The sequence below is a fragment of the Pinus tabuliformis genome, chromosome 7, assembly GCF_031772625.1.
Source record: "Pinus tabuliformis cultivar Carrire ecotype Pingquan chromosome 7, CPIR1, whole genome shotgun sequence".
NCBI lineage: Eukaryota > Viridiplantae > Streptophyta > Pinopsida > Pinales > Pinaceae > Pinus > Pinus tabuliformis.
The window spans coordinates 1,137,931,737-1,138,003,825 of record NC_142293.1 but is presented as its reverse complement, the minus strand read 5'-3'; the positions used below and the strand labels follow the sequence as shown (position 1 = coordinate 1,138,003,825).

General features: G+C 37.1%; 1 protein-coding gene across 1 annotated transcript; it reads left to right on the top strand.

The window, feature by feature from the left end:
* Window positions 1-33,499: 33,499 nt before the first annotated feature.
* Window positions 33,500-34,849, top strand: LOC149251525 (uncharacterized). Its single transcript, XM_089453911.1, has 2 exons — window positions 33,500-33,919; window positions 34,061-34,849. The coding sequence occupies exons 1-2, from the start codon at window positions 33,500-33,502 to the stop codon at window positions 34,847-34,849; spliced, it is 1,209 nt and encodes a 402-aa protein (XP_089310037.1).
* Window positions 34,850-72,089: the final 37,240 nt, after the last annotated feature.

Sequence of the window (72,089 nt, the reverse complement as noted above, 5' to 3'; positions counted from 1 at the left end):
GAATTTGTATCCCTCTTATCTTAAAATTTATTAAAAATTTAATAATACATTATATATTTAATTATTATTTTTTATTTTAAAATTATTAAATATTTAATAATACATTATATATTTTATTATTATTATTTTTTTAATGTGATATGTAAAGTTTATAAAAGATTTAGAAAAAATATATTGTAAATATATAAAAATAATTTATTAATTCAATTTAAATAGTTTTGAAATACGTGATTACGAAAATGAATTTATTATTTCCATCCCCACACACATATAAAAAGTTTTTATTTGTTTATTAATTATATTGTATGAAATATGACTAATTATGAAACATTATTATTTAAATTTATTTTAACATTTAAATTTATCTTAACATGACAAATATGTTATGATTTTTTCGGGGGAAAAAATGTTTGCAATTTTATTATTAAAAACAAACAATATAACAAATTGAATCGAATCTTTTTTTTTGTAAGTTACTTTATATTACCTAAAAATAGAAAATTACAATCCTTTCCCATCACCGATAACCACAGTACATAATACTACATTTACTACATTCTTGGTATTAGATCCCAAGATTGATCATGACTTTTTCCTTTCCTCTTGCGGGCGTTAATTCATTCTGAAGAATTATCAAGAACAATTGTAGATGAGACAATGACATAATTTCTTTGAGACAGTTCCATTGTCGAAGGTTCTGCCATATTTTCCATTTCCTTGTCATTATCAAAGTCATATGATTTGTGGGTGCGTTTTTGCCCTCTCAATGTCGATCGAAGCCACAATCATGGTTGAGTCTCTTTCATTTTCATTTTAAGGATGGGCCAACCCTACTGAGGGATGAGATTGTTCCACATGAGGCTGAGTTGAATTTGAAGGAGTTGATTTAGCAGTAGATGTCTTGTATTCCTGTAAGTTGTCTTGATTTTGAGCCAAAGTGTTCTTGGACCCTTTTTGTTCCTTTTGGATCTTGCCATCCACGACTCTTTTTCTTCGAATCCTAGGGGAAAAATTCCCCTTGCGAAAAGGAGCTTGCATTTTGAAGATAACTGGGTTTTTGACAAGTCCAGCAACATAAAGTAGCGTTTTCATAGTCTAACAGTTGCAAATAATCCCTAGCCCTCCACTTGATAAGGACTTTATCCAACAACCCTTTACTAAGGTCCACTTCGACACATATGCGAACAAATGCGATAATTCTTTTGGAAAGTCTTTCAGTGTCTATTTTGGTGAAGTAGTTTATTAAATCTCCCACATATGCTAAGATATTAGGGTGTGTCAAATGGATGGGAAAAATAGGAATCCTTGCCCAAACTGGAGTTGGGTTCGTCGTGGAAAGAGGATTAAAATTAGGAAACCATGGTTGAAATGAGAGATCATAATGGCCCCAAAACCATGGCCCCTGGTAAATCACCTTCTATTAGTGCTCTAAAATTATGAAGAGCACCCAAAGAATCCTTTTGAACAAAAATGCAGTTATGTATTCTGGGACCAATTCTGGTGTACCAATTCTCGAAGAGAAGATGTCGAGGGTGAAATTCATTAAACTGGAAAATAATCACCTATTGTTCATAATTTGCAGTTATGAAGTTTGTTATAATGTTTTTCACTTTAAGAGATGAAGTGTATGTTGCCTGATCCACAACAAAAGTTGGCCCTGAGAGATCTTTGGGGTTCGAAGGTGAATGTCCTGGCTTTAGGGCCTCCTTAAAAGACTTGGGTTGGGAGGAGGAAGGCACCCCCCATCCTTTGGCTCCACCTCTCAATCTAGAGACTAAATAAATAGAGGCATCCTTGGGTATACCATAATCTCTGAGGGATTTTAGGTCCTGAAGTTGCCTTTTTCCAAATAAGAGTCGATAAACAATATTACCAACTTAATGAGAATTATAACTTCAAAACAAGAACTCTAGCCAAAACACCCCAAAAAGAACATGAAAAAATAGTCTGAAAATAAAAAGTGTTGATGTTGTTTTTTTATTAGGTAAATTTTCAACATATATTAAAAAGGGAAGTAAAACCAATTTTTTTCACAAAAAACATGAAAAAACACCATGAAATGAAAAGTGTTGATGCAACTTGATGTTGCATCAACACTCTTTTTTTGGTTAAAATTTCATTTGTTTTTAAACAATAGCATTAAAAACTAAAATCTTTGTGAAAAAACACAAAAAAATAAAAAATTGTTGATGTTGGCATCAACGTTTTTTTTTTTTTGCTAAAATTTCAATATTTTTTAGCAATGGCATTAAAAATAAAATATCATGACTCAAAAAATCATTAAAATTCCAATAATTTTCAACAATACGTAGAAAATAAAATATCACCACTCCAAAAAACCTAAAAATTCTAACATTTTTTTAATAGTAATGAGTACATTCCACTAGGCACAAGGGCCAACATGTCTACATAGACTTGAACCCATGCTACTTGGGACACAAATCATGAACCATACCACTTGAGCTAAGTTTCTCTAACAAAAACTCCAACATTTTTCAACCATAGTGTTAAAAATAAATATCATGACTTTGAAAAACGTTAAAGTTTTGGCATTTTCAACCATAGTGTTAAATATAAAATATCATAATTCTGAAAAACATTAAAATTTCAACATTTTTCAGCCATGGAATAAAAAACAAATATCATGACTATAACAAACCTTAGATATTTATCATATTTCAATATCAAATATCATAACTAAATTAAACCTTAAAAACAATACCCAAATCAAAAAGTCATTATACCAAATGCTAAGAATATAATTCTTTTAAGATCTTAGCGTAAGACAACTTAGCACATTGCAAAGAAAACTTAAAAATCAACCATTAAATTAGCACATAGTGGGGGCATGCTTGACCAATTGCAATGAAAACTTAAATATCAATCATCAAATTAAGATATAGTGGAGGTGAACTTGATTCATAGTAACGAAAAATGAAAAATCAACTATCAAATTGACACATATTGTGGTCTAGTTGCTAGTAAAAAATCAACACAACTCCTAGCAAAAAATAAAGAAATAGAATTAAAAACCAAAAAATAATCACAAACGAAAAAAAGTAATAACAAGTAAAAAATTAAATTAAAGTGTTGAAAATAAATAAATTTAAAATTAAAAATGACAAAAATAAATAAAAAATAAATTAAAAAAATATAAAAAAAAGAAAAGAAATTAAAAAAGATAAAAAAATAAATGAAAAAATATATATAACAAATAAAAAAATAATGGCAAGTCCCACTAGCAAGCGGTTGAGGATGAGCCTTGCTAGCAAGGTGATCAAGGATCAAACCTTGTGGGGGTGATTGTGCTCTGCGTAGGGGAGGAGACATGCTAAAACATCTAATCAACTTAGGGCTAGTGTGGCCTAGGCTAGGTGTGATCCCTAGGTGACTTTGACAGATTAAATGCCCTTGGGTCGCGACTTCTCAAGCCATAGGTTAAGCTTACAAGATAAATATATAAATTTAATATATATATATATATATATATATATATATATAGATATATATATATATATATATATATATATATATATATATATATATATATATATATATATATATATATATATATATATATATATATATATATATATATATATTAAAAAACATTAAAAATAAAAAATGCACGGGTCTCGCCCATGTGTTTGTGCTTTTTTTTAATTAATATACATTTTAATGTTGTCTACAGGGTCTTGGATAGTCGGTGATCGGGTGCTTTGATAAGGCATTCCTTGATGTGAAATCATTGGTTCAATTCTCTGCCCCAATCAGGGTGATATAATGGACATGATGAAGATGTAGTCTTGCCAAACTTACAACAACAACAAAAAATTATTTTTTTTTAATGTTATTTTTATTTTAAAATTTTAATACTTTTATTATTCTTATTCTTATTAATTTTACTTTGTATTTTGATTATTTTTTTTGAAAGATATTTTTATATTTTATAATTGTTATTTTTTAAAATTTTTAATTAAAGTATGTTGTTGTTTTTTTTGTTTGGTAATTTTTTAATAACTTTTTATTTTTTTCTTATTGCGCTGAGAGGCGCTAACCCAATAAGGAAGAGATATTGTAAGGTTATGTGATGTAAACATTTTGACTTGGTAAAATTACAATAGAATATAAATAAAATAAAATACAATTAAAAAATAAATAAAATATTAAAATTATAATTATAATTATAAATATTAACTAAATCATTTTGTTTAGGTCAAATTAAATAAAAATAAAATAAAATAAAAAACTCTTGGAAAAGCTAGAGTGAAGATGGATCAAGGTTGGTTTAATTTTTAAACAACATTTTTCTTTTAATAAATTTTGAAACAAAGTGTTTTCTTTTTTAAATTGTTTTTTTTAATTACTTTTTTATAATTTTATAATTTTCATTTTACTATTAATTTTAACTTAAATGTATTGTATCCGAATTAATTATGTTGATGGTTCGAAATGCGTGGATAAATTGTTTCTGATGTGAATTTTACCGAAAAACTCTCAACATTAATTATATTGTTTTATTTATTTATTTGTTGGTTATTTCATTGTTTTTTTTGCATTTTTTAAATGTTTTTAATTTTTCCTTTTAATTTTTGTTCTTTGTAAATTTTGTTTTAAATTTATTTTTATTTTCAACCATTTATTTTTGTTTTGTTATTTTCACTCTTTTTTTCTTTCTTTTTTTTTTAAATGTTATTATTTCTTTTTTTCAATTTTGATATTTTTACTTACATTTTTATATAAATAGATATTTTTGGAAAAAACATCAAATATTGTCATTTTTTGACATACAAATTTGTCATTTTTCAAAATTTTCCATAAAAATTCTTTATTTGACATATCATTTTTAACAACCAGTATTGAAGAGACATTGTAAGGTTATGTGGTGTAAATATTTTGACATGGTCAAATTACATAAGAAAACAAATAAACTAAAATACAATTAAAAAATAAATGAAATATAAAAATTATAATTATTAATTAAAACATTTTGATTGGGTCAAATAAAATAAAGTAAAAAACGCCTGATGGATCTAAGCTGGTTTAATTTCTAAACAATGTTTTTTTAATATAATTTTTTTTTGGTTTTTTTCAAAGGTGGCAAAACCTATCAAACTCAGGTGTCAAACCAATAGTGAGAACAACCATCTCTGGCTTTAACAATGCTTTTTTTAAATTGTTTTTTATTACTTTTTAATATATATTTTTTAATATTGATTTTAACTTAATTACATTGTTTTATTTATTGGTTATTTTATTGTTGTTTTTTTCCATTTTAAATGTTTTTTTCCATTTATTTTTTTAGTTTCATCTTCTTCATTTTTTTGGTTAAAATTGTTTTTAATTGTTTTTAAACTTTTTATTTATTTATTTTTACTTAAAATTTTATATGAACCAATATTTAAAAAGAACATCAAATATTATAATTTTTGGAAATAAAATGTCATTTTTTAATTTTTCCCGTTAGATTTTTTCCATAAAGATCCTTTATTTGACGTATAATTTTTTAGTGGCAATTATTTTATGTGTACAGAAGTATTAATTAACAATAAAAATATATATAAAAAATCTTAACTTCAAAATATTAATATTAATATATATTTTTTTAACTTTGGAAAAAAATTGAAATTCTGATTATAAAAAAACATTGCCAAGAGAAACAAATAACACAAACTTGAAAAATACTTAAAAAATATACATCTCAAGAAGAAAACAAAGAAGAAGAAGACAACTTGAAAAATGGTTAAATAACCAACAACTAAAAAAAAGTGCATACTTATGACAACAAAATTTAAGTGTAAAAAATATGCCCTCGAAAAAAAAGGTTGATGATGCATCAACACTTTTCAAAATCCGCATGAAAATCCCTAGTATTTAATTATTTTAAATCCATACTCAATATATCAAAAAATTTGAAGTGTCAAAAATAAGCCCAAAAAAAGGAGTTGATGTTGCATCAAATACTTTTCAAAATTGGCATGAAAATCACTATTATTTAAAAAAATGTGCATACTTAGTACATAAGAAAATTTAAAGTGTCAAAAATATGCTCCGAAAAAAGGTGTATTCTGAATTAACACATTTCAAAATCAGATGAATTTTTGCAATCTCTGAAAAAGTGAGAACTTGGTACAGATCCCGTTAAGTTGTTAACTTTGTTGGAAACTACCAGAGGAGATTCACAATTGATTCTCAATTTTGGCGGTGAGTGAAGAAATGGGATTTGAGGATTTGACCAACATACAGAAGGAACCCCCTGAGAATGGTATAAAAAAGATAGGAAAAGACACCAAATCTGGGGTAAGAACCTCATATGGGATGCATGATATATTATGTAGCAGATCAAGTTTTCTCTTATTAGCGATATCTTGAAGTTGGGCAGGTTTCTTTAGATTCTCCTTTGAAAGCAAGCTAACACCCTAGAAAATTATGAATCTATTAACAAAGTCATAAAGGACATTGAAATCAAACCATCCAAGAACATTTCCTTTTCCATAACCATGTAGATCTACAAGAACACCAACAACATAGGTAATTTTGAAGGTGCTAGCAGGAGATCGAGGATGGGTCGCGATGGTGGCAACAGGCACATCACCATAGACTCGATCGAAAGTAACAACAATGGGGCTAGGGTTATCCATGACGACCACCACGACATCAACATAAGAGGCCATATGGTTCAACTTTGTGACTGAACTATGCAATTGAAAGGAAACCATGAGGAGCTGATAGGCAAGGGTAGATCCGAACGACATCTTGAAAGACGAATCCACTCCATCTCGTGGTGTTCCATAGGGGACACAGATTTGAGAGTTGTGGCCCAAAAGTAGTGAAGCCTTACACTTATGGCATCGAAAGGGTCCAAATCCTGCATTTGCCACTACCTCCAAGAGTGTGGAAAAAGGATTTATTGATGTCATATGGATGCATTCAATCCCACAACCTCCAACGAATGGGATTTGACTTTCCATAGCAAAGGAGTTGATGTGGCTTCGATTATCATTATTTTTCATATCACCATAATGAAATTGATTCGATGTATTATTTTTATTACCTTTTACTTTTTATAATTTTTCTAATTGAGCCTACATTTAAATGTTTACACTCAGTTACAACCACTACAACATATCCCTCATATGTTTACACTCATTTGCATACATTATAATGTCTCCTTCATATGTTTAAACTCATTAACAAACACTACAACATCTCCCTCATACTGATTTGCAGAGCATTTCTCAGTGCAATTTTCATTTTTATTTGATAATTATTTTTAATTTTTTTATAAACTTATAAAAACATTACAAATAATTTATTTATTATTATTTTTTTCACCCACTGGGCATAGAGTAGACGGTGACAAGGTGTTTTGCAAAGGCACTCCATGGTGAAAAAGTCACACATTTGAAACTCTGTGGAAAAAATTCATCAGGGTTGTGGCCCAGGTTAGGTGCGATCTCCGAGTGAGTTTGGCGGCTTAGATGCCCCTAGGCCATGACTACTTAAATCACAAATTAACATGCTAATAATCTCATAACTCAAATAACCTAGCAAAAAAAACAATACAAAATATATCAACCCTAACCCAATTTAAACAAAATTATAAAAACAAAAATTAACATTTTTTAAAAATATATTTTATAAATTGATTTTACTCTCACCCAATTTAAACAAAATTGTAAAAAGCAAAAATTAAAGTGTTTGAAAACTACATTTTATAAATTGATTTTATTCCAATAAAACTTTAACCAATATAATTATTAATACATTTTGGAAAAACAAATCAAATACATCCATTTTAACAAATATATAAACATAATTTCACAAACATAAATATTGTCAAAATTAATTATTATGAAAAAATAAATTACATTAATTTAAATCAATTTGTAAACAAAAAAAATACAATTCACAATTAGATTTTAATTTTTCAATGTTTAAATTGTATTTTTGAATATATTAATAAATTCAACATTCAATTTTTTTTAATGATATTCTGATTAAATAGACTATATAAATCAAATATATTATCAACATATTCCTAGCAATATTTAGAAAAGAAAAACAAAATATACAACTATTAAAATGAATGCTTTTTTTCTTCTTCTTTGGATAAAAAAGAAATTATAACTTCCATTAATAATTAGAAATTACATTTTATATGTGCTCCAAAACACTCATTAATAAATAAATAAATAAATAAATAAAATTAAAAAATTGTAATATGAACTCAATTTCAAAAATCAACCATCATCATATAGATTTATACATAGATAAACATCTGTTCAGAAATTTCATCATTTATTGCATATAACAACCTTGCCAAAATATAAATGGTAAAACAACCTACAAAACATTTGTGTACTAATAAATGTCTACTCTATAATATGACCAAAGATAAATATCATGGTGTAATATAAAGAGCAGTATAAAAACTTGAGCATATTGCTCAATCATCTGGAACCATTTCATATCCCTATGAAATGTGTGTGTTCTTGATCTTCCATGCATTCCTTTATATCCCTATGAAATGTGTGTGTTCTTGATCTTGCATGCCTTGTTCCCATTGCACCTTTTTTCAACAACAAAAAAGTCAACCTCCTCACTGGAGGAAATGCCATCGCCATTGAACCCATTAATAACAAGTTGATGCAATAGATGCCTTTTTCAGTGAACTTTTTATAAACTATTATATATACATAAAAATTCAAGCAACAAAAATATAAATCAATATTACCAAAATTTAAAATAATTATTTTACTTAACCAAATAAAATAACGAACCAAAAACAACTAAACCATTTATATTGCAAGTCCATTTCAACTTTGTAATGTTAAACCTGGAAACTTACAAGTTTCACTAGCCTCATCAACAGATCAGGCAATAATGACTCAAGGATGTTGGTTGAGTTTGATTCGATTTAAACAATTGTACTAGTAATGGCTAAGGATAAGTAATAGAAAGTGTTGATTGAGTTTGATTTGATTTAAACAATTTGACTTATTAATGAGGTCCGAAAGATTAATTGTTGAGATGTTACTGAAGATAGACTTTGGAATACTTCTAGTAATTTAATAGATATAATAAAAACAATTTTTTTTTTAAATATTTCAAAATCTCCCATCAACATAAAAATAACTAAGTATTAAGCAATTATAAGTGCAATTGAAATTTATTGTATCCCAACATACTATAGAGGGAAGTTGTGTACATATTGTTATGACAATTAACTCAAATAATACTATTTTTAAATAATTCTTTATACTTTATACCCAATCATAACCATAACGTAAATGTTTTTTTATATCAGATTTTAACATGAAGGTTATTTGTGTGGATAATAAGTGAAACCAGTAAACGAGTTACTTATGGGAAGTTGTGTACATATTGTTATGACAATTAACTCAAATAATACTATTTTTAAATAATTCTTTATACTTTATACCCCATCATAACCATAACGTAAATGTTTTTTTATATCAGATTTTAACATGAAGGTTATTTGTGTGGATAATAAGTGAAACCAGTAAACGAGTTACTTATATTTAGTGGTTGTAGACATAATACATATTAAAAAGCCAAAATAAATTTAAAATATCAGCTTAAATGTTTGTCTAAATAATATACATGTTTAAAAAATCATTTCTTATTTTCCATAAAAATATGTTTCATTACTTTATTTCAAATAACAAGAGTAAATTATATAAATAGTAATAATAGCACAAATATATCAATACATGTGGTTGATATATGTTAATAAGTGTACATCAATCACATGCATAATCATATTAGTAATGTGGTTCAAATACACTCATGCACAATCACATTAGTAAATGTGGTTGAAATGCACTAATAAGCGTTAATAATATAGATTTAATATTAATATCAATATATTGATAAATACATAATAATATTAATAGTATTATAAAATATTATTACTATTATATTATAATTATTAGTAACTATAATTAATTATTATTAATTAATTAATTATCATAATAATTAATAATATTAATTAATAACCATGTTAAAACCAACCCCAGCCATGTTGGAGCTAGCCGACATCAATTGTAAAACCAGAAGGAACCCTGGATGACATTATTGTCTTTGTGGACTCCTAGGAATACCCAATAGATTTTTTGGTTCTTAATCCCATAAACAAGCTGAAAGGACACCCTCTTATACTGGGTAAACCATGGCTCGCCATTACAGACACGTACATTGGGTGTCAGACTAGAAGTATGATTATTGCTAAAGGAACTGCCATTAAGAACCTCATCATATATCCACTTGCTAAAGCCAACATATTATCTGATAATCTTAAGCGGCTGCCTTCCAAGTACGAAGAAGATAGGCTATAGTCTCCCCTTACCATTAAAAAAGCTCTTACCTTTAAGAGACAAACTGAGGATGATACAATCAATGGTTTCATTAGCCAACCTTCTACTGTAGCCTATCCCACATGTCAGATGCTAAAAGTAGTACTCGATAACGAATCCCAGGGTGATCCATTGGAGGAGTTAAATAATGATCATATACCTACAACCACAGTCCATAACAACATTCCTATTGAGATTGAACCAGGAAAAACATTGAACATTAATGCCAGAATTAATGATCTCCAGCATGAGAAATTGATTCAGTTCTTCAAAAATATAAACAACTTTTTTCCTGGGATTATGTAGACATTAAAGGTATTGATCCACAACTATGTACACATCACATTTACATTGAAAAAGATGCCCGAGCAATTCGTCAACCACAAAGGAGATTGAATCCACATCTTAGGGACATAGTGAAGCAAGAACTACAAAAACTACTCGATGTCAATTTTATATACCCTATATCTGACAACCAGTGGGTTTCACCATTGGTGGTAGTCCCTAAAAAGAATGGGAAATGGAGGATTTGTGTAGATTATAGAGAACTAAACAAGGCACACAAAAAGATCATTTCCCTCTCTCGTTTGTAGATCAAGTCCTTTATGCACTCGCTGGGAAGAAATACTTTTCTTTCGTATATGGGTTTAGTGGATATAATCAAATTCAGATTGCTCCTAAAGATCAAGATAAAACTACGTTCACCTGTCCATGGGGAACATTTGCATATAGAGTTTTACCATTTGGATTATGCAATGCACCAACCACTTTTCATAGGGAAATTTTGAGTATATTTTTTGATTTAATCAATGATGGACTTGAATTTTATATGGATGATTTTACTCCTTACGGTAATGAATTTGATGAAGCTTTGGACAACTTGGAAAAGGTTCTTGCATGATGTATAGCCACTAGACTATGCCTCAACAATGAGAAATTCCATATGTTGATGACAGAAGGTGTAGAATTGGGACATTTCATTTATGTTGTAGGTATTCAAGTGGATCCGGCTAAAATCGAGGTAATTCTTAAACTCCCTATTCCACGAACACCAACAGAGGTACATAGTTTCCTTGGTTATGTTGGGTATTATCGTCATTTTATAACACATTTCTAAAAAATTGCAACACCATTGTATGCATTAACTGGGCATGTGGAATTTGAGTGGATGGGCAAGTGCAATTTTGATTTTGCAGAGCTGAAGAAATTGGTTTCAAGAACCCTTGTGCCGAGGGGACCAAATTGGAGCCCGTCATTCTGCATATCCTCAGACGCATCTGAAATTATGATAGGGGAGGTTCTGGGATAGGAAGAGCATAAGAAACCCTATACAATTTATTATATTAACAAAAATCTAACGCCTGCATAATTAAATTATACTATAATAGAGAAATAATTTTTGGTTGTTGTTTATGCTATAAACAAATTCCGACATTATATGACAGTCTATCCAGTTTTCTTATATAGCGATAATTATTCTATTCAATATTTAACTAATAAATTTGTTGCCAATGACAGAGTAACCCATTGGTTACTATTGTTGCAGGAATTTGATATCACTATAAAGGACCGACGAGGGAAGGAGAACCACATTGTAGATTTCCTGTCAAGAATGCCACCTACAGTTGTTCATTCACTAGTGGAAGATCAATTCCCAGATGAACACCTGTTTGTTGTGACTGTTAAACAATCATGGTTTGTTGATGTTACAAATTATCTAGCGATTGGAAAACTACTACCACATATCTCACCACGAGAAAAGAAGCACATTATTCAACGTAGTGCTCAATTCTCATGGATAGATGGTTACCTCTTCCATATGGGAGAATATCTCCAAGTTTGTAGATACATTAGGGAGGATGAAATTTAAGATATCCTTAAGGCCTACCACAACGAACCCTATCAGGGACATTCTGTCAATCGCAGAACGTGGCACAAGGTATTACATATGGGCTATTTTTGTCCAACGATATTTAAAGATGCCAAGAAATATGTTCAGAGTTGTGATAGCTGTCAACAAATGGGTCATCCCATTCAGGGCGACAAAATGCCTCTCCAACCACAACTAGTACAATAACCATTTGAGAGATGGGAAATGGATTTTGTATGTCCTATTAGTCTGCCTTCAAACCAAAAATCATATATATTAGTCTTCACAAACTATGTAACAAAATGAGAGGAGGCAGTAGAAATGGTAAGGGCTAAGTGGAATGACTGTTTGATTAAAAAGAAGACATTTCAGAAAGGGGATTGGGCGCTTCTATATGATTCTAGATTCTAGGGCTTCCTAGGTAAGCTCCAAATGAGATGGTTGTGCCCTTATGAAATTAATGAATTCTACTATAATGGGACAATATGCCTCACTATGATCAACGATTCTGACATCTCTTTCCTTGCCAATGGTCATCGACTTTGCCTGTATCACCAACCACTTACACGAGAGTATTTTCTGCATGAAATTCATAATGATGCAAATTTGTAGGTTGTAGCCGAACAGGGGAATATCCCCATGACCACAATCAGGAAATTTTTTTCTTCTGGAAACCTCTTATTGTTATGTACATAATGTAAATAGTCTTCCTTTTTTTGGTGTGTTTATTTTCTTTATTTAAGGGAAGTATCACATATATCTTCCTACAAGAACACTGCTAGTCTGATGATTACTGTAAATTGTTGTGTCTAAGTTATAATTTTGTTTCCTTTATCACAGTTGTTGTTTCCTTAGTCACAACATCGTTATCACAGTTGTTGTTTCCTTAGTCACAACTTTGTTATCACATTTGTTGTTTCCTTTATCACAGTTGGTGTTCCCTTAGTTACAACATCATTATCACAATTGTTGTTTCCTTGATCAAAGTTATTGTTCCCTTAGCCACAACATCGTTATCAAAATTATTGTTTCCTTGGTCACAACTTCAGTTTCTTTAGAAGTGAATATTGTTTCCTTACATGTGGTATTTTTCATGATCTGTTTGCCCATATTTTTGTTTTTTTTGGACAAGGAACACTTGGATCCCTTTTTAATAAGATGGTTGGATCACGAAAGTTATTTTATACTTATAACATGAGAATTTACTTTCCAAAGGAGAATATTTTCTAAAAATATGATTTTGTTCTACAGATTCATGAACTTTCCTAAAATCCTTAATTCCCTGATTTTGTAAGAAATACATAAAAATCCTCATTACACATTTCGTCCACCAGTACCTAGGGAACCATATCTTACTCCAAATTTTCAAACAAGTCTACAATTATTTTGAAGAAATTAATCTTTGGGGGCAAGATTATCCAACCAAAAAGGTAGTTATTATAAGAAAAATTATGCCATCCCCGACTCTTGAGGAGTCAACATGCCACCCCATCTATTAAGTAATCTTTTATGGTTAACAAGAATCATAACAAAACTAAAAATACAAAGTCAATAGGGGATAGGAGGTCTCATCACAAGCCGACCTACCATGATCATAGGACCTAGTGAAGTGACATTACCATTTTTTTATCACCAAGCTAGGGTGATGGCCTTCGGTCTTAAGGTCGAAGGACAAGAGGTCTCATCACAAGTCATCTTGTTCACTTTATTAGTTCCCATGAATGGCATTGCTATCAACTGGTCACCACACTAGAACAATGGCTTTCTTCAACTGGTCACCACACTAGAACAATGCCTTTCTGTAGACACTTAATAAAATCAAAATAAATTTATAAGCTATGAATTTATTCCTAATAAATGGGACACTAGCATCTCAAAGGGTTAAAAGGAAACTCTGTCGAGGCTATGGATGCCTGTTGGTAGCAGTGGATATGCCTATGGTATTAAAGTCAATTTAAAGACTACAATCAAATTGGCTAGCTTGATTCCCTACTATCAATAATCGATAAAGGAAAATTGTTAGAATTGTTAGAACATTTTATGGAGTATCATTAAAATATTCCTATAATGTGATAACACTAATTGTTAATGTGGATTAATAATAATAAATTTTACAAATTAGCGACAAAAACTATAGGCTATTCTGAATCTGATCATTTTTATCATCTTCCTTTAACGACTCCTATTCTTTTTCTCTATGAGATATATTTGTTTTCTTCGCTCGTGTTTCCAACCATCCATTTAAATTTCCTCACACTTTCATTCCTTTCTTATATTAATTTTATGAGATATTGCAATGATTTTGTAATTATTTGATTTTATGCTTGACGATCAATTTTAATCATTGTTTGGTGTGTTACCAATGTTTCTCGTTTCCTGCTGCTATTTTTTATGGTTGTCCTATTTGTTATCGAGAAAACTAGTGTCTATTCAGAGTTTCTAGTCCCACTAAGATGGGTAGCTATCTTAGAAACAAACAGATTAAAGTTACTTGTGTTTTCCTTTATGAGAGATAGATGAGAGAGAAGCAGAGAGCACCAACCTCGGTCTTTCACTAGTCTCCTTGCTTGTTTCCTCTCTCCTTTGATAGAGCTTTTGCCACTCCTTCCTCACTTGTCCCGCTTCAAAGAACACCTGTAGAGCCAAGGCAGCAAAATACCATCAAAGCATAGAGATCTATAACCATAAATAATGTAGGATCAGATGTACATTAACCATATAAATGCATACACAAACAAGATTCAGAGATATACAAGCATATGGAGGAAAACTCAAATAGCTTTATTGATAGAAGTAGTAGAAGAGAGGATTACAACCAGGCTGTCTAATCCAACATCATCCTCCCAACATGAAAGCCCTCTTCACCTCATACAAAGCAAGATCACCCAACAATGTCTTCAAAGAGAAACCAACAACACTTCCTTACAAATTACAAAATTCCAGCCTCTAGATCTCTTGGATGAGGGATCCATATATAGATGTTTACAGGAGAGTGAGTTAGCTTCTGGGATTTTTATTAGTATCATTTCACTGATAGTTCGTGCTTCCACTTGGAGATTTCAAATCTCTTACTCATCCCTGGACGAATTCAAAGAGGCAAGTGTCATATGAGCAGTTTCTAGAAGATTCTCTGGGTTTCCACCTAGCACACTGCTTCTGCCATTTGTCTGCTCTCGCACATCACACCCTACAAAAGGGCTTTCTAGTATGCATCGCACCCCCCATTTGTAATAGGTGAGATGCATCGCACCCTATGCATGGAGCAGTCTGTATGGTCTTGTTTTGACTAGTTCTAAGTAGTTTTTCATGGAGAACTTCTGGGAGATGATGTAATCAACTAACCTTATTCCTTTAGGGTATGAAACAAAACTTTTAGGGGTTTAGAAGCCCTTGGTTTATGGACATATGTGATTGGGGTTGCAGTGGCCAAATATGTCTATAACATTTGCCCCCTAAAGCATGAGGTTGTAAATCCTTTTGATGTCGGGTGAAATGCTTTTAAATGAGGATCTGAGGTTTTTCAACCTGGAAGGTGACCTGTAATAAGAGACAATAAAATTAATTATCTTCACAATATTTTCATGATCTAGTTGAGGCAGGCATTCCCATGCTCAGCTTTATAAATTCATATTCATGTACATAAGACATACAATCGTCTGTGTGGCAGATTGATGATTCTGGTAGAGCCATCATCCTTTAGTTTGGATGATTATCTGTGCAGCAATGATGTACATTTGATGTCTTTATTTTCCTGAATATATTGCAACCCGGATGGATGAAACTAGATTCAAGGTCTTCAAACTCATTCAATATTTGCCCGAAGTACAAGTCGATCCAGTGAAAAGATGTTCTAATGTCGAACATGGAAAGACATCGCCTGATTACCAGCCAATGATGTAAGCTGTTAACAAGCACAAGAGGAATCACCGATAATGATGATGACCCTCAAGGTACTGCAATACAATTCACGTGGTGTGAATACATGAGCTGATGTCGAACACCACGTAAAATCTTTTGGTTGAAGGCCATTGATGTAAACCTGTCACCGGAAGTGAGAAACTTGCCATTGAGGCATGTAAGCTTCAAAGTACTGAAAGGGTTGTCCCTAAGTCAACTTCTTGGGTAATGAGCTGATGTTGACAAGAAGTGACCCATCGTAGGAGGGCCTTAATGAATCCCACATCTATGACACGGAATGGAGAAAATGATTTTGTGGAGGTGAAAACGATCTGATGATACAAGGTTCAAGGTGGCGGTCATGAAAATGGAGAGTGAAGGTATTGCAGCAGATGAGACGTTGGCTAGGTTGGTGAATTCTCTGAGCCACTTCTCTTGAACATACCGGTGACACTGAAATGGATTGGTAGCGTTAACCTCAAGGTGGATGGTACGGTGGACCAATGGTGATATGACCGGTGAACGGAATAACCCAACCCGACTCAATCATGGTGACAGAGTGAAAGTTTCATGTTCAAGAGCGACCTACTACCAATGAAGCTATTCAAGTTTTCTTCCCTTTTCCCCAGTCATTGTTGACCAGTACCTCTTTATTTTTGTCAAGCTTGAGGAGGATAACATATGCTTGTTCTATAATTTTCCCTTTGGGAAAACTTGTCGCTATGTTTTAACGAGTCTAGCAACAGTGAAACTCACTCTTGTCTGCATGGACAAGTTTGTCGCTATTGTTTTAATGAGTTTAACGACAAAGATAACTCGGTCCTTTTCAATTTTAGAGAGTCTAAAAGGGACGGAAAGGAAACTCCAGTGGTCCTTTTTCGTAATGTAATCCCTTAAGTCTGAAAAAGTGTAAAATAATATGAAAGGGATGACTTTTCGATAGTTTTAATGAGCCGAACAAGACAAGCGCTCGATATTTTTGTGTAATAATCCCTCAAGTCCAAAAAGATTAAAATCTAGAGGAGGGATGGCACTTCCGGTCACTTTAATGAGCTGGAGAGGCCAATTGCTCGGCAATCTTTTCATATTTTACAAGTCAGATGAAAAGAGCTTAAAGGAGACTCGTTTTTTGAGGAACAAGTGATGTTTTTGGATAGCAACTGGTTCCAAGTAAGGTTTGGAACTTTTCAATCATGGCAATGGAAAGAGGGTGGCTAATAGAATCACTCGTCATAGTTGTTCCTCAAAAGGGTAAACAATCAAATGGAGGCGTATGATCGGCTAAAAAAGAGTGGAGGTGATGGTAAGAACACGACCAAGGTTCAAAAGTTGATAGTCATGCGATCAAAATGGTTATTTACCGGAGGTGGGGTTCATTTTTTAATGAGCTTGAACTCTATGGAAACATTTGCTCATTGCTAGGTTTATTTTTAACGAGCTTGAACTTTGCATAAAACTGCTCGTGATAATAGTCAGAGACATTGATTTCACCATTAACACTATGTTCTTTTGACGGTCGTGCTGCCTGTTCAATTACTCCATCAAATTGATTAGAAATGTGAATACATGTTTGAAAAATGAGTTAAACAACCATATTTTACTCGAACTATGTGAATAGTAACATAAAAATAGTTTTTACCTCTCATTTTTACCATTTCATTCGAATTTGGGATTTTTGGAGCTCTGGAGGAGTTTCCCCCTTTGATTTTCACTAGATGATTCTGGGAGATTCTATGGACTATTTTCGGCGCCGTCTGGAATAGGTAGGAGCTAACCCTAAGCTCTTCAATCACATTATTTCCTTTTCTGATTTTGAGCATGCTTTCCTATTCTTCTGGGCCTCTGGGGTTTGAACAATTCGTTCTCTCCCCATCGCACCCAATGTATATCGAAAGGTGCGATGCATACTGAGCTAGCCATTGGCCAGTTAGGATGCATCTCACCCAGTACACAGCTGGGGTGCTATGGGTGCAAAAGGCAAGTTTATGCATTGTTTTTCATGGAAATTTTTGCCTGTTTTTGCCTGAATCAGCATCCTAATTCTTCTCTTATTTGTTTTTCAGAGATTCATTGGATCAAGATGGTCATTACATGGAAAAAAAGCGAGCATGAAGAAGAGGACATGGTTGATTTACATGATCCAGGTGCATGAAAGTAAGCATGAAGAAGAGGACATGGTTGCTTTACATGATCCAGGTACGGTGACTACTTTACAGAACTATGGTTTGCTCAAATTCTTCCGCATATCTAGCATGAGGCAACAAATCAATTTGTTGCAATATTTTCTCGATGCATGGGATATTACCAACCAAGCATTCCAGGTTCGAGGTAAATCCATCCCTTTGATAGTTGAGGATATCTACTTCTTGACCGGTTTATCAAGGCGTGTTGCCCTTCTCTCACTATCAGGATCCGCCCGTGGAGGTGAATCCGTGAGGGATTATATTTTCCGATTCTGTAGAGATGGATCTCAGCTAAGCAGGGATGGAAAGATCAGTATTCGAGATGTCACTGGTTGTTCCTTGAGGACTATCTTATTCACCTTTGCTAGATTGGCTAGTAGTGCGGCTCTTCATTTGGCCAACAGGTCCTATATGCAGTATGCTCTGGAATGCCTTGAACCAAAGGTATTCAACTGGTGTGATGCAGTACTTCCGGTTATAAAAGAACAACTCTCCAAGGTGAAGAATAGAAGGTCTAAGAACTTTGGTTATGGTTCTATTCTCACTGCCTTTTCCTTGGATAAGATCCCACTGATGCAGCCACAGTACATTTCACTTGGACCGCCAATATTGACGGAACCACGGATGCAAAGATGGGTCGATCTTATGGCTAAAAATGTTGGTCAGTTGCAGATTTCATTATCTAATGCCTTCTTTGAGTGGTTTGACCATCAGGAGATGGTCTTTGCTGAGTATCCATATGCTAGGATGGATTTCCGGGGTGACCCAGATTTGGTGTTGCCGGTCGGCGAGCAGTGGGGTGTTATAGGTAAATGTTCTGACCATATCCCTATTTATTGTTTTTATAATTTTCTTATGTCTTTTAATGTTATCAAGACTAATCAAACTCATATATTCATGCAGATATTGGACCCGTGCGACCAGCAGTGTGCCTGAGGGTAGCAGCTGCCATTCCAGCAGGAGAGGCTGTAGGGAGGGCTGTCCTCCGCGATCTAGATGTAGCCGAGACCCTTGCAGTATTGCAGGATCATATCGAGGGTCTCACCCTTGGTATCCAGGATGTGAGGACCAACGAGTTACCTTTGAGATTACAACGCCATACTATTGGCGTGCCGAGTCGATGGACTAGGCTCTTACATATGATCGCACAGGCGGTGACTTTTTATCACCAACACCATTAGTCTAGGGTGCTTCTCTACATTTTTTGAGTTTTTGGGTCATGTGACCGATTTTTTCTTGGACACAGAACATCTTTGATAAACTATAAATAGTTATATATATTTTTGATTTTCAGAGCTTTATTTTGGTTAAGTTATATGATCCTGATGCAAATGTTGATTGAAATGCTTTCTTTTATAAATGCTGCAAATGTCTATCTAACACATAATTTGCTAATGAATCAGTTAATGTGTTTAAGCTTCTGGAAATGTGTTGATATTGAATAGAATCAAACTGCCTTTCCAAAATCCTGACCCTTAGGAACATACGATAGATAGCTGGATTCCGAACAGAATATATGCCAGTAAGCTGTAGGATGACAAGTTGTGAGTCTAGCCTGACAAAAAGTTGGTGTATGCCATGTGCGATGGCATCAGAGAGAAGTTCTATCAACGTGCTATACTCAACGATGTTGTTCGTTGATCGACCAATACATACTCCTCTGAAACTCACTAACTGGCCGCTTGGATAAAAAATCAGAAGATAAGTTTCGTGCACTATGACTAGCTCCGTCGGCATATCCAACGAATGATTCCAATAGGTTCGACATCTGCAACAAATTCAAGAATGGATTACCTAACCAAAAAGATCACTCTTGATGAAAACAAAAATGTAACAAAAGCATATAAAGAGGTTACTATACCTATTCAAGCATAGTAACGCTTAAGGTACAACCCGTTTCGGGGTTGCGCCAGTGGAATTCCATCGTAATCTACCAGCTTGCAGGATCCTTTTGCAAACACTCGTTTAACTATGTAAGGACCCATCCACAAAGAATTGAACTTACCTGCTCTCAATTTATCGGATTCCTGATCGTAAAGCAAGACCAGGTCACCTTCTAAGAAGACATGGGGTTTGACATTTTTGTCAAACTACACCTTAACTCGTGTCTTATGGGCTTCATTAGCCAAGGTGGCGTCACGATGGGTTTCATCCAATTGGATTAGTTCCAAGAAATAGCCTCTTCCTCTGAAGTTCTGGGGAGAAGGTCGATTGTGAGCTTGAGAGATGAAATCTCACATTGAATTGGTAAGACAACTTCCAGGCCATACACCAACTGAAAAGGTGTACACTCGGTTGCATTTCTTACCGAGGTTCTATACACCCACAAGGCTGAGTACAGGATTAGGTGCCAACTCCATTTGTGGACTCCGATCATCCTTTGCAACATGCGCTTTAGGACTTTGCTGATGGCCTCAACTTGTCCGCTAGCTTGCGGATAATACGGAGTAGAATTGTCGTGGGACAATCCTAGTTTGGCAGCCAATTCGACCATCATGTGATTGCGAAAATGCGATCCATGATCTGTGACTATAGCCTGTGGTTCACCGAACCTAGAGACCACATGATTAAAAAATAAAAGAGCAGTCGTTTCGACGTTGTTGTTTAATGTAGGCATCGCCTCAGCCCATTTCGTAAAATAGTCAACTGCAACTATGATATACCCATGCCCCCTGATCGAGGTGGGGTTACATGTCATGAAATATATGCCCCATTTGGTGAATGGCCCAATAGCAACTACTGGTTGCAAAGGTGCGGGTGGTATTCTGGTTTTGCGGTCGAAGATTTGACAAGCATGGCAACTTCTGACTGCGGTTATGCAATCTTTGAACATTGTTGGCCAAAATTAGCCTGCTCGTAAAATATTTTGTGCCATGGCGTAACCAGATTGATGCCCCCCACATGCACCTAAATGACAATCATTCAGGACTTTTTCGGCCTCCTCATGGGTGAGGCACCTTCGCATAACTGTATCGATACCACGACGGTAAAGCATATCACCGACGATCATGTAGTCTTTTGCTTGGGATCGAGTACGTCTTTGTTCAGAGTGAGAGGTATTAGGCCTGTATGTTTGGGTTTGAAGATAGATGATTATATCTCCATACCATAGATCGCTTGACGATATCAGAAACAAATATTCATCCACGATTGTCACTTTGGATGTTGAATCGTTGGAGGATGATGGGAAATTGCATAATAACTCCATGAAAACTAGAGATTTCTTTGATTTTGACTTTACGAATTCTAGAAAAAACTCTTGCAAAATAGCTATCTATTTTGAATATTTTCCCCCAAGTAATTGACGTGACAGAATGTAAGTCATTGGGTTACAATCTGATAAAATGGTAGTTTTGTGGAAGAGGATATAATGTCGAAATATTTGTACTGCTTGAACAACTGCGAGAGCCAGCTTTTCAACAAAGGAGTATTTGCTTTTTGTATCATTTAAGTTTAAGCTTAAATAATAGATAGGATGTTCGATTCCATTTTCTTCTTGAACTAAAACCATTGCGATGGTTGTATCTGCTGCAACTAGATATAGGTTAAAGTATTTTTGATAATCAAGAGCATACATTAATGATGCTTTTATTAGGGATTCCTTTAGAGCATCAAAGGAAGCTTGCACAACTTGATCCCAGTTGAAGGTACTTCTTTTTTCAAAAGACACGTATAACCTTTGGCAAGTTCGGTGTAATTTGGAATGAACCTCCTTAGAAAGTTTGCTTTCCCTTGGAGTTTCTGAATCTGAAGCAAATTTGAAGGTGGAGGCATATCGATGATTGCTTGAACCTTACATGGGTTGAGTTGAATTCCATCCTTAGAAACCACGAAGCCAAGATGACCAGAACTGACACAAAACACACACTTGTGTGGATTGAGTCGTATCTTGTAGTGTTGGCAACATAGAAATATAGCTCTCAAATGTCGTAGATGATCAGTCCGCTTTCGTGAATGAGCCGGAAGATCACCGAGATATGGTTGAACGATGTTCTTGATGTCATGGAAGGCATAATTCATAGCCCTCTGAAAGGTTTCCCTTGTGTTCTTTAAACCGAAAGGTAATTTGCGGTAGGCAAATGTGCCCCATGGACATATAAATGCAGTCTTCCATTGGTCCTGCGGGTGGATATTTATTTGATTATACCCAGAAAATCCATCCATAAATGAAAAGATTTTGCATCTGGCGCATTCATCAATTATCTGGTCGATGAAGGGTGTAGAGTAGTTGTCCTTTGGACAAACTTGATTTACATCCCCGTAATCAACGCACACTGTAATCGTTCCTTGCTTTTTCATCACAAGAACAATATTCAATACCCAATCAGTTAGAGGAACCCGGTAAGTGAAACCAGCATGTAAGAGTTTTTCAATTTCTGCCTTGATGGCAGTGGCTTTCTTCGGGTGCACCTGCCGAAGCCGTTGTCATACCAGTTTGACATCTGGATACATTTTGATTTCATATTCAACTATGCTCGAGTCGATGCCTAGCATTTCCTCGTATGACCATGCAAAGACATCTCTGAATTCGCGAAAGAGAGTGCAATATATTTCCAGTTCTGAAGAAGAACAAGATTTGCCGACATGAATATTCTCTACAACATTAGGTTTGATCGAGATATTTATGGCGATAATTTCTTCAATATTGGATAGGTTTCGCTCGGAGTCCACCGTATTTACAGTATTTGATATAAAATCAAAAACTGAAGGATGATCAAGGTCGTTGGAATAATCTTCATTATATTCTGAGAGATGTGAACGATGGTGGTAATCTTCCTCTCCTATCATCATCGACTGAATAATTCCTTCGTCTGTAGAATGTACATGTGACCAAGGATCTGAAGGGTGCCATATTCCTTTGACCTATCCATCCAAACCCTCAATAAGCATTGATTTGGGTTTGCCGCGCAGGCTGAGAAAATTGATTGCTACAAAATCTCTATTGGGCTTAGAGGCAAAACCTGTTGATGATCCATGCTAATAAAATGTTCAGAAATCTTCTGAATGGAAGATATCATATTGCAGGTTCCTATTGTTGCCACTTCCGCTAGATTAATCAGAGGCAGTAGGGAAAAAGTACCCATTAAGGTAGGGTCTTTCAGTAGGCCTACTCTGACATTTTGAAGCGAATGAGAGCTTCTATGGATCATTGGAATGCTTCCTGTAACTTGTGAACTGTTGGGGAGAAAGGTTTGTTGATCAATGATTATAATTCCTCCTTGGAAAGGAAATGCAATCTTCCTAAAGTAAGTTGATACAACAGCAACCATGGCATAAATCTAGGGCCTTCCCAGTAAGATATTATAATCGAGGTTTCCATCGATAACTTCAACGTCAATTTCTACTGCTTTGCCCCCCAGTTCAACTTGTAAGTTACTTAAAATCTCGTATAGGGTGTATGTTCATCCATCGAATGCTTTTAATGTCATTGATGATCTTGACAAGGGTGGTGATCCTAAAGTTTTCCAGCAACTCATTGACATAATGCAGGTAGATGCCCCCTCATCAATAATTGTTCGATGAACAGTTTTGTTGAGGGCCTTCACTTGGATGAGGAAAGCGAGTTGAGCTGGTAACTGAGGTTCAAATCCTTTATGGTTAAAGGCCACTAGATTGGAATTCACTGGGTCAATCCCACCTATTGCTGATAATAAAGCCTGCTTTTGGGAGGGGAAATTTTGCAGTACTTCAAGTGTCGACATAGCGAATGGCGATTGGGCTAGATCCTCTACTATATTAGAATTTTGTGCTACTCAAGCATGAGGATTAAACGTTGATTTGTGTACTACTCCCTTTGGCGGCTTTATTGTTAGCTCAATAATGATGGGTGGCACAACCTCGATTGAAGTTGTTGTCGAACTACTAGGTTGATCTGCAGCCTTGTTGTTCAATGACTGTGGATTCCCGTAATCTTTATTCCTTGTTGATATCAAAGCATCATTTTGTTTTTTTGAAATGGAAAACATAAGCACTTGGGATGGGGAAGCATTGTCACTAGCAACCAGATTGGTTTTTGGGTTTGGAAACGGGTCAGTCAATACCGCTGAAGTTCTTGAATTCTTAAAGATTTTCTTAACTTCAGCTTTATATGGACAATCTCTCGTCCAATGGTCCTCATCGCATATGAGACATGGCTGATTAGGTTTCTTTTGTCCAGAAGGGTTTGCAGAAGATTTTTCAGGAGACGAATCATCCTGTTTCTTCTTTTTTCTTTTCCCTTTCTTCTTGCCCCCTGGCTGCTTCAGTTCTTTGCCTTTGTCGGTCGACACGGCATTAACCTCCAAGGCAAGAAGTTCTTCATTTTCATTTTGACTAGAAACCGTATGGGCCTTCTTAGATGTAGCCTTCACGGTTTTCGTGCTAGTTGTGCCTATCATGCCATCGTCGACATGAGAGTCTTTGCTTGATTTAGGAGGAGGAGGAACGGAAAACTTTGGTCTGGGAGCATCAAGAATTTTGTCATAGAGCATACCAGACTGAGTATAAATCAAGTCTAGATATTGTGCACGAGCAATGACTTGCTCTTCAGTGACAACCCCCCTTAGCCACATCTTCTGTAATAGAAGTTAATAATGACTTAATAAACCATTCAATTAGCAGTTGATCAGGAACATATGTTTTTACCATTTTACGACAATGTCGCCACTCATGAATATGATCAAATATGTGAGTGGCTGTCGTTTGCTTAAAATTGGTAAGAAGCTCCGTTCCTGTTTCGTACCTTATGGGTAGCTAAAAATGGGTTAAAAAGGTTGTAGCAAGGGCACTGAAGTTATTGAATGAAGTTCTAGGAAATTCGATGTACCATTTTGCTGCCGAACAAGTTAATGTTCGTTGAAAAAGGCGAAGCCTAATCGAATCATCGTTGGGAGTGTTGGACGAACACCATAGATGAAAAGTCATCACATGATTCGACGGATCTTCACCAGGATTCCCATTGAATTTAGGAATATCTAATTGAAGTTTATAAGGAATCATCGGCCACCAAGGGGCGTAAGCAATTGGATCATTTGTTAGCTGATTCAGATCTGGTAATTCCAATGTTACGACGAAAGGCAACTATTGGTTCAAGTTTAGCGAAGCATACCTAGGATAAGATGGGATCGCCTGAGCAGTGGGTCTTTGCATACTAGCATAATGTATTTGATGCTGATAACTTTGATAAGGTTGATGGGCATAACCATTATGATATGATTGATGGTGACCATTTTGAATATACGGTTGCCCATTACCCACAAAGCTTTGTTGCTCAGGTCCTCGGTGAGCTTGCTGGAATTGCAGTTGTTGATATTACACCAGCCATGGTTGTGAAGTCATTTGCTGTTGTCCAATACTGGATGTTTGACCAAGATGAGGGGTGATAGTACCTGTTTGAGCCTGAGTCGCTTCAGTTAAGGAGCCACTAATCGGCGATTGTGGTTGAGTCGTTGAGACAAGAGGCTGTTGTATTACGACTTGAGAGACTTGAGGTTGACATACAACAGGTAGTGCTTGTACTTGCGACATGGTTACAATAGTTGGTGTAGTGGGAATATTCAACACAGGTAGATTTGGTTGCATTGAATATACAATTCTTGGTTGTTGAGGCAGTATTGGCACCCTACCACTGGATGCAATTCTGACTTGACCCGAATTTTGTTGTGAATTCTCATATGGTTGTTCTCCTAGAGGGAACAATGAAAAGGCATACTGCCCCCCATATGGCAGCAATCCAATGTTCAAAGGAAAAATTGGTCCTTGTAGACTAGACTGCCCAAATTGATACTGTTGAGGAGGATCAATTTGTTGAGACTCAACATAAGAAATTCTAGATATTGTTTCGGATGAACAAACGGGAACAGACCATACTGTTGAAACAATTCCTGGGTGGACTCCATCTAGCAGTTGAGAGCTAGTTGGGACAGATGGTACACCAGCGAAAATTGTTGGAGTAGTGGCAGGAAGTTCTACTATTACTGTATCAAATGACACAGTCCTAGATGTTGATGGTTTTTCAGACATATTGAGTATATCCAAAAGACTTCCTAGCGATTCTGTTATCACTTAAGAATTCTAATTTCAAAACCGCTCACATTAGTTTGATGGAAAAAAATTCAGTGCTAGTCTAGTACTGAATTTTTTGTTTGCCTTAGAGTCTGAGTCTAAGGAGTCCACTATGCATCCTCATTCACCACTAGTCTCATAATTTACACAATTTCCATGTGTCAACTTTGTTCAAAGGTTATTATGTGCTACAAAGCTCTTTAGATGATTTCGTAGTGCATAAGTCAGTTTTTGGTGATTTCGTAGCGAAACACGGTCTAAGTGATTTTGTGCTGATCCATAGCAAATCCCACCCAGCTGTCATACTTATCAGAATCCGCTGTGTTTTAGATCGTTAGGGTTCGTGGTACTGGCACATGTTGCAGTTGTTGCTGAGAAGGAGACTGATCCGGATTTAAACAGGAACACAACAAATTACAGAGATAACCATATACACAAAGATGCAGCGGAAATAATACTTCATTTCATTAATGGAAAATACTGAAATATGCTTACAAACAGAAATGGCAATAAACTAGCTAGGGCGATGGTAGCTTATCTCTGAGAAGAGATGTGATGGCTACATGCCTCTGAACTGTGTTACAATGAGGCTCGAAGGCCTATTTATTGTTGAGAAACAATGGAAAAACCCTTAACATTCCAAAACCTAACCCTAGGAGATGAAACGCCAAACTGTGGGCCCCGTTTGGGGTAAGTTGGTACATCAACTTCCCGGGGTCGTAACTTTGGCATATGATCTCCGTTTGACGCTTACAATAGCTCATTAGAAAGATCTATCAGAGCACTATCGTCGTTTAGGGCCTCAAAACGGCTCCAGAAGTTCAGGACCCGAAAAACTGCTAAAAATAGTAAGTTGTGCTACAATTTAGGAAACTGAAAATGCTGAGAAAGACAATGGTGGGGGTCCAGGTGGACTTGGTAGGTGGCCACCAATATCCACCTGGATCATTCCTCCCCCCTTAGGAAGCAATGGTCCCCATTGCGTTGAGCTCCTCCATGAGATGAGGAAACTTCTGCTGAACTTGTTCCCTGGTGAGCCACTTGCCCTGCTGAAGGAGTTGGCCCGCTTTGACAACTCGATACAGTTGGATATTCTGTTGGCGAGTGTTCTTGATCTGTGTGTCCATGATCCGATCAGTTGCAGCTTGTTCCATGCAATCTGGATTTAATTCTGTGGGTTTGAGCTGTTCTGCAATGTCGGATGTGTCTAGCAATGGTGGAAAGTATGGCCGAAGGCGGTCCACATTAAATACTGGGTGCAGGCCAAGGAATGGGGGAATGCTGAGCTCAAATGCATTGTCTCCCATAGCCTTAGTAATGGTGTAAGGACCATATCGGAGTGGTCTCAATTTCCGATAGGCTCCAGTAAGGCGTTCCTTTTGCAAATGCAACCAGACTTTGTCGCCCACCTGAAACTTGTGTGGCACCCGATGTTGATCATGTCGCTGCTTGTACTTGGCATTTGATTTCTCAAGAATGTCATGGACCTGCTGGCGAATATGTTGGATGCGCTCAATGAAGCTGGTGGCCTTATCTGTTTCGGACTGGACATGAGCTGAATTCATGTGAGTAGCTGCAAGTGGCATGGCCACATCAATGGGGCATAGTGGCTGGAATCCCAAACCCACCTGAAAAGGGCTATGGCCAGTGGAGCTGTGAAGAGCTCGGTTGTAGCTGTGCTGAACGTAGGGGAGGCTCTCGTCCCATGTGCGTGGATGCTTTGAGTTATACATGCGCAGAATGTGCACAATCATCCTATTGACAACCTCTGTCTGGCCATCAGTTTGAGGATGGAAGGCTGTGGACTTCGTGAGTTTGGTGTCCAGCATTGACCAGAGACTGGACCAAAAGGTGCTGAGAAACCGACTGTCCCGATCTGAGATGATAGACTGTGGGATCCCAAAGTGCACCCACACTCGTTCAAAGAAGAGTTTAGCAGTGGCTTCTGCTGTGATATTCTTCTTGCAGGCCATCATAATGGCCATCTTTGAGAACCTGTCGACGACCACAAAAACACAGTCATTTCCATGCTTAGTGGAAGGAAGGCCTGACATGTAATCCATGGAGATGGATTCCCAAGGTCGACTAGGGGTAGGCAACGGGGTATAGAGGCCTTGCTTCTTAATGGTCGGTTTGGCAATGGCACAGGCAGTACATGATCGGATGTACTTCCCAACATCCTGTCGAAGATTCGGCCAATAGAAATAGTTTTGCAGTACTGCCACTGTTTTCTCGACCCCGAAATGCCCAGCAGCCCGACTGTAGTGTGCTTCCCAAATCATCTTGGCACGCTCGCTTGAAGGAACACAAAGGTGACCGAGGTGGCATAATAGGGCATCCTGGAGGTGAAAATCTGCAACCTGCCGACCCTCCAAGAGTGTCTGGTATGTGTGGCCGAATTCTGGGTCGCTTTTGTAGAGAAGTGGCCAATCAGAAGTCTCGTGCCCGCAAGAGTTGAGCACGGTGGTTAGCGCCATGATCGGTGGTCGACTGAGGCAATCTGCAACATTATTGGTGCTGCCCTTTTTATACTTGATATTCAAGTGAAACTGTTGCAGGTATGTAGACCACTTCTGATGGCGATCATTCTGCAATTTCCCTTGGGTCTGTATGAACTGCAGAGGTCGGTGGTCTGTGTGGATGACCGTTTCCTTCCCCAAAATGTAATGCTTCCATTGTCGGCAGGCCTGTACAATGGAATACATCTCTTTATCATAAGTGGGGTACTTCCGGACTGTGTCTGAAAGTGTTTCACTGTGATATGCCACTGGATGTCCATGTTGAGTAAGGACTGCCCCAATAGCATAGTCAGAGGCATCTGTCTCGACCTCAAATGGTTGTTGTAAATCTGGTAACGCGAGCACTGGTGCCGTGCAGAGGCGATCCTTCAACTCCCTGAATGCCTTCTGTTGAGATTCAGACCAAAAGAATTTTGCTTTCGCCCCGCCCTTGGTGACTTGACTCAAGGGCCAAGAAATATGAGAAAATCCCAACACAAACCTGCGGTAGAAGTTGGCAAGACCTAGAAAGCTGCGGAGCTCTGTTAGAGTGGTTGGAGAGGGCCAATCCCGAATGACTTGGACCTTGGCTGGATCGACATGCACCCCCTGTTCATCAATGATGTATCCCAGATACTGAACCTCGGTCATGCCAAAAGTGCATTTCTCCAAATTGGCACATAGCTTGTGTTGCCGCAGTGTTTGGAGAACCTGTCGGATGTGGTGGAGGTGCTCTTCCCAACTCTGGCTGAAGATCAGAATGTCATCCAAGTATACTACTACAAAGGAGTTGGTGAATGGCCGCAAGATGTCATCCATTAGCCTCATAAAGGTTGCAGGAGCATTCGTCAATCTGAAAGGCATGACCAACCATTCGAAGAGGCCCTCCTTGGATTTGAAGGCAGTCTTCCACACATCTGAGGGTTCAATTGGTACCTGGTGATATCCTGACTTCAGATCGATCTTGCTGAAATATTTCGCCCCCTTTAGTTGGTCTAGGAGGTCATCAATCCGCGGGATCGGGTACCTATTACGGACAGTGATCTTGTTCAGCGCCCGATAGTCAATACAGAGTCTCCACGTCCCATCCTTCTTCTGTACCAACACTATCGGGCTCCCACAGGGCGAAGAACTCGGACGGATGTGACCTTTCTGCAGGAGCTCCTGAATCTGCCTCTTGATTTCATTGTTCTCCAGAACGGAGCGCCGATAAATTGGTCCATTGGGTAGCGGCGCACCTGGGGTCAGATCGATGGAGTGCTTGACTTGACAGTGCAGAGGAACCCCTGCCGGGGAGGTGAAGATGTCTTCGTACTCCTCCACAATCTTGTCCATCTGTAGCTGCCGTGCAGAGGGACCCTGTTTGGAGGCCGCGGCCACTGTCTTCTTCTTCCCTTGAGGGCGTATCATCAGGAAAACAAATTTCCTGGTTTTGGAAATGATCTTACTGCATTGTTTTGCAGTAATCAAAGAGATGGCGGCAGGTGGTGCTACCTCTGGTATCCTGAACAACTTATTTCCCAATGTAATAATAACAGCACGGGGCCTTGATTCATACACAGCATGTCGCTTCCACAAGTATGGTTGTCCTAGTAATACATCACAAACTTCAAGGGGAGCAATGTCACACAATACCTCATCCGTGAAGGGCTTGATGTTGTATGGAAGGCGACACTGCTGGCTCACGCGAAGATCTCGCCCTTGGTGAAGCCACCCAATGGTGTATGGTTGTGGATGTGCTGTGGTCGGTAAGCCCAACCGCTTCACGACCTCTGCCGAAATGAGGTTCTTTTGACTCCCGCTATCAACAATGAACTGTATCGGGGAGCCCTTTACCCACATCTGGGAGTGGAAGAGACGCTCCTCCTCCTCTGGATCTTCGGGTTCATTTTTCTGGATCTTTGCGGTAGCAACAGTGGCGCTGGGATCCGCATCAATGATCTGCTTCCCTTTTTCATACCCCTTATCGGGTTCTGACTCAGAGTCGGAACATGCATCTGATTCTGAAACCTTTAGCTCAGCCACCAGTGACTGCTTGGCCCGACACTCACTTGTGTTGTGAGTGGAGCTCTTATGGAACTCGCACCATTTTCCAGTGTCCTTTCTCGGCTTCGCGGCATTGCTCTTTGCTTGCAGCTTCGGCTGGTTGTCTTGGGCTGTCCCGCCTTGGCTTTGTCCTTTGTTCTGTGGTTTAGGGGCACCTTTCCCCTGCTTTGGATTCGCAGATCCAAAGTCTCGCTTCTTTTGTTTAAACTTCTGCTCGACCTTGACGGCATACCGGTATGCTGCGCCGAGCGAGGGGATGTTTAGGAACTGTATTTCTTCCTGGATGTACTTGTGCAGGCAGCCACGATATTTGAGTATCAAATGTTGCTCCGAATCCTTGATACCCAACTTTGTGCGAAGGGTATGGAAAAGATTGGTGAACTTCGACAGGTCTTGGTCCCTTCCCTGCCGCAGCGTGGTCCACTTTATGTATTCATCCTCATAGCTTCCGACAGGGTAGTACTGCTCCTTGATGGCATCCCGGAATGAATCCCAGGTGGGTGCGGCTGAAAATAGTGAGCCAGTACTTTCATCCTTCTGCTCGCAGTAGGTTTCCCACCAGTCCTTGACGTGGGGGGCTGCTTTGAGAAGAGAAAAAACAATCTTTTCCCGACTCGAAAATTCATGAACAGAAAAATAACCCTCTAGCAGATTTAACCATTTATCTACGGCATCGGCGTCTATCTGACCCTCGAATATGGGGATTTCAAAATTAACTTGTACCTTAAAGGGTGTGGCGTTTCCAGAGGAGCTACTGGAAGCCGATGCGCCGCTTCTGGGTAGCTGCTGAAGGATCTGCGCAAAGCTATCCATCATCGCGTTCCGTTGTCGCTCGAGCGCTTCTTCGAGCAAGATTTTGATGGGATCTCCTGCCCCCTCGTCTTTCTTCTCGTCCGCCATGGGAGGCCATCGGGATTTGCGAGGCTGGTCTTGCAAAGGTTCAACCAGTTCAATCCCTAACTCCTTATATCCCGACCTTGTTGGGGACATGCAAAGAAAAACAGAGAAAAAGCAGACCGCTCTGATACCACTGATCCGGATTTAAACAGGAACGCAACAAATTACAGAGATAACCATATACACAAAGATGCAGCGGAAATAATACTTCATTTCATTAATGGAAAATACTGAAATATGCTTACAAACAGAAATGGCAATAAACTAGCTAGGGCGATGGTAGCTTATCTTTGAGAAGAGATGTGATGGCTACATGCCTCTGAACTGTGTTACAATGAGGCTCGAAGGCCTATTTATTGTTGAGAAACAATGGAAAAACCCTTAACATTCCAAAACCTAACCCTAGGAGATGAAACGCCAAACTGTGGGCCCCGTTTGGGGGTAAGTTGGTACATCAACTTCCCGGGGTCGTAACTTTGGCATATGATCTCCGTTTGACGCGTACAATAGCTCATTAGAAAGATCTATCCGAGCACTATCATTGTTGGAACGGGAAACACCAGTCCATTCCATCGACTCGTGTTGCCCTCGGATTCCCCAAAAAACGTCGTTTAGGGCCTCAAAACGGCTCCAGAAGTTCAGGACCCGAAAAACTGCTAAAAATAGTAAGTTGTGCTACAATTAAGGAAACTGAAAATGCTGAGAAAGACAATGGTGGGGGTCCAGGTGGACTTGGCAGGTGGCCACCAATATCCACCTGGATCAGAGACAAAGGGTTCTGTTTACTATCTGAATGCATTTAATGGAAAGTTGCTTGCTGGCATCAATCAAAAGATTCAGTTCCTCAGGAAACAGTTATCTTGACACGAAACAGCCTTCACATAAAGAACGGTTATTTCGTGTCATTGCTCAAAATCAAGGCACAGGACTTCGCAACCGACAAAGCATCATATCAGAAAGTCCACCTAGTAATTATGTTGGGTTTTTCTTTGGATCAACACCACCAGACAACCATGGGGGAACAATGGCATCCTCAAAGCTTGCGTCTTCTCCTCATGGATCATGTCTTGGCAGTGGCAGTTTTGCTGGAAGTAGTTCGCCAGTTGGTTCCATGCCAAAGTCTTTTCCTCCTTTTCAGCATCTGAGTCATGAACTTTTGGAAGATCATGGTTTTAAACAACAGAAATATTTGAAATATTACAAGCGTTGCCTGGCAGAGCGCAAGAGAGTTGGTACTGGTTGCAGTGAGGAAATGAATACTCTCTACAGATTTTGGTCATTTTTTCCTCAGAAATAATTTCAACCGCTCCATGTATAATGAGTTCCGAAGATTAGCACTGGAAGATGCAGCAGCAAAGTATAATTACGACATGGAGTGCCTTTTTAGGTTCTATAGCTATGGATTGGAGAAGAAATTTAAGGAAAGTCTCTATGAGGATTTTGAACAGTTAACCATTGAATTCTACAAGAAGGGGAATCTCTATGGTCTTGAAAAATATTGGGCATTTCATCATTATCGCAAGAAGGATGCGAGGCATTTGAAAAAGCATCAAGAATTGGAAAGGTTACTTACAAAGGAGTTCCGAATAATACACGACTACCCACCTGAAACATCTCTGTCTAGGACAGGTGGATAGAATTCAAGGAAATTACTCTGGATCATTGGTATCTCTAAAGGATATCTGCATGAAGCCGGTTGGTGAGGAGTGTGCTAGTCAAACTGTTTTACAATACTATAAAATGAAACCAGAACTGTTTGATGATTATGAAGGGTCTTCACATGCGTTGTTTTGCTTTGAGCATTACACATCTTCGGAGCCATGCTTGAGTTCATATCATGTTCCTGTTGACCCAAGCACAATATTAGGGGGTTACAAGGGAAGCAACTATTCACAGGCTACTGCATTTGTTATTACATATCCTTTTAATAATGCTGTGGACAAGACAGGACATGAAAATGGAAAAGCGTTAGCATGGGAGAATTCTTTCATTCATTTAGTGAAAGAAGAGCTTATTCCAATGGCAAAGTTGCACAATCTTACTCTTGCATTTTCTGCAGAAAGTTCTGTGCATGAAAAACTTAAGAGGGAGAGCACTACTGATGTTGTAACCATATTGATCAGCTACATTGTCATGTTTGCCTACATATCAGTGACACTGGGTGATATTTCATCACACTTTTCACCTCTTTATGTTTCATCGAAGGTGTTACATGGTTTGTCAGGGGTTCTTGTTGTTGTCCTTTAGGTACTTGGATCTATTGGGCTATTCAGTGCACTTGGAGTGAAGTCCACTTTAATTATTGTTGAAGTTATTCCATTTCTAGTGCTTGCGGTGGGAGTTGACAATATGTGCATCTTAGTGCATGCACTTAAACGCCAACCAGTCGAATTGGCCTTGGAAGAACGAGTGGGAAACACACTTGCTGAAGTGGGGCCATCTATAACACTTTCAACCCTTTCAGAGGTTGTGGCATTTGCAGTTGGAAGTTTCATCCCTATGCCTGCGTGTCGAGTGTTCTCGATGTTTGCAGCTCTTGCGGTGTTAGTGGACTTCTTACTGCAAGTGACTGCATTTGTTCCTCTTATGACATTTGATTTGATAAGAACAGAAGGAAACAGAGTTGATTGCTTTCCTTGCATTAGAGTTAGTCCATCAACAACTGAACTTGAACATGATAATTTGGGCAGGAGGCACCAAAAACCTAGCCTTTTGATGCAGTACATGAAGAATATTCATGCACCTGTACTAAGCATACCAGCAGTGAAAGTTGCAGTCCTATTGGTGTTCAGTGGTTTTGCTTTTGCAAGCATTGCATTAACTACAAGGCTTCAACCAGGTTTAGAGCAACAAGTGGTACTTCCAAGAGACTCTTATCTCCAGGGCTATTTCAATAACATATCTGAGTACCTCCGAGTTGTCACTCGAGCTACAAATGACTTCAATATTACACCAAATGGCATGCTTCTAGGGCAGGGTTCAGTTCTGAATGATGTTCTTGTAGCCAGATTCATACAGTTATATTTGGAACAGTGAATGGTGTTATTGGTGTCATTGCATCTTTTCCTCAGGAGAAATATCTGTTTCTTGAAAAGTTGCAAGCAAATCTTGTCAAAATGATCAAGGGAGTAAGGTGCTTAAGCCATGAACAGCGGTGATCATTTAGCTATGAAAGGAAGACTGTGTTTTTGAAATTACACAACAGTTTCGTAGCACGCTACGAAACTGCTGTAGCTGCATGTTACAATTGAGTTGATCATTTATGATTGAAAAAGCGACAAATCTTTTCGAAAGGTTTTGTCATCACACAGGTACATGAGAAAGGCTTACAACACACCAAGTACGTGGCACTCATTACTAATTCAAGAAAATCAACGTGGCTAATTACTTCCGAATAATTTTAAGGAAACCAAAAGCATAGTACCGGGGCAGTTTCCTGTTTCTCAGCAGAGGTAAAAGGATACGACATTAAAGGCCAGCAAGCAGCTACAGACACCTATCATAGCCAAACTAAAGAGACCACTTGTCAAGGAATAAATCTTGATGTAATAAATGCTATGTTCAGCATGATGTAGAATTAGAATCCTAATTGTTTTAGGTTTCTAAAGCTGTCAATTAGTAGTCAGTTGTATTTATTAGTTAGTTAAAGGGTTAATAAGTGTCATTAGAAGTAGACTTCGACAGCCCCTCATGCTGGAGGAGGAATCTCGATCAGTTAGAATAAGAGCTCTGTATAGAGCTGAAACAACAATGTAATCAGGGTTGGAAAATTTTATGATACAGCTTGTATTTGGCTTATGTAAAGACTAGATTTTCAGTAATATAATTTTGACTTTACTTCTCAGGATTCATGAAGGATTTCTTATGTTCAGAATATGTGATCTTGTCCTCTCCATAATTTCTACAGTGGTATAGATGTATAATCACTCAGAATTCACTGAATGTGCTCTGATTTCCTGTATGCATTTATAAACTGTGGTCCCATGTGAGTTATGTTCTGAATGTCTAAATGCTGAGTGCCCTGACTTCTATGTAAGGTTGAGTTCACTGTTATATTGAGGTATTGTTGACTCCATAAGCCCAATGGATAGTTATTTAATGTATTTCCAGCATTCATATTTGTCACACTTGTTCTATAAGAGTTAGCCATCTTAATCTTTATCAAAATCATTAACCTTTGAGAGAGCCCTCTCAGGTTGAGGAGGCTAAGCCTCAACCTAAAGTAGGTCTGAAATAGTTACTTAGAGTCAACTTGACCAGCAGCCTATCAGGGCCTGATTTTGAGATAACAGATTCTACAGGAACTTGCGATGAAGGTTGACTATCTTCTGAATTAGAAGGATATAGGTGGATCCCAGTTCCAAAATGTAATGGGGTATTGGATGGAAAATCCTCCACAATCTCTTCTATCGCAATCAGTCCAGGTGGAAGAGGTAGACCGTTAGGTCCGTAAAATATTTCTGGTGCCAAAGAAGGTGCACACTCTACAGCGATAGATGTTGGAGGGTTAACACTTTCCGAATCAGTCCTAGATGGAACTGGTTCAGGAATAGATGTGTTTACCATTACAGTAGGATCAGTTCTAGTGTCCTCTTGTAACTGTGGAACTTCTTCTGTAGAGGCAGGGTTACCAGAAATAGTTGGAGTAACTGGAGTCTCCGAGGATGTTGAAACACAAATTTCGAACAAACCAGGGGACTTTGACCCAATTAAATGAGATCGCTTGGCCCGAAATAGTTTCATTTCTGGGGTCAAAGACGATTGACTCATTAGTCTCCGCGAACGATAGGGTTTTGATTGACTTTCTTCCACAATTGCGGATTACTTGATCAACTCAAAAATAAACAGGGGAAAATGTTATTCCTATTAAAATAAATTTTATGACGCTTTAACACAACTTGCTTTTTCCATTTTTAAGAGTCAAGAAAAAGCTAAAGATGACTTTGGTCGCCTTCGATTTTTAATGAGCATGAAGTGACAAGTGCTCAGATGGACCTTTTCTTTTAAGGAGTCTGAAAAGGAATGAAAGTGACTACTCTGGAAATCTAGACAGAGGGATTACCAAACCAATCGCAAAATTGTAGAATACTTTTTACGGTACGGTAGTCAATCTCTCTGAATGTTGTGTTCAGTGCATTATGATCGATAGGGCGGTAGACACAACTTCCTAAGGATAAAGGATGTAGCCTATTGTGGTCTCCAAATATATACTCAATGGTACGTGGGAGCACAAGTTCGTACTGGCACTTATTGTCTCAAAGAGGAGGAATCACCCAACCTACGATGAAAGCAACAGTTACTAGGATTTACGACACCAGAATACGTCTCTAGCCTAGACTTCTAAATGTTGTGCGTTAGGTTCCAAAGTGTTTTTATGTTCATTGAGGTTTATTTTACAGTTGATCTTTCTTAAGAAGTTTTCCTTTAAGGTTCACGGCATGATGCAGATATACAATTCCTAAATATGCAATCTAAGATGACAAACAATCGTTTATTTTCTTTTTGCAATGAAAATCCTAGCTACTAAGGAAAGAGAAACGAAATTCTTTCAACATAGACCAGAGAGCACACACTAGATGCACTTTCCCTAAATCAACTTCAGTATGCAGTCTTAATGAAAATGCACATGCATGTATTGTTTTTCAGTTTCCTTAATGTGAAAATGACAAAAAGAAAACAAAGTATAGATCTGAACTATCTTCTTTCAAAGTGACAGTACTAACAATTTTCTTTTCGAAAAAACAAAAGTAAAGCCAAGACGACACTTTGCGATTTTGAATTCAAAATTTCTTTCGACACTTGAAATAATAATGATTCAAATCAAATACAATGGCAAAATTGTAATCGACTGTCTGAAAGAGGAATGCTTTGTAATACTCTTTTTCTTGACTGAAAACGACACTTGCGACACTTTCAAATCAAAAGACGACAGTTCGATTAAGCTACTATTTACACAAGAGAACTGTAAATGACGAAAAATAGATAAAAAACATTCACAATTATTTATTGATGAAGGCTGAATAATGCAAAGGAAGATGGTTTCAACAGAGATATACTGATCACATACAACAAAACTACTAAATAAAGTTGAAGACAATGAAGAAAAAACCAAAATCTGGAGGCAGAAACAGTCTCATTTGATCATCGCAACTGTAACACAAGGAAACATGGATGCATCTCACCTACAATACACGGGAGGTGCGATGCATCCAGACTACCAAGAAGAGATAGTGCAATGGTCCAGGGATGAGACTGAGCTCGACTTTTTCTCACAGTTTGCATCTAAGTTCAGGGATTTAGGCTGAGCTAATGATTGTCAGTAAACACAAAGTATAGGGGCTGATCTAATGAGGTTATTTGAGCTACCACCAGGGCACTTAGGATGTTTGCAAGCTAGATGTTCATTCCATAAACCAACCCAGAGATTGACTGAAGCAGCATTGATCTACTTTGCAGTTGCATAGCAAAATCAGTTCGAAGGCTAGTCGGCTTAACTTCAGGCTCTGTCTATGGTTTATAAAGCAAACAATAGTAATGAAACAAACAAACTATTCGCTCCAAAATGGAGTCGCCATTTTGTTATCGAGAAAACTAGTGTCTATTCAGAGCTGCTAGTCCCACTAAGATGGGTAGCTATCTTAGAAACAAACATATTAAAGTTGCTTTTGTTTTCCTTTATGAGAGATAGATGAGAGAGAAGCAGAGAGCACCAACCTCGATCTTTTGCTAGTCTCCTTTCTTGTTTCCTCTCTCCTTTGATAGAGCTTTCGCCCCTCCTTTCTCACTTGTCCCGCTTCAAAGAACACCTGTAGATCCAAGGCAGCAAAGTACCATCAAAACATAGAGATATATAACCATAAATAATGTAGGATCAAATGTACATTAACCATATAAATGCATACACAAACAAGATTCAGAGATATACAAGCATATGGAGGAAAACTCAAATAGATTTATTGATAGAAGTAGTGGAAGAGAGGATTACAACCAGGCTGTCTGATCCAACATCATCCTCCCAGCATGAAAGTCGTCTTCACCTCATACAAAGCAAGATCACCCAACAATGTCTTCAAAGAGAAACCAACAACACTTACTTGAAAATTATAAAATTCCAGCCTCTGGATCTCTTGGATGAGAGATCCATATATAGATGTTTACAGGAGAGTGAGTCAGCTTCTGGGATTTTGATTAGTGTCATTTCACTGATAGTTCTTGGTTCCACTTGGAGATTTCAGATCTCTTACTCATCCCTGGGCGAATTCAGAGAGGCAAGTGTCATATGAGCATTTTCTAGAAGATTCTTTGGGTTTCCGCCTAGGACACTGCTTCTCCCATTTGTCTACTCTCGCTCATCAAACCCTACAAAAGGGCTTTCCAGTATGCATCACACCCCCCGTGTGTAATAGGTGAGATGCATCGCACCCTATGCATGGAGCAGTCTATATGGTCCTGTTTTGACCAGTTCTGAGTAGTTTTTCATGGAGAACTTCTGGGAGATGATGTAATCAGCTGACCTTGTTCCTTTAGGGTATGAAACAACACTTATAGGGGTTTAGAAGCCCTTGGTTTATGGGCATATTTGATTGGGGTTGAAGTGCCCAAATATGTCTATAACACTCTTGTACTTAATTAATATGGCCTTTTTTGATAATTATGACAAATTTTGTCTCCTCATCAAATTGATCAACGATTGTGGATGACCCTAAAATTTTATTTGGTGGGCAAGAAGGTGCATGATATTTTCATTGAGTTCTCAAGAAAACATAGCTACATGTTCGTTGAACTTCCATATCCTGCACAACATTGTTATTTTTTAACTCTGTTGCTTCTAGTTACGAATTGCTCCTTGTTGACCAACCAATATGGGATGACATTCAGTATTCCATGAACCAACTCAATTGTTGGCCTCAGAGGAAGCCCATGCCATTTTGAATTGGGAAGGATGGCTAGAATATTTCGAGCGTCTGCAAGGATTCGATAAGGAGGTTGCAATTGAATTTATGCAGAGTCTAAATGAAGTAGTTGCAATGGTAAGGAATGTGAAAATCCAAGTGAACGAGGAAGTAATAATAGAATTAACAAGTCTCTCTTTAGAAGGTGAAAAATGGTATCAAATGCACACCTCACTTCAGAATGTAGCTCTTCTGTTTTCAAACCCTGAATAAGAATTGGTTAAAAAGGGGAAAATGTTATAACCTTAGCTCACTTCCTGACCTCTGGAGAGAGTTAGGAGGCATCACTAAATGGTATATTAACTGCGATGGAAGGTATGACATGGTGCGAGGTCGTCATCTCAAATAATGGCATCTCAAAGATAAAAGGTAGCTCTAAACCTTCCCTATTTCTTGCATTCGCTACTACATGAAACTATTGGTAGGCTAAGGAAGTCTAAGGACCAAGCCTCATTCGTTAGCCACCATGCACGTATTAAATTATTAGTAGTAAGGCATTTGATTCAAATTCAAAAAAATTGGTGTGAATTATTAGGAGACTCTAGGGGTGAACAAGAAAATCCCGAAGCAATTGCAGGAACATTTGGAAATCCTTCACCTGACAATGGATAAGACAGAGGAAACACTGAGACTAATCAAGATGGAACCCAAAAAATAAGATATACTTCACAGGAACCTATGCAACCCAAAAATACAATTCCTTAAAAACTCAGTCGATCATAGAAGCGGGTTACATCTTTCTTGGCCTCTTTGCCAAAGAAAAGGAGAAGGTCAACGAGACTAGTTGAAATTCAATAGGGAAAAATTTCCTCAAAAACCCTAAGCAATCAGAAACATAAAATTCAGTTCAATAATTGACTGGTGAGGAAGAACCACGACAAAGAACCCCTGAGGAGAATTTTACCCAAAATCCATCAATTCGAGAGCAAACAAATTCAAGTCCGGAGGAATAGGGATAAAAATGGAAACAGTAATGGAAGGGTATGCAACTTATTTATACAATCCTCCTAGTTCCAATCACAATTCCTTGTCTAATTCTCCAACTGTGTCTCTTTCCGTTGAATCCATGGCCACTATTATCCTAGAATCCTCTGATGACTCTGAACATGCTTTTACTCAATAACAATATGTGGACTCTATTGCTACCATGTTGGAACCTTATTCTTTGAAAAAAATTGTCCCACAATTTCCTTATGGAGACCTGATTGACGAGAACTGAGAATTTGATGTTGTTCCCTCGGTTGGACTACAAGCTAACCATATTTTTGACAAATTATCAGAACCCGTGGTTGGTGGAATTTCAATGGAGGTTTATAATTTACCTATTTATTATCTAATGGGCAACTATTTCTAAAGGACTGTTAGTGAAGGAGCGACAACTTCTTTTCCTCCTCTTATTCCTTCAACAGTTTTGGTTAGAAACCTTGCCTGAAAAACCATAAGTGCCAAAACCCTAAAGGGTAAGGTAAAAAGAAAACTCCTTGATGAAGTCCTTGTACTAAGTAGAGAAAACGACCATCTACACAAAAAAGTTCAAAAGATTAGAAGATGGTTGCATATTAACAAACAATTTCATAAATCTCATGGAAACAAAATTATAGAGAAACAAGGAATTGTTGATAGGAAGGGAGAAGCCTAGAATGTTGAAACCCAAACTGAAACAATGCTCATTTAAGTAGATACTCAGACTAATTTTTCCCTATTTCTGCTGAGGCAAGAACCCAAACTTATGTTGCACCAATTCTTATTGAAGAGGAAGTTTAGGTTGATCCTCCTCCTATTTTTATTGAAGTTGAGACTCAAACCGACTCTGCACCTCTACCTATTAAGAGGGGAACATAAATAGATATCGTGCCTCCTTATACCCCACTGATCGTGGATGCTACAATAAGGGTATTAAATAAAACTATGGCAAAAGACAAGGAAACCATTATAACATATCGAAGGGAAGTAGTACCTCAGAAAGAATACCAAAATCTACTTCAACAGTTCCAGGCATTCAATTCAACTAAGGATGAAACCTATGCAAAGTTAAGGGTAGCTAAAAATAAAATTCAAGATTTAAAAGAGTGTATTCATAAAGTCACAAAGAAAAGAGATAAAATTTGCTCTATTTACGATGATGCCTTATCATGCAAGTCTCTAGCTAGAAAATATGCCTTGTTCTTACTTAAAAAATACTTGTTGTTCAAATCCAAGGCCATGCAATGTGGTCAACCACATGAATTTAACAATGTGTTGGATTTCATCAATGCTTTCCACAAGCAAGATGAGCAAACCAAATACCTTCTGTGTGAGCTTTACATGCACAACTTTTTTTTGGAAGAACAGGTGAATGAGAATGTTGTCCCATTCATTGGGGACATTCAATTTTAGGCCTTCATATTGTTCTCATTAAATCATATTAAGTGGGAAAAAGCATATCATACTTTTCAGAGAAGGAAGCATAACATTGACCTTTGCGTTAGGAGTGAACCAGAAAATCCCTTCACCACACTTTTGTGTCATAATGCTTTTGTAGAAAAACCCAATGTTTCTTCTTCACTTGGTCACATTCATAATGAGGTATTGCACTCGGGATGGGAAAATCTGGAGGATATAAGGGATGAAGCTATCCATGGAGCCAAGATGAGATGGCAAGTGACATCCAGGGAGGTAAAAAACAAGGAGCCTTTTGGCTTGTATAACTTCCAACAAGCTATGACTAGAGTGTAAGATTATATCAACATTATAAGGCAAGTTGGGGTTAAATGGATGGGATGTAGATACATGTGTCCAATGATTTGGTGCCCTTGGTCTTATTACAAGTCTGATTGTGAGTTGTTAGAAGTAGGTTAGTATGTGGCCTTCCAAGAAATCAGAAGCAGGAATGGATTCAGGTTCATAGGAGAAGAGCCCTATGAAGCCTACTCTTAACTGCCTTGCATGTTAATCATTTGTTTGCATGAAGACATGCAAAAAGGTCAGTTGGGAGGTGATGTTAGGCCTCACAAATACCATAATTCCCCTGTCCCATTTCTTATTTTTAATATTGCTTTCCTATATTTTTCCTATGTTTTTGATATATTAATTTGCATAACATAGTATTTCGAACAAATTAATTTATTTCTATCATTTCGCTTTGTTGATCAATTGATTCAATTATAAAAGCACCTATTTTCTCACGTATGGATCATTATTGAAAATAGGGGCTTTGTGATAGTTGGAATTTTGTGTTGTTTCTTGACTTGTTCCCAGTAGAATCAAATAATGCGATGATGTCTCTGCTAACTTTAGCAAAATCGATGAGGCCAATTTCTATCGGGACGAGATTTTTTGGGACCGAAACCTTGGTTATTTCATTTAGGTGATATTATGCCCTTTTGTAACTGAAAACAAGCATCCTAAGAATCTTTAGATTCTTAGGATTTCTCTTTGTTGAGAATTTGTTGCTTTTGTCATTTTATGATTGTAGTATAAAGATGGGGACTTATTTCCCGAACATAAGCTTTTCTTGAATGTAATATCTTTGATACATATTTAAAAAATTCATTCAGCTTTGTTGTTCTCTCCTGAATATAATGTAAGTTTATGTTACCAAAAGTTAGTTTATTGTTCCAATATCTCTTTCAAGATAGTCTAATTCCATTGGTCTGATCCCGCTTCTAGAAAAATATCTGTCTTCAGTTGTATCATTAATTTTGTATTCTACTATCTGATGTTATTTACCTGTTAGATTACTTTTGATATTGAATGTTTTATTTGATAATCATAATATTGGTTTATATAGATTGCTTTTCAATAATTTAGTTTACAATTGTTGTTGGTTTCTTTTTTTTCTTTGAAGGTTATTGTTATAACATTGTTATTCTTGCAGTAGTATAACATGTTTTCATGTTATCTGTTTCTTTCCATTACTTAGAATATAGTTTCATAGTGTTGTTTCTCTTATTCCGAGGTTATTGTTCCTTAGGTAGCGACTTAGTATTAGATCGATTTCTTTTCTGATTCTTGTCAGATAATGATTAGAATTTAATATTTTTAGGTGATTTATGGGAAGTACTAGTTGCTTGCGAATTAGATCTTTTAATGTGTGTTTTAAGTTAGGAGTTTATTCATTTATTGTTGTTATTTTGGTAACTGCTTTAGTTAGCTTGCAACACTTCCTCTTGCATATATTTTGTGGACAACCTTAAAATAACTAGATGAAACCTCGGGTTGACAATTTAATGTGCGGTGGTTAGTTTCTATTTTAGATCAATTAATTGTCCCAACACTTCCAACAATGATTTTCATATTTCTTGTCCCATTTCGACAATGTTTGTCACAATGCAACGTTGGATAAATTTATGCACTATTCAAACATCACAACATAAAACCATAATCTTATACTAGGTATTATAAACCATAACAATATAAAACCAACATTATAAACCCTAACATTAAACCCAATATTATAACCATAATATTTAACCCAACATTATAAACCCTAATTTTCTAATGCGACAATGCAACCCAAGGGATTTCATATTGGGTTTCATAAACCTAATATGAAATGCAATAGGGAATTATAAACCCAAGAGATTAATATTTTATTTTCTCGGTAAAGATTAAGTCTATTAAAGGAAAGTAATGTACAACAAGAAATTACATCCAGGAGAAGCTAGAGCACAGGCAGCCGGAAAGGATATGCTATCCACCTCGGCTCCTAGAAGAAGAGAGAAGAAGGTAGAGCTGAGTAGGAAGTAACTAGAAGAACCAGGGAGCAAAAGCAAAGCATAGGATTCTACCCAAAATGGGTAGAGTCAACTATTCGGCACTTTTTCCCTTTCTTTTTACCAACTTTGATCCATTCAGGATGGCATTGCTGAGCTGGCATGGTTTGCAAACTGAGCTGGGCTGACTAGGAGTTTTCCTTATCTGAATCCGAGGTAGAAGATTCATGAATTCTTTTCTGAGAGAATGGCTGGACAGACAAATTTCCAGGCTCATCCAAGGGCGGATCTTGTGCCATCTTTGCAGCCATTTCCTCCTCATTCACCTCCTCTTCATCCGAGCTGAAATCAAAATCGTCCATGGGGGGAGGGTCATGAGGCTTCCAGCTTTTGGATTTTTGCTTAGGATTGGCTTTCTTTTTTTGGGCTAGCATCGAGGGACAAGAGCTCTGAAGGTGCCCTGTGTGATGGCAGTTGCGGCAGCGGAAGGCTGTGTTCTCGTAATCTAAGTTCTGAGTCCAGTGGAAGTCTCCAATCTTGAGATTGATCTTGTCCGGGAGACCTTTGCTCATGTCTATTTCTGCACAGATTCTGGCAAAGGTGTATAGGCCCTTTTCCCCTCTAGACGTGTCTGTGTCTAGAAAGCGGCCCAGAGAGTTACCTATCCCTTGGAATACTGCGAAATGCCATAGATGTGCCGGGAGATTAGGAAGTCTGACCCAGATTCAGAGCTTGGTAATGATTGATGTAGATGGATTGAAGTCTGGGAATCTGGGGGTGAGGAAAAGACCCGCTGAGCCCCAGAACCATGGCCCTTCTTTTAAGGCTTTTTGGTAGTCCTCATCAAAAGCAAACACTGTAATGAAAAAGCATTTTGAGCATAACAGAACCTGACAATTGTTGGTCCAGTTAGAGTGAATCCACTGGTAGAGGTCTGCTATGCGTGGCCATAGCCCATTGAACCTGCATATAATACCGTGCTCTGCATACTTTTGGTTTTGCTCATCCAGCGTTGGATGCCCAATCTCAATTGAGGGGGTTTCCTCCAGTTTGTCCACCAGAAAAGGTTTGGGAGCCTGGACTGGTGGAGCTGTTTTTTCCTGTTTCTGTGCATGGACAGCCTCTTTGTAAGAGTATGCCTTGGCTGAGGATGATTGTCCTGCAGCTCCCCCTCTCAAACGAAGGGCAATACTAATGGAAGCATTTCTTTTAATGCTGTAAAAAGATAGAGAGTATAGATCCTCCAGTTGTTTACCTTCGTAGAGAAGACGTTGAGCTGCCGAGGGGATCCCCAGCTTGAGATCCAGTGCGTGCTTGAGGTCCTGCACTAGATCTGTGGATTTCACCCATTGAAGCAGGGTTTTACCAGAGATAAGCTTGATTTGGATCTGAAACGAGACAAAAAAATCGGAGCTCCTCTTTCCTCTGCAGATCTGAGACGAGGGGAGGCAGGAGCTTTGCTGGGTATTCTTTTCCTGATTTTGCCGGAAGGGCATGAGAGAAGAGGATGGGGGTATTCTATTTTCATTGAGTATGTCGATGCATCCCACGCCATCAGGCTTCCATGTGGACCGTCCAGATAGATCCAGGGTTCTGAGAAAATTCTGGAGATTAAAAACAAAGTATTGGGTATCTTTGGGAGGCAGAGGAGGTAATAAGAAGGTTGAGCAGCCTTCCGGATTGTAGAACGACTTCCCATTTGCCGTCATCTGAGGAAAAGCGTGAGAATGGTCCACCTGATCATCCTTGGCCTTCATGATTGCAGCCTGAGGGGAGCGAAGGGTGCCAGAAGCAGCCACGGAGGGCCACAGTTTGGCAACCCCAGATATCCGAGCAGAAGCTAGAGAAGAGCGGGAAGCTTTCAGACAAAGATGAAATACCTGCATATCAGTGCTTGAGGTGAAAACCCTCGCCCTGTGGCTGAAACGCGCTCTGCTGATAACATCAGGGCCGAACAGGGGCCATGCGGCAGCCAGAGGAAGGGAAGCGGCATCCAAGAAAAAAGGGATCATCGTTCCAGCCTGCAGATCATTGCTTGAGGTGAAAACCAGTGCCTTGAGGCTGAGACTCGCTTCGCCGTCCTCATCATGGCCGAGCAGAGACCAGGCGGCGGCCAGAGGAAAGGGGGCGGCGATCAAGAAGCTAGGGTTCATCGCTCCAGAGCTCTCGGTCCTCGCAATATCAATGATATTAGTAAGCATTCCAAGAGATTAATATTATAAACCCAAGGGATTTATATTATAAACCCAAGGGATTTATATTATAAACCCAAGGAATTAATAAATCCAAGGGATTAATATCATAAACCCAAGGGATAAATAAACCATAATTTTGCAATGTTGAGAGGCTGAATAAATTGCAATGTAATGTAACATTGCAACATTTAGTAACATATTATTTTTCATATTGCGTCAATGTTTGTCGCGGTGCGACGTTGGATTGATTTTTGTACCATGCAAATATCACAATACAAAGCCCTATTGTAGTGTCAATGTAATAAACCTAATGGATTATTCATATTAAACACCGAAGGGATTCAAAACTCAAGGGATTAATATTAGAAACCAAAGGATTAATAAACCCAATGGATTAATATTATAAAACGAAGCAATTAATGAACTGAGCAATTATCAATACTATAAACCCAAGGGATTAATAAACACAATGGATTAATTTATGAAACCAAGGGATTGGTAAACCCAAGGGATTCATATTATAAATCCTAGCGATTATAAACCCAAAGGATTTATATTATAAACCCAGGAGATAAATAAACACTAATTTTGTAATGTTGAGAGGCGAAATTGAATCAATTTCAATGTAATGTAACATTATGACATTGCGTAAAAGATTAATTGTCAACTTGTGACAATGTTTATCTCAATGCGACATTGGATTGATTTTTGTACCATGCAAATGTCATAATACGAATTCCTATTGTAGTGTCGCAATGTGACGTTGAAAAAATTGCAATGTAATGTAAGGTTCCAACAATGATTGTCATATTGCTTTTCACATTGCGACAATGTTTGTCCTAATGTGACGTCAGATAGATTTTTGCACCATTTAAAACGTCACAACATTAAACCCTAATGTTATACTAGATATTATAAACCTTAACGATATAAAACCAATATTATAAACCTTAACATTAAACTCAATATTATAACCATAATATTAAACCCAATATTATAAACCCTAATATTTAACACAACATTATAAACCCTAATATTAAACCCTAATTTTCTAATGTGGTAATGCAACCCAAGGGATTTTATATTGGGTTTCATAAACCTAATATGAAACACAATAATATTATACCCCAATTTTTTATTGTGGCAATGCAACCCAAAGGATTTCATATTGGGTTTCATAAACCTAATATGAAACACAATAGGGATTTATAAACCTAAGATATTAATATTATAAACCCAATGTATTAATAAATCCAAGGGATCAATATTATAAAACCTAGGGATAAAAAGCTCAACAGATTAATATTTTAAACCCAAGGAAATAAAAACCCAAGGGCTTAATATTTTAAACCCAACGAATAAATAAACCTAACCGATTAATATTATAAAACCAAGGGATTAATAAACTAAAGCGATCAGTATTATAAACCCTAGGGATAAATATTTTAAACCCAAAGGATTAATAAACCCATGGCAATAATATTATAAACCCTAAGGATTAAAAACCCAAGGGATTAATATTAGAAACAGATTGAGAATTGGAAGGGTGTGCTAATTCCACATTAATTAATATTATTAATAAACCCGAGGGGATTAATATTATAGAACCAAGGCATTAAAATTATAAACGCTTGAGATTAATACTATAAACCCAAGGGATTTATGAACCCAAGAGATTAGAAACCGAAGTGATTATATTGTTCTTAAAGGGATCCATATTATAAGCCCAATGACTTGATAGTATAAAATCAAGGGATATGTAAACCCAAGGGATTATAAACCCAAGTAATTATATTGTCCATAAAGGGATACATATTATAAACATATCAGATTGATATTATACACCCAAAGGATTAGTAAACCCAAGGGATAAGTACTATAAACCCAAGGGATTATTCATGTTAAAAACCGAAGGGATTCAAAACCCAAGGATTAAAAAACTCGAGGGATATTATAAACCCAAGCGAATAATGAAGCGAATGAATTATAGTATTATAAACCCAAGGGATTAATATTATAACCCCTAGGGATTATAAACCTAAGAAATTAATATTATAAACCCAAGGAATTAATAAACACCCAAGGGATTAATATTATAAACCCAAAGGATAAATAAAGCCTAATTTTGTGATGTTGAGAGGCAACATTGAATAAATTTTAATGTAATGTAACATTGCGATAATGAGTATTAGATTAATTTTCATCTTAGGACAATGTTTATCACAATGTGACGTTGGATTGATTTGTGTACCATGCAAATGCTACAATACCAAGCCCTATTGCAATGTTTAATGTGACGTTGAAAATTTTGTAGTGTAATGTAAGGTTCCAACAATGGTTATCATATTGCTTGTTACATTGCGACAATGTTTGTCACAATATGACGTCGGATATATTTCTGCATAATTTAAACGTCACAACATTAAACCCTATTGTTATACCCGATATTATAAACCATAACAATATAAAACCAATATTATAAACCCTAACATTAAACACAATATTATAACCATAATATTAAACCCAATATTATAAATCATAATATTTAATGTGTATTTAACCCAACATTATGAACCCTAATTTTCTACTGTGGCAATACAACCCAAGGGATTTCATAGACCTAATATGAAACACAATAATATTAAACCCTAATTTTCTAATGTAGCAATGCAACCCAAAGGATTTCATATTTGGTTTCATAAACCTAATATGAAACGCAATAGGGATTATAAACCCAAGAGATTAATATTATAAAACCAAGAGATTAACAAATCTAAGGGACCAATATTATAAACCCTAGTGAAAAAAAAACTCAAGGGATTAATATTTTAAACTAAACAGATTAATAAACCCAACAAATTAATATTATAAACCCAAGGGATCAATATTATAGACCCTAAGGACAAATGTTTTAGACCCAAAGGATTAAAAAACCCAAGGCATTAATATTTTAAACCCTAGGGATTAAAAACCCAAGGGATTAACGTTAGAAACATGTGGAGAATTGGAAGGGTCTGCTAAATCCACATTAATTAATCCACAAGAATTAATAAACCCAAGGGATAAATAAACCCTAATTTTGTGACGTTGAGAGGCAACATTGAATAAATTGCAATGTAATGTAACATTGCAACAATGAGAATGAAATTAATTGTCATCTTGTGACAATGTTTATCAATTTGTGTACCATGCAAACATCACAATATGAAGCCTTATTGTAGTGTTGCAATGTGACGTTGAAAAAATTGCAATGTAATGTAAGGTTCCAACAATGTTTTTCATATTGCTTCTCACATTGCAATAATGTCTGTCACAATGCGACATCAAATAGATTTTTGCACCATTTAAACATCACAACATTAAGCACTAATGTTCTACCCGATACTATAAACCCTAACAATATAAAACCAATATTATAAACCTTGACATTAAACCAAATATTATAACCATAATATTAAACTCAATATTATAAACCCTAATATTAAACCCTAATTTTCTAATGTGACAATGTAACCCAAGGGATTTCATATTGGGTTTCATAAACCCAATATGAAACCGAATACTAAAAATCCTCATTTTAAACCCTAATTTTGTAATGTTAAGAGGAGACATTGAATAAATTGTAATGTAATGTAACATTGTGACAATGAGTATCATATTGATTGTTATTCTGTGACAATGTTTGTCACATTGGTTCACCATGAGTTTATAATATTAATCCCTTGTGTTTATAATATTAATAATTCCTTGAGTTTATTAATCCCTTGTGTTTATAATATTAATCCCTCGGGTTTAATATTATTCCCTTGGGTTCGACTATTATTAACACTGACCATCGAGTATATGCCTCCATGGTCAACATGGTTCAATATATAGTTCATTGAGGGTCACATATAGATAGGCTGTTATGTCTATGATAAGCATGGTTTACCATAGTTGTCAGTTGACTATTGTTGATTATAAACCCTAAGTTGAATATATACTAAACCCTAGGATTAATATTATAACCCCGATGATTAATATTGTTAACCCTAGCCATCCACTATAAGCCTCTATGGTCAACCATAGGCAGCCATTCTCATTCATTAAAGGCCATTTATAGATATACCATGATTCCTGAGGCAAGTATGGTTCACCATGGTAGCCATGTTGACTTTTGTTGACTACGATGCCCATGTTGACTATCATTAACCATGTCAACAATAGTTAACAGATGCTAATGTATAAACAATCAACCATATTTATCCCTTTGGTTTTTAATATTAATAATCCCTTGAGTTCATAATCACTTAGATTTATGATATCAATAATCATTTGAGTTTATCATGTTATTGATAATATCTATAATATTGTCACATTATTAAACCTTTAAGATTAAAATTAAAACAAAGATTAATAATAGTATCCCTTGGATTAATAAACTTAGTTTATATTATTATAATATAATATAATTATAATTATAATTATAATTATAATTATAATATTATAATATTATAATTATAATATAACATTATTATATTATAATGTTGGGTTTATAATATTTGGTTTTATAATATATTTATATTTATATTATTATTATTAATTAATAATTTTTTGTTTTTCATATTATTTTCTATGGTTTATAATTTTTTGGGTTTATAATATCAATAATCCTTTGAATTTATCATGTTACTAATATTAATAATATTACCATATTATTAAATTCACAAAAGCTCTTTACCATTCAAGGTTAATTTTTTAACTAAACAAATATATTTAATTAAAAATGTAAATTTTATTATAAAAAATATTTTCAAAATTTAATAAACTAAAAATTTATCATTATTTATGAAAAAATAAATCAATTAAAATGGCTAAAGCCAAAATTTTATCATTATTTAAGAAAAACTAAATCATGAAAAAGTAAGATTGAATGGATGACAAATACTTTGCTTCTTAATAAGACTATTTGTGAAAGCTTGTAGCATTGCTGCAAAGATGACCCATCATTGCAAAGGGATTGACCCTTGTTATGGCATTACAGGTTCATTGATATGACATTACAGGTTAATTGATGCAAAGGAATGTTGCATAATGGATATTCATGTCACAAGGGCTTGCAAATGAGCGTTAGTGGTACTGATGGAGGCCACTACATAACTTCACAATTTTTTGATGTCAGAGAATGTCCAAACTCCAAACATTATCCATTGCAACATGATTGTTAACATTTGCATTTTTAGATGTAGCTCAGCTTTAAGGATGTGTTTTAAATAGCACACCTCAATAACGCATTATGAGAGATATGATCCTTCTTGTTGGATTTGTGGGTGGTTGCAACCTGTGTTTTCTCTCTCAATGTCATGTTGCTCTCTTGAATGGCACCCTGAGTTTTGAATTGGGAAATCTTTGCTTTCACTATAAAGTGATATTTCAGTCTCTCTCAAAGTCATGTTGCTCCCTTGAATGGCACCCTGAGTTTTGAACTGGGGAAGCTTTGATTTCACTGTAAAGTGATGTAATTATTGTCCAGTTTACAATGGTTTGTTTCAAAGAGATGTTTGTATTGTATCCGAAATTTATGTTATGGTAGCAAACTAATTAACATATTTTTTTTGGTAACATGCCTTGTTTGTTTAATATAAGGATGTTTATAAAACTCCTCATTTGCTTTTGTAGGTTTAAAATATTATAATTTTAATTTCATTGATGAAATGCAGCTCAATCAATGATGATGATCATTGCTCAACTTCATTATTGTTTGTTGCTATAATATGATTTAACAATGAACAATAGCTCCATTTCATAGCTCCAGTAATGTAGCCATAAAAAGCATGCTTTCTTGGACAAATTGTGGCATTGGGAGGGTGTTTTCCTTGGCACACCTTTAGAGTGTATTGGAGGGAGGGGGAATGTGATCTTATTGTTGGGTTTTTGGGAGTGGTTGTAGCTTCCTGTGTTTCAGTGTTTCTTGGGGTCATGTCACTTTCTTGAATGAGACCAGGTCACAAAGACTCAATTCAGTATAGGTACTTAGCAACACCACACAACTGAACTTTTCATGGCATGTAACAACAGGAAACTAAACAGATGAGCATTAGTCTGCGCTACATCACTGACATTGTCTACAAAGCAAGACAAGTAGCATTTACACCCCAAATTGTATCTACTGATAATTGATGTACCATCATAATCATGTTAAGAAAAATAATGGTTTTTATTGCAGCAAAAACTATTGTGGCAGATGTGTCCTCATAATTTTGGGTCATTGCTTGATTCGGTTCTTGCTCACAGTTGAACCATAATGATGTCTCAGAATTTAAATCAATGATGAATCAAATGTCGACAGTTAAGACTAAATCGTTTTATATATGCAAGATAAGGCAACTCTTTCCTGGTCATATCGATAGTTCCTTGCAAATGTGTCAGTTTTCCGTTGTTTAAGCTCGGACACTTCAGTTGTTAAGTTCTTGACGAGGCGAGCAAGGGTTTCAATATCATTTTCTTCCTTTTCTCTACCCTTGCTCGCCATCGCTTGGGACTTCCTACTTGTGTCTTTGGAGTCCTTTGTTGGTTCATCATCCTTGATGAGTCCAATCACGTGCAGGTCTTTTTCGACAACAATAGCCTCTTCACAGTTTTCCAAGAGTGTTGGTTTCGCAACTCGCTTGACAAATTGCACAATGTTGGTCGGCAGTGCGGACGTGTAGTAATCAACAGTGATGGAGTCATGAGGTTTGGTGTCCGCTGCAAATTTTTTCAATATGCGTGTAAACCTCTGGTTGAAATATTTTACCTTTTCTTTCCCCTCCATCTTCAAGCTACCCAATTCTTTCAGTAACATAGTTGGGGTCTTCTCATCAGCAAAATTTTCAAGGAACATGCGTTTGAATGCACCCCAATTCTATATGGAGTTTGGTGGAAGGTTTTGATACCACGCAACTATGTGATCGTCCAAGGTACATGGGAACAATCTACAAGCTATGTCGTCATGTCGTACCTCAAGGGTCTACAATTGTAGGTAGAAGTTGTCCAAATGATCTTCTACCTTCATCGTGATGTTAGGGTTGGATTTGATGTTCATTCTCTCTGTTTGCTTCGGCATGTTATGCAGAACATCTGGGAGGGCCAATGTTCCCTGAGTCATCCATTTAAGATTTGGGTCATCCATCTCTTCTTCTTCTTCATCCTCTTCCTATCTTTTGGAGTCCGATGGTTCTGGCTCTGGGTCTGTTGGTTCGTCTCCACCTCCACCTCCTCCGCTACCTTCCCCTCTGCCTCCTATATTGGAGTCTAATCCAGATATCACAAGAGTGTCTTGTTCTCCTTACCGGAAGACTGGAAGTTCCTCTCCATCTTTAATAGCTTCTGCCATACCTTCAAGTGTGGCAAAGACGGGTTCTTCCATCGATGACAAAACAACTCTTGTGATGAGTGGATTTTGACTTATTTATGCATATGGAAGGTGTTGTATGTTTGGGATCGGTCCAACTGCTTTCACAAACTAGCGAGTGATGGGGCGGACGAAGTGAAGGTGTTGATATGAAATCTCGCATTCAATTTTGGGAAGTGAGGAGTAAGCAACTACAGAATCATGTGAGAGGGAGTGTGAGTTACTGCCTTGACTAGATGATTGATAAGTGAGTGTGAGGGGAATTTCAGCCATGTACAACTAGCTGCCCTCCTTCTAGAGCTAGAAATGTTGACGGTGTTGGACTCGCTAACATTCATGGGATCACCCCAGTATGAAGTCCCAACTAGACCTCATACCATTTGGTGCGGGAGTCCCATCTGGTATGATGGCTTGGTTAACATTGTCTTAAGGATTTTCCTCAACTCGTGCTTGTCAGCACAGGAGAGTGGTTTGCTTTGTCTTTGAGAAGTGAGGTTTTTGTGCCTGGAGATTGTAAGTGTACTTGTGTCAATGGTTCTTTCACTGTGAGGGGAAGAAGGTGAAGGTGAGTTCCAGGTTGAAAGGGATCAGCCCCAACTCAGCTAGGAAGAAACAACACAAAAGGACATACATAGCTTCCGATGGAGAAATTCACTTGGCTGCAGAAGTCACAACATGCAAGGTAAGATAACACGTACAACACTCACAGATCAGTCCAAGACAAGTGCAACACTTATTACAGCAAGGTTCATGTGGAAGGTATGTCTGATGTCCAGCAGAGAAGTTGACACAGACGGGATAACATTAACAGCATCTATAACACATTTCCATTAATAGATTATGCATTACAACAAATGAATCAGTTCATATGTAGAACATATGGTTAAAGAAACATGCATTACAAGTGTTAAAGATCAGTCTTACAACAAATGCAATACATGTGTGAAAATGTGATGGATTGTTGACAAGCTTCTGAATTAAGTGAAAGTTCCAAGACACATAATTACACCATACATCACTAACCCCATCAGCAAGGTGTTGGAGCCACTACTTACTCCTCAAAGAAAAGATTACATACTCTCTTGGCTATGTGGGAGGAGCTGAGGTGAAAAAGTCCTTTCATGTACAAATGAGGGGGGTATTTATAGCCAACAGTGAAACTGACCCCCGTGGTTGTTCGACTACCCTCATGACCATTCGACTTCCATGACTTTCCAAATTACATGACTCTATGTTCAACGAGTGGGTCTCTTGGACTTCCACATTACATCAGATTGATTGACAACAAGCCCATAGTGGAGATGTGGGCAACATGACTCATGACTTGACTCGACATGACTTGACATGACAATGATGGTACATTCGTGCTGCTGTTGGAGTGCATGTCGAGCTATAGTGCTATTGGGTGATGGATGTCTTCATGGTATATCATAGCTTCACCTCCACATGGCGAAGTACACGGAATCATAGATGGTCCTTGGTTCGCTTGTTGAAGCTTTAACATGGTGTTCCTTGCTTTCATGCTGGAAGGCTTGACAGCCTCATGTGTTCGTGAAGGTGCATGTTCGTTACGTTCATCCGCTTCACATGCTTTGTTCATTCGTCCGTTGGTAAACATGTGCATCACATGTGCTCCCATTGTTCATCCCATTCATCATCTTGACATGTTTGTTGGTGTACCTATACCTGCAGTCACTCATGACAAGACGACATCAAATCCAAAACATCCTAGTCTACCATGACACATGATCATTCGAATGGAGGTGACTGAGAGAGGCAACAGGGTTGTGATGTGGGATGATGGCTCTGGGGAAACTGTTGATGAAAACTACACAAGAGTCACTGAGAGATGGAGACATGAAATTTGAGTCGACATTGATCGTTTGCAAGGTATGGCTTGGCTGGGAGGAAAAATTGCGCAAATTTTGGGAGGGACAATCCGAGCTGCAGGAAGGCAAGGTAGGCATGCTCTGTGCATTTTCCAGAATGAACAGTCCGCAGGGGCTAGACAGCCAAATTTGCACAATTTTCCAAAGGAACGGGCTGAGATGCATGAAGAGTCACCAGGCAAGGATTGTGCAATTTTTCTGGGGAACTACCCAGGAGACTAACAGCCAGAACTATGCAATTCCCAGAGGGAACTGCCAGTGGGCTACTGGGTCACTCGTAGCCAAAACTATGCAATTCCCATAGGGAACTGCCAGTTGGCTATTGGGGTAACTGGCAGCCAAAACTGCGCAATTCCCAGAGGGAACTACTAGTTGGATGTTGGGGTCACTTGCATCCAAAACTGCTCAATTGTAAGAGGGAACTGACATTTGGTTGCTCAGACACTGGTAGCAGAAATTGTGCAATTCCCAGAGGGAATAGGAAGTCTGTTGCTAGGAGCTTCTGGCTGGGAAAACTGCACTTAGGCCAGGAGGCTAGCTTGTTGATCATCTCTGTGTAATTTTTGAGCTGAGCTGACTGATGGGAAGCGAAAGGCCTGATCATGAGAATTGTGCAATTTCTGAGATGAACAGTCAGTTGTTTGTTCGGATGTCTGACTAGGAAAACAACACAATTTTCTGAAGGAGACAGGACAGGCACTTGGTATCTGTCCGGCTTGTCTATGCAATCTCCTCATTCAATTGAACGGGTGAGGTCAATGGCCTTTGTGCAATGTTTGAGGGGAGTCAGTCCCAGGGTGATTGTCGGGTACGATTATTCGGGTTGCCAGCATGAGAGTTGATTGAGTTGCTTGACGCAGGGCATCTTGAAAGGACTAGCTTGGTGCTTCTGTGTTGTTTTGGTTGACAATTGATCGAGTCGAAAGTAAGGTGATGGTCCGACTGTCAATGAGGATTCTGGTCATCAGAACTTCAGCAAAATGATTAAGTGTGTGAACAGTTGAAAGATGAATAGTTGATCACATGAACACACACTCACATGACTTGACGACGAAACGACGAAACCATCGAGACACACACGTTCAACATGATTGATCGACGGTGCAAGCGACAACCGCAACACTCGTGATTGATATTTCATGATCAAGACGAAGCTTTCGTGACATTGAATGTGATTATATTTATGAGTGTGATAGATACTTTCATGGTGAACACAACCAACACATAAGAAGAAAAGACTTTGAGCATAACCAAAACACAATCACAAGCATGACTTAGACATCAACATGCAGGGACGTGAATGCAATAAACAATCAAGGCGAATGTAAAAACTCACATGAGCTCACGGAGTGAACCTGAGTGTGTGCAGTGATAAAAGTGAAACTCTTCAAGGGAGGCTCCAAAATTGGTGCAGGCCAAAATTTTGGAGGGTGGTTGTAACCGCTACAACAGAACCAAGGCATTCGAGATTGGCCATCCATGATGACTATGATTGATTTTCACAACTTCTTGGGCCTTTCTAAATTCTACAGGAGATTCATGTTGGGATTCTATCATATTACTTGGTCCTTGAGTCAATTTATCAAGGGAAGAGAAAAATCAAAGTTTTTTTGGTCTGAAGAACAACAGAAGGAATTCGTTGAACTGAAACACCACCTTTTCTCTACACTAGTCCTCACCTTTCCATACCTACAACAACCATTTGAGATTGAGACAGATGCCTCAAATTATGTTATTGGTGCAGTCCTCACTCAGCAAGGGCACCCAGTGGCCTATCACAGTGAGACACTCTTTGATATTGTTTATAGGTACCCCACCTATGGTAAGGAGATGTAATATATTATGCAGACCTACTGAAAATGGAAGCATTATATTATAGGGAAGGAGATGATCATCCACATAGATCACTTGCCTTTTCAATTTATGCAAACACAGGGGAAGTTGCAAAACAGTCGCCATTAGAAATGGTCCACATACCTACAACAATTCCATATGAACATAAAGTACAAGAAGGGAAGCACCAATCATGTTGCAGACTGCCTCAGTCAACCCCCAATTGTGGCACTAAGTACAATTCTCAACTCTTGCATGCACTTGACCTTTGGATGGCCACAACTATATGAAAGTGACTCATAGTTTGCTGCCACCTACAAGATGTTGATGGATGGAAAGCCAGTTCCGAAATTCCACCTTCAGGATGCATTATTGTGTTATCTAGGACATCTTTGTGTTCCTTCAAGCAAGCTTGCCAAGTATATTTGGGAGGTGCATTACAATAGGATCATAAGACACTTTAGTGTGGAGAACAATGTGGCAGTATTGTAGAAATATTTTTATTGGCCAAAACTTCAGAAGGATGTTGGAAAATATATCAGATCTTGCACTGCCTGTGCCATCGCCAAGCCAACCATTAAGAAGCAAGGTTTGTACACTCCTCTACCTACTCCTATCCAACCTTGGGAATCCATCTCCATGGACCATATGTATGGCCTCCATTCTACCAAGAACGATAATGACTTTGCATTTGTGGTCGTTAATAGAGTTTCTAATATGGATATATTGATGGCATGCAAGAAGAGCATCACAGTACAAGACACTACCAAACTCTTCTTGGAATGAGTGTGGGTTCATTTTGGGATCCCAAAGATTGTTATATCATATAATGATAGCATGTTCCTGAGCACGTTTTGGTCAAGCCTCTAGTTGTTGTTGGACACTAAGCTCACCACGTAGATTTCATTCCATCCGTGGCCTAATTGTCAGACAACAATTGTCAACAGGATGATAGTTGACACACTATGCATGTACAACTCCAAGTATCCATGAACATGGGATGAGAGTCTTCCCTATGTGTAACACATCTATAAAAGAGCTCTCCATAGCTCAATTTTCCACAACCCCTTTCATGTGGTAATGGGATTTCAACCATTGTGTCCTATTGATGTCACAATGCCTCTTGCGACTACACAAGCAGAATATGCACATATTCATTTTGAAGTTGATAAAGACATCAGATCTATTGAACACGTCTAGAAAATTCACCAACAAGTCCATGATATCCTAGATAAATATAATGCCAAGTACAAACAACGTTAGGATCAACATCGCGTGCCACATAATTTTTATGTGGGCAAAAAAGTTTGGCTACATTTGTAGAAGGAACGCCTTACTGGAGCCCATCGGAAGCTTTGACCTTTCTGATATGGGCCTTACACCATCACCAAGGTTATGGGTAACAATTCTTTCAAGCTCAGCACTCCCCCATTCCTTGGCCTACACCCAGTGTTCAATGTGGACCCCCTTCGGCCATACTTTCCACCATTGTTGGACACATGAGACATTATTGAGCAGTTGAAAGCAACAAAGCTCAACCTAGACTGCATTGAATAGGCCATGACTAACCGTATCATGAACACATAGATTGAGCACACTCACTAGTAGAGGATCCAACTGTATCAGGTTGTCAAATTCGGATAACTCCTGCACCAAAGCAAGTGGCTCACCAGGGACCAAGTTCAACAGAAGTTTCCCCATCTCATGGAGGCACTCAATGCAATGGGGACCATTACTTCCTAAAGGGGGAGGACTGATTCAGGTGGATATTGGTGGCCACCTGCCTATTCCACTTAGACCCCAACACTATTTCCTTTCAATTTCCTTAACTATAGCACAACTTTATGTTTTTGATAGTTTTTCGGATCCTGAAGTTCCAGAGCCATTTTGAGGTCCTAGAAGACACTTTTTGGGAAAACAGAGAGATCAGAAGAGTGTTAGTATTTGCTTCCGAAATTATTTTTTTCCTTGACCTCGAGATCTTTGAAATGAGGTATTATGATAGCCAAATCAAGATCGTATGCCAAAGTTACAACCCCAAGAAGTTGGAGGTCCAACTTACCCCAATGAAGCCCAAAAACATTAGCCCTTAATCTCCTAGGTTTAGGGTTTCAAACTTCCTCCTTACGATAAAAAGGACTCTAAACCTCATTGTAACATAGTTCAGAAGGCATGTAGTTGTCACATCTCTTAGAGGTAAGCTACCATCACTCGTGCTAGTTTGTTCCATTTTTCATGTAAACAATTTTTAGTACTTGTTATTATGTAATTGAAGTTCTGCTCTTTCACTCTTTGTGTTTTGTTTAAATTTGTATTTAATTTGGTTCCTACATAAATCTGGATAATTTGTCCATTTTTCAATACTTTTCCAATTGTAGTAGAATTTGTTCTTTGACTTTTTCCTTTGGTTTCTACTAATCTATGACTATGGCTATTTATGTTTTCATTAAGTCTAATGTGTGTGTTTGCTTCAAACATTTGTTCCTAAGTAGGATTTTCACATTGCATAATAATAGACTTGCTTGACTTTTATTTGTTGTGAAAAACACTTTGGAATCTATGTTCACAAGAATATGCACATTTTTTAATGGTTCTTATACTATGTGTTTTTCACCTTTCTGAATTTCAACTATGCCAAATACAAGTTTGCTTCTTGTGTAGAAGAATGTATCAAAGTTATGATCTTCTCTATTCCAGAAGACCATAAATGGATATTGATCTTTCATATCCCAGCTAACCCCTCATAGAAAAACAACCCGCCCTTAATATAAATGTATTTCTATGGTAATGCTAATTCTATCATGTAATTTTGCAAAATTTGCTACTTTTGGTACTTTCTTGATTATATCGTCAATAAAATATTACCGAATGCATTTATTTGCGAAGGAATTATTTTTCAAAATTGCATTGCAAAAAGTTTGTGACACATGAGGTCCCAAACAAGACACCTTGTATTCGTTATTTTATAATTGGTCTATTGTTTGAAAACAACTCTCACCAAACATACTATGAGATGTACGTACTTTGCTAACTTTGTTTTCATGAAGAATAGAAGAGTTGTGAATATTTCTTTTGCATATTCATGGAAAGAAATGTTCATCAAGTAGTTTTCCATCATGGAATAGTAAGTCATAGGTGTCTATAGACAAATTTGAGTTGAAATGCAAGTATCTCTTTATCTGACCAAAATCTGATTAGTATGTTTACCAAAATCTTATTAGTATGTTTAGTCAATTCAATGCCTATTGTATGCAAAAAATGTCACCCCATAGGTCTCTATCTTCTAGTTATATATCAAATAGTGAAGATCTATACATCTTATCCACATATGCTTATGGATCACTAATATTATGCATTTTTATTAATGAACATTTGTTTAGCTCAAGTTGATAAGATGCAATTGCTTTTTTATCTTATTTTTGCAAATTATGTCCTAAAGAATTCTATTGTACCCTCTCTAATTTCTATTGATGTGTATCTAAAATGAATTATCACTTTGAATTCATTAAACAAACAATATACCACAACATATGCAAAGTTTTGTAAGTTAAACAGGCCATAGTTTTTTACTATACTATCAATCTCTATTTTTGTCTCTGAAATATTTGTTTTCATTTTATATATTTTTCTTGAGTCACTAATGTATTCCCTATAATATTTCATTATACTTGGTCTTATTTTTAAATTTATATGAGTTGTAATTGCAATGTGCCAACAAATAGTCTACAAATCCTTCTAGTAGTATGATATGATAGCAAAAAAATTTAACAAAGTGTTATCAATGAAAGAGCATCCAAAAAATATGAGCATGCTCTATTAAAACCCTAATTTATTGTGACTACCTCGGATTCAATTTGCATGACATCAAGCTTTGGAGGGCCTACCCCTCTCCCACCCCCTCTAACTTGAATTGAGTGATTAAAGTGTTGGTATCAACCTACCCACAAATTCTTAATACCCACCTTTAACATTTTGTGAAGAAGCTAGATGATATCCCTAAGGTGTTGTCCAATGCATCTCATTCTAAAAACACAATGTTGTGTCTTGTAGAATAGGGGCTAATGGGCCAGTTTACAAGGATTTGTCCATCCCTTAAATATACGAATAACTAGGTGGATAAATATTAATGCCCATTGATTAAAGGGTAGATTTCTATCTCCTTTTGTGCAAAAGGTTTTTTCACCTCTTTATTTGAGGAAAAAGAGAATTGAGATCTGATCTTTAGAAGTGACCCATACCTTATGTATTTTTAAGGGCTTTATTTGGATAGATGGAGTTCGAACTTTAACCCTCAATATGATTTCCCATTTGTAGTTTCAATATGGGTTAAGCTACCTCATTTTCCCTTGCATTGATGGAATGAAGAAACTTTTAAGAGTATTGGCAATGCTCTTGGTAGATACATAGATCAAGTTGAACCGTGATACTTGATGTTAGCTTGTGTCAGAATCTATGTGGAATTAGATCTAAAAAAGGAACTCCCTAAGGAAATGAAAATCACGTTAGATAATTGGTCCTTTGTTCAACCAATGGATTATGATCAAATCCTTTTCAAGTGTAAAATGTGCCATGAGTATGGCCATTTTGTAGGAAACTATTAAAATATTAAGGAGCAATAAAATTCCCATGAAGAGGGAGAGCAGTGAAAAATTCCAAAAAGATAGATAGGTACAAATTGGTAAGCTCCTCCAAAAGGATCTAGGAAAATAGTGTGTCAAAGGGATTCATCCCCACAAAGCATCAACCAAAAGCATAATCATCCTCGAATGACAAGGAAAAAGAGCCCAATCCCCAACAGAATTGATATGACCCATTAGAACATCTAGAATAACTATAGGAGGACTAGAATAAAGTCGTGTTGGAGAACCCCTCACAAAATGTAGGCCAAAAGATTAAGAAGCCTCAACTAACATGCCCCCACTTGAGGATGTCCCGACTCAAAAACCCAAATAAATAAGCGTTGGATTATGATAAGGATGAGGTGTATCTATCCCCACCAATGTATTGATTTGCTCAAGGATTTTTCTCTAGAAAACCTAATTATGGAAATTCAAAGGGTGAAGAAGGGAAAGAAATTGTCCAAGGGGAATGGGTAAAATAGTAGGAAGGATAACAAATGGGAAATATAGAACTAAAAAAGTTAACAAGGAAAAGGAAGGATGCTCTTAGCCAACTATAGAATGTTGATTTTCTAGTGCAATCAAGACTAGCATAGTTGTTCAAAATTGATAACTACTTCTAATGATGAAATTTGACCTATTATACCATTCTAGTCATTAAGCAGTTACATAAGAAAAATTTCAACAGAGACCACAGTAAACAGTAAACAAGAGACAAGACACACAAGAAATTAGGCTCACATCCAGGGCAAAATCCACAAGGGAAAAGCCAAATCAATCTTTCCTTGTGAGAGAGAAATTATGTTCATCAATAGTACATCAGAACATTGTAACAATATTCCAAATATGAGATCAATTTATCCAAACAATATTTCAAATATGACATCAATTTATCCAAGTCAAAACCAGTCAACGATGAGAGAGAAAAAATCACATCTGGTCAAAGTTTGATTTGTGACAATATGGTTGAATTTCGCCTTGTGGAAGCTCTGAACATGAGAATGAAATTCAGTCAATACCTAAATCAACAAACCTCTAAAACAACTCAGTCAAAGCCTCAGTCAATCTTTTAGTCAACCCAAGTCAATGAGCCCAGAAACAGGAAGTAATTTCAGTCAATTCAAGTAAACGATACTTTGCAACCTTCAGCCTCCTTTGACAATCAAACTTCAATCAAATAGATGTAAGCTAGCCCAAGTCAATAAAAGTCAAACAGAAGAATATATTTTGGACAACGCAGAACATAAAACCTCCTTTGACTCCTTCGCATGTGTGGATCTATATTTTCTATTTCATATCAAATTGTGTGACATCATGTGTGTCCAAATGAAGTCCAATGAGCCTTTATTTATATGTCATTTTGGAGGTGTATTTTCTCACGTGCGACCGACTTGTCCTTCTTAGTCTGACCTGGTCAAAATTGAAAATATGATTTTTTTTTCCCAGTAATAGCCAATGAAAATACCAACCATAAATACCCATTTTTCAATTCTCCCTCTTAGCTAGGGAGGTACTTTTCATTCTCTCTCAAGAACAATATTCCCGACCAATCCATAGGTCTCCTGGATCATAGCCTAAGTGATAATCACAAGTCTCTCTCTCTATCAAGATCAATCTCCCTGACCAATCCATAGATATCCTGTCCCACAACCTATAAGGGAGATATCATCATTCTCATCATAAGGAAAGATACATTGCATCTAACACATCCCTCAAGCCATAACCCCATGGCATCTAGGTTAGTGCTCTACAGACTAGTGGGATCAATTAATGAAGCCAAACCAATCGATATGTATCCTAGCCCACAACCTAAGGGAGAGGTCATTAGTCTCATCATAAGGAAAGATACATGGCATCCAAAACATCCCACAAGACATAACCCCATGGCATCTAGGTTAGTTCCCTACTAACTAATGGTATCAATTAATGAAGCCAAACCAATCGCATGCATAGGATACATCTCCTCGACCAATCCATAGGTCTCTTGGTCCATGACCTAATGGAGGAAACTCGAGATTAATCTCCTCAACCAATCTATAAGTCTCTCAACCATTGCTTAAGGGAGAGATCACAAAATCAATGTCCCTAACCAAATTCATATCCCGATAAAAAATTAAGGGATCACTCCATGCCTCAAAACCAAGCTCCCCAACCAAAATCATTGACCTCCCGATCAACTGACCTAAGGGAGTTATAATCTTCCCAAACAATCCATAGGCCTCCCAACTATAGCCTAAGGAATATTTTCCATCATATGATGTTGTACAATCAATTATCCCTCTCTCTTAGAGAGAGAGGGGTTCTCAAAACCTCCAAGTTGTTCTCTAAAATATTGAAACTTCATCCGGGGCAACGGATTTTTCAACACACTAGCAACCTTCTCATTAGTAGGGACATACGCAAGTCTCACAGCTCTTCTCTAGACAATATTCTAGATGTAAATATACTTGATCTCAATGTGCTTCGACCTGTCATGAAACATTGGGTTCTCAGAAAGCTTCACACAACTTTGATTATCACAATATATAATGTTTTATTCTAGTACTTGATCAAACAAACCAGCAAACAATTTATGAAACCACACAACTTCACAATAGGCTGAACATGTAGCTACATACTCAGATTTAGCCATACTCAAAGCAATAGAAGTTTTCTTTCTACTAGACAATGAAATCATAATAGAGACCAAACCAAAATATAATCTAAAAGTGTTATTTCTATCATTAGATCTTCCAGCCCAATCAACCTCAGTAAATATATGATGGCCTTTTCTAGTACTTGATCAAACAAACCAACAAACAATTTATGAAACCACACAACTTCACAACAAGCTGAACATGCAGCTACATACTCAGCTTTAGCCATACTCAAAGCAATAGAAGTTTTCTTTCTACTAGACAATGAAATCATAACAGAGACGAAACGAAAATATAATCCAAAAGTGTTATTTCTATCATTAGATCTTCCAACCCAATCAACCTCAGTAAATCCATGCAGTTGCCATTCTCCATTAGAAGCATATCTTAAACCATATTCAATAGTACCACACAAATATCTCAAAATATGTTTCGCTGCAACCCAATGCACATGTCGGGGCTCAACCAAGAATTGGCTCAATGTGTTCACAACATAACAAATATCAAGTCTAGTATTCACAAGATAGTTCAACGAGCCAATCAGTTTGCGATACATAAAGGGATCAATAAAATCAAAACCACAGTCTCGGATTTTCTTCAAATTCATCACCATAAGAGTGTCCGTCGACTTATAGTCCATCATGCCAGATCTATGAAGGATTGAAATAATATATTTTCCTTGGCCAACAAAGATTACTCTAGGCTTTTATTGATTTTCCAATCCCAAATAGTAGTGCATAAGACCAAGATCCTTTATTTAAAATTCAGAAACCAACTCCCTCTTATAATGGAAAGTTAGAACTTCATCCCCTATCAAAAACAAATCATCTACATAAAACAACAACATCAAGGGCTCACCTTAAACAACTTTGAAATACAAGTTCAGATCAACATCGCTCTTCTTGAAGCCAAGACTCAATAAATAACCATCAATGTGGGAGTACCATGCACGAGGGGCCTGCTTCAGCCCATACAAGGATTTCTTCAATTTTCAAACATGTGTTTCTCTATCATGGACCTAAAAACCTTGAGGTTGTTCAATATAGACTTCCTCTTCAATGACCCCATTCAGAAAAGCAGTTTTGACATCCATTTGATGCAATTTCCAACCTACAATAGAAGCAAGAGAAATGACATTTTTAACAGAGGCATACCTGGCAACTGGAACATACATGTCTTATAATCCTCTCCCTCTTTCTGGGAGAATCCTTGGGCCACAAATCTTGCCTTGTATTTTTCAACACTTCCATCAGAAACATGCTTAATTTTGTAGATCTACTTTAAAGACACAACAAACTTTCCTTTAGGTCTTGGCACAATTTCCCAAACATCTTTCTTTAATATAAATTTATAATCTTCAATCATAGCATCTTTCCAAACTTTTTCTTCAGTTGCTTATTCATAGGTGGATGACTCAGACTCAATGATATTGCACATCATTGTTGCATAACCAAAATAATTATTTGGCTCTTGCCTTACCTAAAGGTTCCACGAGGTACAACATGTCCTTCAACTTCCTTCAAAGTTATTTCAAGCTAGGCAAGTCTTTTTCTAGTCTTAGGTGCAGTGGCTCTTGGAGAGTACACAATTTCATGATCATTAGATTCTTCATGAGGGTCTTAATCCATTATTTTAGGTTCTTTAGACTTTGATTCCACATTCTTCAAAGCCACTTATATCTCATCATCAAAGTCCAAGTGTGAACCCTTGAAATTCTAGAAAGTAGCATCATCATCAAAGATAACATCCCTACAAGTTTCAATATAATGGTTTCTTGGTAAATTGATCCTGAAGGTATTTGAATCTTCATTATAGATAATAAAAGTTTCTTCCCCCTTGTAAGGTTCCACTTTTGTCCTTTTCTCCATGGACACATGAACATAAGCATGTCAACCAAAAATTATTAAATTCTTAACATTTGGTCTCTCACATGTGAAGACTTCTTCAGGAGTCTTGTAGTCCAAGATTTAGTGTAGACATAAATTTTGAACAAAAGCAATTTTTCTTACAGCTTCTCCCCAAATAAACATCAACAACTCTTGATTATGAAGCATGGCCTTGGCAGCTTCAATAATAACTATGTTTTTCCTTTCGATAGTTCCATTTTGTTGAGGATAGTAGGGAACTATCAGCTGCCTCTTAATTCTAGCATCCCTGTAGAAAGAAATCAATTCCTTGGATACATATTATCCTCCATTATCATACCTAAAGGTATTGATCCTTCTTTCGGTAGCATTTTCAACTTTTGCTTTGAATTCATGAAACTTGTCAAGTAATTGATCCTTGGACTTTAGAAGATAAATCTATGTTTTGCATGAATAATCATCAATGGAAGAGACATAATACAAGTTTCCACCCAAGGTATTGTCAAACATAGGCCCATAAGCATCAGAGTGCATAAGATCCAAGATTCCTTTGGATCTACCATCACTTATAGTACATCTTTATTTCATATTTTTTCCAAGGGTACATCCCTTGCAAACTTCGTCATGATCAACCTTTAGTTTTGATACACATTTAGCAAAATATTTCATTCTAGTCAATGTTTTATAGTGAATATGAGCATACCTTTGATGTCATAGCTCACATAGATCAGTGTGTTATGTAGCAAATCTTGACTTAAATCTCCAAAAATAAGATATAGGCCTCCAATTCACACATCAATGACCTTGAAATATTCAAAAGAGGCATCCTTCTTCCGTACTAGAACTTGTCCATCAACAAAAGAAATTATATATTTTTTTTTCAAGAGATGAGATGGAAAACAAATTCTTCTTCAAACCAAGAACATATAAAATATTGTTAATGGATACATTACCTCCAGAATCCAATTGGAAGGATGATGAGCCAATCCCTTTGAATTTGTATTTGCCATTATCCCCAAGTTCAACCCTTTTAGCAATATTATTTTCAACCAATTCAGAGAGATGATCATGATCAATAGAAACCTTGGAGGCAGTTAACTGAGGTGACATGGCTCTTGTCACTCAGTGAGCTCAACAAATTTGAATTAGAGGGCTTGGAGCTTAGTTATGCATGTGCGATTGCTAATTTATAGCAATCTAGATCAGTTATTTCTAGTTGTACTCATTTAAACTAGTTCTGATAGTAAATAGAAACAGTTGGAGCTTAGTTTTGCAGTGGGACAACAGTCCAACTTAGTGATCATCCAGTTAATTGATCAATCAACCAAAAATAGCTCATGCATGCAAGGCATTTTAATTGCTCAGTTGTGGTGGAGTTTCCAAGGCAGTGTAACATCAGTTGTAGACTAGTTTTATGTGTACAAGTGTTGCATGTAATCAATGATCAATCCTTAGGAATTGTGTAAACAATTTGAAGGAAATTCCTAAAGAATAGGGGCCAATTTCCTCAGGATTTTTGCAAGGAAATAGGGGCTCAGGTGGAGGAAAAAATTGCCTAATTCTAGGTCAAAGCTTTTCATTGAGCAGAGAGAACAATTATTTACTTTTTGGTTGAGCTTAGAGTGAGCAAGCAATTGTAATGCATTATCTATTAATCTGATTAATGAAAGAATTATTAATGGGTTTTTACCAGTTAATTTCCCCTAAATAAATATGTGTACTTGTGTATGTGATTGATGCAGGTTTGTGAATGTTGTTCTAAATTATGAATTAATTTTCACAGATCAGTATAGAATTGTATCTCTTGATTTAGATTAAATTTCTTGAGCAGTTGCAATTCTATCACCATATTTTTACATGGTATCAGAGAAAGATTCACGTTAGAAAAATAATTTTGAATTTTCTCCTTAGGAGGTTCGAATTTGTAGCTTTAGTGTAGTAATATTTCTTCACGGTCGGAAATATGTATTTCAATGACTTGAGACTAGAGTATGCCCTGGAGAGCAGCTTGAATTTCATTGCCTAGAAGCATCACATGGAGGAAGTTCATGATGACAATGGATTGTTGGATTATGTCAAGACAGACATTCCAAAACTAGGATCAATTGATGCCTAGAACCTAGCCCAATGGAAGAAAGATGTAGCCAAGGTAAGGAGAATAATATTGGAGGGAGTGAGAGACCACATTGTCTCAAATCTGTTGGCATTATGTTTCTGGTATGGCTATATGTTACAGATGTTGTACTTGATGGCAACTCCCGTGGCAAGGCTCTCAATTTGTTGAAAATTCAGAAGTACACAGGAAATCAGTTCAGAAGGTGCGTACCTGCAGGTACACCATGCAGGGACCGCGTCCAGATATGCAGGCTAGCCATTCAGGAGGTGCGTACCCCCAGTGCACACATTTCAAGGCAAAGAAATTCACATGTGGGGTTTTCTTATGTTTTACTCTTGGTATTTAGCCGACGGTATTGGGTTATTATGGTGTCGGCTCGTGGTATTGTTCCATGATTTTAGGAGGAGCTTGCCTATATAAAGCAAAGGAGATCACTTGGCTAAGTATCTTTTGAAATTGAATATCTTTAGATCTGAAATATTGGGTTATGGTCTTAAAAGCTTGATCTATATGAAAGGGAAGTTGAAGACGAATCTGTGATCTCTCGAGCGCATGATCAGATCTGAGCAACTGTGCCACTCTGGTGGACTGTCTATTCGGCCCTAATCAGAAGGATGCAGGTGTCTAACAGAAGAGCTGCGTGGGTACGCAGTGCAGAAACAGGAGATCTGCGTCGGTACGCAGGGCAGAAACAGGAGACCTGCGTGGGTACGCAGAGCGACTAAGGTTCAGGTGCGTCCGCACAGTAAAAGTACGCGGCGCGATAGTATTTTTGGGTGCGTACCTGCAGTAACAGTACGCAGTGCGGCTGAAGGAACAGTGCGTGGGCACGCAGCACGGTAGAAGGATCTCTGCGGGTATACGCAGGGAAGCAGAAGGTGAACTGCGTAGCGACGCAGGCCACAGAAGGGAAAACTGCGTCTCTGTCTTAAAATGTTCTGTTGATTGAATTTTTCTGTTGATAAGGTGTTCTGGGTTAGTTCTGTTATTGCTGATCTGATAAATGTAGTGGACTGTAACTTTTATGTACTTGATGCTTTATGAAAAGAAGTAGGGGGTTGTAGCTCCCTTCCAGGAGAGACTGGAAAACGAGAGAGAGAGTTGTAGCTCTCTGCAGGTTGCAGCCTGTGTACTGGTAAAGGACTGCACCAGTACAAAACCATTGTAAAAGGAGTTTCTAATTTGAAAGAAGATAGAGACATATTGCAGCAGGTGGCTTTCACCCACATTGGGTTTCCACCTTACATCTTGTGTTCTTTGGTGTGACTATATGTTTTCTTTGTTCATGTTCATTATTTTATGGTACTGACATGCAAAAATAATTCAAAGAACAAATAAGGAAGATTTATTAAAAGAATTTGATAATACTGATTCACCCCCCCTCTCAGTATTATTTCCAACAATTGGTATCAGAGAAGGTCCTTCAGAGAAGCTTGATCGCTTGAAGGTAGATCGTTCATCATGATAAACTACGAGAGAGAAGCATCAATCAGGCCACCAGTTTTTGATGGGACAAACTTCAATTATTGGAAGGTAAGAGTTACTGCCTATCTTCAATCTCTTGGTACAGAAGTTTGGGACATCGTAGAGATAGGCCACGCTTTTCCTTCAGCTACTCCTACAGATGCAGCCGAGAAAAAGAAGTATGAAACAAATGCGAAAGCAGTCAGTACTCTATTAGGATGTATATCTCAATCAGAATTCATGAAGGTAATGCACTATAAATCCGCAAAGGAGATATGGGACAAAATTGTCACAAGCTATGAAGGAGATGAACAGGTAAAGCGTGCTAAACTTCAAACTCTCAGAATTCAGTATGAGACTCTCAAAATGTATAATGATAAAAGTGTGGCTAACTATTTTCTTCGGGTAGATGAGGTTGTTAATTGTATGAAAAATTTGGGTGAAGAAATAAAAGAGGCTATTGTAGTTGAAAAAGTCCTAAGATCATTGTCTCCCAAGTTTGAATCTAAAGTATCTGCAATAGAAGAAAAGGAAAATCTACGAATTCTTACTATGTCTCAGCTACATGGAATTCTAACTGCTTATGAAATGAGAAAGGGAGGTCCATCAGACAGAAGAGAAGCTGCTTTCAAGGCATCAGGCAAAGGAGATTATTATGAAGCAAGCCACGTCCCAGAAGAAGAGGAAGAAGAATCAAATTTTGTCAGAAATCTTCAAAGAGGTTCTGGAAGGTTCAGAGGTAAGTTACCCTTTAAATGTTTTGCTTGTGGAAGAGTAGGTCATTATGCTGCAAAATGTCCTTATAAGGATAAAGGAAAGGAACCTGCTAGGTGGAACAGGAAACAGAACGCAAATAAGAAAAGCTACTACACTCATGAAGATAGTGATGGTCTATCAAACAGTGATGAAGATGGACAAGGAAATGAATATAAGTTGTTAATGGCATTTGAAGATGATGATTATATGGATGCTATAGATGTGGATAACCTTTATGATGAAATTACTAGACTCAAGAGATGTATAGAAGAAAAGAACATGATCATTGATACTCTACAATTTCAAATTGATGAAAAGGAAAAACATCTTGAAAAATTAGAAGGTGAAATTGTTGGTCTTAGAAAAGAGATTGAGAAAACAAAAGCTATTAATCTCAAGTTTGTCAAGGGATCTGAAACTTTGGATGAGATTATTAATGTGCAGCGGTCTCCTCTAAACAAGACAGGTCTGGGCTATAATGGAGAAACTTCTCAAGCATCCACCTCAAAAAGTTATCTTGATGCAGCAAGAAGAAATGAGCAAAAGCACAATGAAGATCATCAGGTAAAGCAGGGACGAATTACAAACAGAAACTATCAGGGGCAATCCATCTTAACGGTGAACAAAAGCTACAACCAGCCACAGGTAAAATCTTCTCAATTTGGTTCAAGAATAGATGAAAATAGAAATTACAATCAATTGGCTGGTAGATTCGATAACCGCAGAAGTTTCTTCAATGGACAATGCTTTTCTTGCCATAACTTTGGTCACAAAGCAGCTCAATGTGTTGCATATAAAACGATCATGACTAGGGAAGCTCAAAAACAAAGAAGTATGACCGGGATTACAAAAAGGACCTATAACAACTTTTCGGTTCTTGAAAAT

Excerpts from the sequence above, each read along its gene's own strand:
- LOC149251525 (XM_089453911.1), top strand. The coding sequence starts at position 33,500 with ATGAAGCCGGTTGGTGAGGAGTGTGCTAGTCAAACTGTTTTACAATAC. Across the intron at positions 33,920-34,060 it reads GGGAGAGCACTACTGATGTT|GTACTTGGATCTATTGGGCT; the intron begins GTAACCATATTG and ends GTTGTCCTTTAG.